This window comes from Styela clava, chromosome 6 (genome assembly GCF_964204865.1).
Source record: "Styela clava chromosome 6, kaStyClav1.hap1.2, whole genome shotgun sequence".
NCBI lineage: Eukaryota > Metazoa > Chordata > Ascidiacea > Stolidobranchia > Styelidae > Styela > Styela clava.
The window spans coordinates 15,314,185-15,374,891 of NC_135255.1; the positions used below are offsets into that span (position 1 = coordinate 15,314,185).

Here is a 60,707-nt window from a genome sequence, read left to right on the forward strand (position 1 = left end):
GCTGGATTAGCTTTTGCAAATTTAGCAAAGTACACAATCTTTCTTAGTATAAGACTAGCCCAGTGGGTTGTAACCGGGGTCCCAGGTCCGGGATTCCGCTGGTACAATCCAAGGGTTCAGAAAGTTTACATTTCAATCTGGGAGTCTATATTATTCTGTGTATATTTTCAAACATAGTCAAATGCCTATCCGGTTTGCCGACAATATTGAATTTTCTACACACTTGAAGGATGATTTTGTTTTGCCAGTATTAGGTTTGGTTTTATGTATATTTATAGTGTATGCGATTCTTATTATATTTTACTGGCATTGCACAGGGGTTTCCAAAGCCACTGGAATGCTTCATGGGGGGTGAGCTGCGAAAAAAGTTTGAAAACCACTGACATAGCCAAACAATGACCAATGTTTACATTTGTGAACAAAGATAAAAAACGTCGGTTCGATTTTTTATTGATTTCAATTCAGTTGTTCATTCTACACAAATCGTGGATTGGATTCATAATCGACCTGCCTATTAAAAATCTATTTCTTTGTTTCCATCGGTATCTACAGGAAAGTATTGAATTAAAATATTTTTCGGAATTTTTTTACTTTCTACATTTTTTTACTTGATTTTGGAAAAGGTGTGGCATATTTCTATCGGGTTAATTAGATATGGTTATCTTTTATCTGAATCTTTCATCACCTTCAGATGAGTCTGTTCTGATTATATTTGTATTTAATCCAATTTTACGTAAATATTTTTGTTCCACTATCTTGAAAAAAGGACTGGACTGGAAAAATGAATTGAATAATTGAATTCATATAACAGATAATTCTTTCAGTTTTATTTATTTATTTTATTTACTAAGGCATTCAAATCATGTTGAATGATGGTAATCGTATTTACAAACATTCAGGTCAACTATCTGTACGTGTTTGGCAGTTTTCTTTAATCAAAGCAAATAATTTAAAATAAAGATAAGATCTGGAACTATGTCAATGATTGACAAAACCAAGCGAGTGAAATTTTATCGTTAATAATTTGCTTATAAAATCCTTTTTTTATTTTTCAATCTGTTTTTTACAGCCCTATTAACAATATTTGAGTTAATTTTTTGAATTCCTAATTTCACCCTCACAACTCTAACCAAATTTCTACATATTTCTATCTCCTAGTATTTTTCAGAAAATTTAAACTTCTATAGCTTCATTGTGTATAGGTTATTCATCAATGTCACGCCCGTACTATTTGCAATTTTCATTACTTTCATTTAGAGTAAACCTAGAAGCACCAAAAACGTCGTTTTACACTCTGATTTTCCATCAAATTATCAGTGATCGAGGGGACCCCTCGCAGTCTGTCGTGTTCCGGTAGGAGGCGTTGCGCGCGTGGGTCATAAGTGCATCTATTGACAAGGGCTTATAGTCAATAAATAAATTAGCTCACTGCCCCAAACAGTAGCACAGTGGACCCCAAAGCCAGGTGTCTGGTTCGGATCTTTAACTTACTCGAACAAGCAAGAATCATATAAACAACAACTGTATTCCTATGAATCATGCTTGTTCAGTCTAAATCGTTGTTGCCACGTTACCATCAACATACCTTTCCTATTCTATTATTTGTTTATATTTGGTCAACTATAAGCACCTTTATTTTCACTCTAGCACCCACGTTAATGGCCTGTACCTTACAAAGAGTGCAATCACTTTTTTAAAAATGCTAATAGATTACTGATGAATCGATGAAACTCTCTGATGGATGCGTACAGTGTTTAAGACGGTTTATTAAGCGAGCCCCCAATCCATCAAAAAGGGGACGGGTGGACACGCGAGAAAATGCAACTCGAACCCCATTTTAAGAAATTCGTGTTTAGAGGACTGACAACAATGGTGTTACAAATTGTGCAAAATATAAATTAAAACTTGGGATTCACAGTTTTTTTTTCAAAAAAGATGCAATCGTTCTTATTTTATAATTTAATGTCAATTAATTCTTATAGAAGTACAGATCGTAATGCTGACTAATTTCATATATAAGTTGACAACGTCCTCATGCCAGATTAAGAGCTTTTGTTGGTTGTATAAATATAAAATATTAGATAAAAAGCAAAAACAATTAGCTTTAGCTGACTATTTTATTGATGATTTTCAGTTTTATCCATTCACAAGTTACTCCCAATTAACATTGGAAAAAAGCTCGAAGCAGAAAACCGATGAACATATCTACAAATAAAGACAGTAGGTGACTCTAAGTAGCGTGCATATATCGATTGAAGTGTATTTTCCAAGTTTAGCGCAATGCAACGGATTTTTGTTAGGCCGTTTCCACTTGTACGTATCTTTTGCAGAAAGCCACCGCCACTAATACAAATGTGAGATCTGAGAAAACACACCTTCACGTTTTAAGCACTGCAGATTGCGCTCACCACGCTGGCGGTAGTGGGGTGTTATTTTTGGCGGGAGCTTTCTACAAAAAGTTTCTTGAACATTGCTCAATATAAGAGAAAAACGTGAGAATGTAGCCTAATGCTTGATTCAGCCATGGGTGGTTGGCCGTGAACTTCGCATAGTGATCGGAAGGTGCCATGGCCAAATCCGCAATCAAGCGAACTACCTTTTTGCTCTATATATAAAACGAAAAACCAAATTTTATCTTAAATACTGGCATCGCGAAAATAGATAATATGCCGCGACTGAACAATAATGGGATACTACATCGTGAGATGTCAGTGGCTGTTTATGCCCTATATGTAGAAAAAAAAGCGAAAGTAAGAGTCATATAAAAACATTTCTCGTATTGTTGAATATTACGTTTGCACAATCTTTATTAAATTTTGAAATACGTAAAAATGAAGCACAAAAATACATTTTCAACTTCATGATTGTATGAGATTTAAAAAAAAAGATAGATAACAAACTAAGGTATTATAGAACGGAATTATAATTTTCGTATGATATGTATCTGGCAATTTTGCTGTACGTTGTATTTTCTTTCAGAATATCTTCTTCGTTTTGGTTGAGCCTGTGAGTATTTCGTGGAACCGCAGTTAGAAAGTGTAAATGAAACTTGAATATGACAGGGTGGGCAAACAATGTATCGTATTCTACAGCTAAATTAACTAAGTTATGTCTCATGTGCAGGCAAACGAGTTAGTTTCAGCACTAAATTAAATACAGTTACGATGAATTAAATACTAAATTGAACACAGTTACAACTCTCACGATGTCATATTAAAATTACTTATTTAACTGTGTTCCCCGCATAATATTTCCCAAACAAGTCAGGAAAATTAGAGGCCATTAGGTAAATTCAAAATTTGACATTGATAGATGTCTTTGAGGGTTATAATACTCAATAACTGACAATTTTAAATTTGTATTAACGTTATTACTTCCCTCACTATTGAACGTTGTGTTTTACAATCTCACCAATATTTGAAATGGAATCCTGGTGCCCTCTGCTGTCGAAAATCGTCTATGTCTTCTAAAAACCAACTCTTTGGCGCCATCATCAGTGGAGATGGTATAATCTTCACTTTCAAATCCGGCATCGTTTGAGCCATTCTACATAATACAGTGATAAATATTATTAACCCTATTTAAAACTCAATATCGGTTTAAAGGTGAATCTCATATAACGGTGGATATAGACGAACACATTTACATATTAGGACATTTGATTATTCCATTTGTCATGTATCTATTTATCATTATCATTAAATAGGTCATGTTTTCCACGTTTTCTGTTCATTGTCATACTATGCTAAAAGTATCAAAATAGATACTAAAAATAAAACTACTAGTTAATTACGAGAAGTGTTTTAGTACTTTTACTGATAAATCCTGGAATCACAAACGTGAAGCGGTTGAATAATAAGAATATTACATTTTTATACCAAAAGTAGGAGCAAAAGGAAAGTTAAATGAGTCATAAACAATATATATTTTTTTAAAGACTTAGTGGCCGATTTTTCACAACCATAGGTATTTAACTGTTATATAATATTGAGAATTTATAAAAAATTCAATTTTCTTACATTTTTAGTTCTTGGATGGTTTCTTGATTTTTCTCCTCAATAAGATCTATCCATCTTTGTAGGAATGGTGAACTCTTTTCTCCGGCAATAACAACATTGGATACTAAAATGTTAAATGATATAGTTGATAAAAATATGATTGATTTTTAAAAGTTTTATGCCAATTATAAAACGTACTTACAAGCATTCCTCTCTTCCAAACTAACTATTGCTCCGTAATCAGTGATATCTTTGAATATAGGACGAAGAGCAACTGCGTCTACATCCCATACGATTCCACCATACATTACCACCGCATTCAGCCTAAAAAAATAAAATTATATATGTATATAAAGTATTAGTAGTATTGTCTGCCCTTTCTCCTTATCTTAGTTACTTCTTCGAATTCGTACATTACTCGAACGAGATAGTATCAAAGTGATAAATATATATATATATATTGAGAAATTTATTTGAGCTTTGATTAGTAAGACAAGAATAAAGTCCAGTCTGCTCATTCGCTATAAGTTCATTGGTTTTCGAGAAAGTACCCCATGCCTCAAGAAGTTTTTTGAGCATTTTTTTGAGAAGTTTCAAAAAGATATAATAGTAGCGAACCCCAAAAATCACACATCAATTTTCATTAAGAACCTCAAGGATGAAATCCAGCCTCGCTTTGCCTAATCAAATAATCATAAATAAGATAATTTTTGGGATAAACATTAAGAAAAAAACCTCAAACTCACTTCATTTTAAAAATGTATTCTTGATCCGAATTCGAATTAAATTTTCCAAAATCACCCTTAAATCTATGAATTGTGATACATGGGATTTCATGGTTAAGTCGAACCCATAAATAATGAAATGGTTCTTCAATTTGTTCTTCTGTTCCAAGAATATGGAATATAATTGAAGATGGCTTAAAAACACGCACTGCTGATCTGTAATGAATAGAATAATAAGCTGCGATGGACTCCGGTTTCAACTCAAAAATTTTGACTCCGACTTCATTTCAGAATTTTAAGTAAACGAAACACTAATAACAAAATATTTTAAAGAATGTTAGCCTCCTTCTATCAGATCATTTTAAAACAAATACTCAGTCGACTTGCATTTGAAGGTTTTCTCGGATATTTTAACTCCGATTATCACCATTAAAAATATAAAAAAATGACTCCAACAGGCAGTATTTAATTTTTAGACTCCGTTTACCACTGCCGTCTACCATTCTTGAATTGTTGTTTTAACTTGCCATATTCAATGCGCAAAATTTAATTTAAATTAATATAAATACACAATATGGCAATTATCTAACCCACATTATTAACCCATAAAAGTGGTTTTTCTTTGTAAAAAAAAAGTCAATTTTTTGAAATTGTATATGGATTACCTGATACTGAGATAATTGTGGTAATTGAACTTCTGAACGTCCCAGATAAAGTGAAGAAGATTCGGAATTCTTCGGTTTTGACTCGTTGTAGGTTGCGCACATTCTATTTTCTCTATGGATTTGGGAATTTCATCTTCCTAAAAATTCCAAGTGTTATTAGGCTTATTCGAAATAAGTATTAAGGTGTTTTATAGACACTATTTACTGGTATATGTTTTAAAAAAAAACTAAATTATTTTTATCGTGCTGATTCTAATTCACAAAAACTTCACATAAGATTTATTTCAGTTTCAGTTTTTTTTAAACGAGTATCTAAAATGAAAATAATATTTATACAATGAAGCATTAAATGCGTTGATCTAAAATACCATCATACAAATCAAATTACGAAGTCTTAAATTTTGTCAAGATAAGTATTAATCACTAGTTTACTTTTTCCCCTTACTGAAAACATACATTGTACATATAGAATGAAGTAAAAAATGCATTTTGAGGTGAAAAAGACGTAATGACCCAGTACCGTGCCGCAAAACCTATGAAGTAGTGGCAGAACTTTCTATCATCTACGCATTATGAATATTCTTACATTAATCAATTTCTAAGTAAGTATATTAACTATGAATTCGTTTCAAGTTTTCTTACCTTGATGTGATATTGTCCGAACAATGATCGCCTCACAATTTGTCCAAATGTTGAATCAATTTTAATCATTTCATCTTCGGACATTGCAAGTATCGGAGCGTATTCCAGTTCGCTGAATAAAAAAGGGGATTTATTAACAAATTAGGTGAATTTCTGCGTGGTACGAACTGCAAATAAAATGATTACATCAGTGAGTATTGTTGTCGATACTACAAACAAGATTAAACTGCATTAGGTAATAGAAATCGATGTTTCTGGTCTTTAGGTTAAAAAAAACTGACATCACTCCAGCTCAATCGAATTGTACATAATCAGGTGTTGATGTTGTGAGAGTTACACAACAGGGTGCCCGGTGGCCCAATTTTAAAATGGATCTAGAATACCGTAATTGTCATAAAATATTATCAGACATTTATACAATATGCATTGTATAATATTTACTACTTTTAAAACTAAACATACAACAGCAATTCATCCACTTTTTCAGTCTCGAATTAAAATGGATTGATAATATTAAATCATGGCAACGCACGTTTCCCTCAAAAATCATTTTTTCTCCGCGATTTTGAAAAAATCTTTTTGTAAACAAAATAAAAGATATATGTAGTTACTATCATTATATACTTACAAACTATTCTCATAGAGGTGGACACAATAATTATCAGATAAATCCCAGTTTTTCGTCAACATCCATTCCATGCCATCCTTGTAGTTTGGTCTCATCATAGAGTATTCATCAACGTAGATCTCTATTTGAGGATTTTCTTCATGAAGTCTGAAATGTAACAGAAATGCTAGAACAATAATAACACAAAGTCTGTGCATTGGTAAGAGTGTTTGTATGAATTAAAGTAAAATAGAAACACCTCACATGGCTCATATGAAATTGTTAAAAAATAATATATACAGGCTTCTAGTGCCTTTTTCCATTTTTAAGTAATGAAAATATGCAATAACAACAACAATAACACGAAAATTGCATAAATCGGTCTATTTCGTGCCCATTAAGAAACACTGTAGGGTGTGTCAAAAATAGATGCAAATAAAGTATACTTACAATTGATTTATATTATATTCACAAGAAGACAGCATAATTAGCAAATACTTCAGCACAAAATAATTGCATAGATATTGTATTTGCATTTCATTTTAAACCTGATGAATATTTCATATCCTATTTATTGCTCAAATTATTTTTCACTTCCTGGATTGTTACATTTGTCCAACTAAATAAAAGACAGTGTGTATGTGGCGCACAAGAATATCATAAAATATTGAAATCTTCATCCATCTAACTCACCTAACAGGAAGATGTGTGCTGTGTTCATTCCATTCCCATGGCTTAAAATTATGATAATTTTCAAACCATAACTTTAAAAATAGCGAGCCAGGTTCCGACAACATTACACTGTTACCTATCAAACAGAAAAACAACATGAAACCTTTAACACAGTTGCATTGTATAATAAAGGAAATATTAAAAATTGATTTTAAAATTGCTGTGTGCGTCGTCAGTAGGACACCGTTTGTAGTTGTATATATTCAAGATTTTATTTTATAAATGAATTATGAAAGTGAAGAAAATTCAATCTTTAATCAATTATCTCAAATATAATCAATGATCTAACTACATATGTAACTTACCGTAACATCCCTTTTTCTCTTTGCCAATAACAAATGAATTGTTCATCAAATTATCCATTGGGTTCACGAAATATGCGTTGATATCGAGATAAATTCCACCAACATCGTAAAGTACTTGCATTCTGAATATATTGCAAATATGAAGTTTCTGAATAAACACCATTTTATTTAGGGCTACACAGCCACTCAGTTATCTTCTTGATCTTTAAGTCTCGAGTTGATCGATATTAACTGGCGAGCAATGGCCCTAATCCGGTAGGATCCCAGTACATCGGCGCATTTCGTCGACGATAACTTTATTTAGTCTAGTTGGGTCACAGAAAAAATAATGAACGATAACGGAACGGTCTACACTCTACAGTTTAACTTTAGTATACCCAAAGAATAATGCAACAATCTATTTTAAATTTTAATGCTCTCGGTAGAACAGTCGCCCATGAAATAAATGTGCGTTTTGGACAAAAAGTGGAACCATATATATATCGTTTTGGTATTATTATGTTGTTTTTACTTCTGTCTTTAACTACTGTACCCATTGTGTTGAAATTTTCAGTAGATAAAAATTGTTGTTGTCGCTAGAAGTCTATTGCTTTTTTTCATATCAAAAGTTTTATGAGATTCGTTTTTCACTATGAATATTTGTGTGATGACGTCATCACAATTAGAAATTGCACACCAAGGGGTGGTTCCGCTTTCGCATCTTAGTGCTATAGGATGGTCTTTCAAAGTCGAGAAGACTAGCGGTACTGTGGATAATTTGATACTTGTAGGCTACTACCTTTGGCCTTCAATATATTAAAGCATTGCTCTCAGTCTCTTGTCATGAAACAATCAGCAGAGCCCAATAGCCACGCAGGAATAAATCATTTTAAACTCTACCTCAAAATATCGGACTGATGCTCAACATGTGCAAGTCTGTGACCGTAAATGAATTCACTTGGTTTGTGGCGCTGAATTTCTAAGCACGGGACTTCGGATTTGAGTCTCTCCCAGTATTGACCAGTAGGTGAGTTCTCCAAGTCCATGTGAATATATAGTTTCTGTGGTTGCTGAATGGACGCAGCACTCCTGTGGTAAGAGAACAAAAATATCCAACTTGTTTATATCACGTTATAGTATTGCTGTAAGATAATTAGTTTCATTTGCGAAATTTCCAAAATGCTGTATTTCCCCGAGGGTAATTATGTGAACCAAGATGGCGTACACCGGAACGTAATATGTGTATCAGGTTAGGGTTAGGCCATGACTTTATTACATTACATTATTATTGACTTTATTTTCCTTATTACGAGTTCGGGGACTAGCCCAGTGCCTCCCGTAGTATTTGTACCTGAAATTGTAGCCTAACCCTATCCTGGTACACATTAGGCTTGCACGTAATTTACGGATTTACGGAATTACGTAATTATTTGGAGTTACGGAAGGGAAGTTACGAATTACGTAAAGTCGTAATTATTGCATTGAAACGAGCTTTCTTCAAAGCAGTCAATTTCGTCGATTGCGAAAAATGAAAGCTCAACTAGTAGAAGAAGTTGGAGTTCCGGTGTTCGCAGCCGTTTTTCTCTCTTTCTCTCTCGTTACGTAGGTGAAGGAAGGCATGACGCGTTGCCATTTACTAACCTATTATCAACTTATCTGGCATGGCCAATGTAAATTATTAACGTAGTTGAGGGGGAAGAACTGAGTAGGGCCGTTTGACGCCAACACACCTGGTTTTAACTTCTCCCGCAACTTAACCGTAGATAAGGGATAGAATTGCGTTGAGACCGATTGACGCCAACACACCTGGTTTCAACTTCTCTCGCATCTTATCTAGCATGGCCATGGCCAATGTACATAATAACCGTAGATAGGGGGAAGAATTGTGTTAAGACCGATGGACGCTAACACGCCCGGTTTCAACTCCTTCGGGTAAAATGACTAATGAACGCAGGAGATCAATCTATCAAATAAGGTCTATCAAACATTTGTATCCATTTTACTTTTATTTATTATTTACTTGTTCCAGTTTTCCGTTACTTATGGTATATATGTTCCGTTTCTATTTTATTCTATTTTATAGTCACGCGTTTAAATAGTGGGAATTCTCCACCAAGTGTGGAATAGCAATGCTTAACCATTCTTTATTGTTAATATCAACACTTGATATATGAACATGGAATATCATACTGTTTTTGGCTGTTTTATTTCAGACTTGGGGTATAAACAGAAAAATATCCATAACCTTTCAACACGACGATCTTGTGAAATTTGACGAAGAGCTTTCGCGACGAACTGGAACCAAATATAGCGAAAAGAGCGATTGATCACTCGCGCCAATACAACGCCGTGATAATTGATGTCGCGCTTATCAAATAGCAATATGACGACAAAAGAGAGATTACGTAATGAACTAACGCAACTTCGCCTTTTCGGCATCGGTAAAGCGATTGAGATGGCAGAGAAACAACAAAACGAAGGATTCCTCGCGGACCGCTAAAAATTTAACTGCTATAATATATAATCCTATATGAGCCAGTGTGTTTATTCTGTGCGAGATCCATTTTCTATTACAAAATCTTGATGTTCTGTTAACGGTTTTATCGTTATATATCAGTCCGGACTTGGCCTTGCTCATGATGTTTTTCACAATTCCTCGCAATATTTCGGCCATATATGATTAACTGTCTTACCAAATGCGGCAACTTATTTTGATTTATCGTCGACGTGAATACCACCGGCACTCGACCAAACTTGTGTCAATCTTGGCCGATAGGAACGCCGGCTTGAGTTAGCAAATAAATGTCGTGAGTGTAAAATAAATGTCACAAAATGCATTGTTTTGCGATATAACTTAGTATTTTCGGAGAATGCATATCATATAAGTTCGGTATTTAAATTATACGCAAATAAATAATATTTGATCTAAATTTATCGCAAATAACGTTATAAACATTCAGTCCGCGAAATGATTAAATGTAAAATGAAGCATGGTAATCGGAATATCGTCAATAAGTCGACATCAATAATTATTATTATAAAATGCTAACAAGGCAGTAATGTCGGATAATGCAGAAAACGCTGCAAAAACAAGTCTTCGTCGCGAGGAAATCGCAAGTATAATCAAACGGGAGAATACTCTCGTCGTTGGTTAATAAATTAGAAACCCGTAATTTTTATTCAGTACGAAAGTTGATTTTAAAAAACTATCTTTTCCATAAATATCCGTATACCAGTGTCGGTAATGATAAAATTGATCGCAGAAAAATGGGACGGTTAATTTGCGAAGGTGATAAAGGAAAACCAAAGCTAACACAAAAGATAAAAATCAGAATAAAATTAATTTGAATTCACTCCTTGATCTTGTCTTTAACATCTGCCGCCGGCGTGTAGTACTGCCAAGAATATGAAAACCCAACTTCAATGTCCCATTCGGAAAAGAAGTGGATTCAATTGGTTGTTATGATAGGTTTAAATGCGTGAAAAAATATCGCAATTACGGGGTTATTACGTAATTGATTTTGCCGTAATTACGGAATTGATTTTTGTCAATTACGTGCAAGCCTAGTACACATACTACGATACGGTGTCCGCCATCAAAGTTCACGTACTTCGGCAGTACTCACCAGAATCCCTTCAAATTTCCGATAAATTGACAATATTTGAAGCGTTAAAATTATCGCTTCAATTCTATGCAGCGTCTATAGCTCTGGAACTTCAGAGACCAGCGTGCCTTTGTTTATACTGATCAGTTTTCGTTGTTTCAGAGCGATGCCCTGCCTTGGACAAAGTGTTATAGGCAAAAAAATATTGACACATGTAATATCATATAATATTGGCAATAATCATAGATCAGCGTAAACACGTCAGATGATATGGTATCGCTGGTTGGAAATGCCGAAACCGACAAATACGATTATTTTGAATCTAATTAAAGATTGATTGCAAAGGGCGCGACGATGCGCGGATCAAACAATAGATTGTTTGTTTGTCATGTTGTTAAAAATCAATCAAAACATTTCCTCACCTCAATGATAAATATTGATGAAGTTTCAATTCCAATTTTCCAAACCAGACGTAATGAACAATATTTGGAATCCTTCGACCAAGATCTTCACGACAGCGTATTTTTGAATAAGATGGAATCTCATTTTGTGATATTTCCATAAAATTTGCATTCGAAAGATATCTGTAAAGTTTTCTTTTCGTTTCTTCCAGGTTCAATTCATTTTTCGATAAAATTCGAGGTTTTTTGACTTCTGGTATTATATCAGGAAGAATTACAAAGTTTTCGACGCCGTTGTTGATCACTGGATTCCAATACAATGGTTTTCTCGTTTCCTGATTTTGAATTATTTTCTTGCTCTTTCCAAAAACGTCCGCATTTTTATGGAAAAACAAAGTACATACAGCGGAGAAAAATATAAGTTGGATGTTTTTCTTTTTAAATCTCACGTTTGAGAAAAATCTCGGAGCATTCATTGTAGTGTGTAAGATCCGTAAACTGTCTTGAATATACAAAATTTATCTAATATATAAAAACCTAGAACTTACAAAAAAACATGTTCTCAGCAGTTTAAATATCTAACTTCAAGAAGCAGTCAAATTAAACGATATAATTTCAGGTATGAATACTACGGGGTCACTTGGCTAGTCTCCGAACTCGTAAGAGAACTAAAATAGGGGAAATTGGGAATAAAATTATGGCCTAACCCTAACTTAATACACATACTACGTTTCCGTATTCGCCATCTTCACATACTTCGGGAGTACCAATTAAACTTGGCATCGTAATTTGCAAAACAAAATAGGTCTTACCATAAAAAATAACCACTTAATCAAGTTAAATTACCTTATAGCGGCGGTTACGAACAAGTATGAGAGTGAGAGTGTGTTGGATTTATCTTTTCATTTGGCCCCGAAAGATATCTAGCCTGCATTTTTTCGTTACGACTAGAGCCTCAAGACAAGTAATTATTCGGGTGGCATTCTGTGAATCGAGGATGGATTTTTTCTCCTTTGATGGCGCCAATAATTGATAGGCGGAAAGAACAAAGTAAATCTTGCGCCTCTGTTTTCGACGATTTCTGAACAAAAAGGCAACTAATTAAATCATTAACATAATGCATTCAAATAAGTGCTTCAATGATTTGGATTCAATTAAGAAACATCGGGTCAAATGTGAAATCAGTTCGTCTTATAAGACATGAAGTATTGCGTCATGTGTATATACCATTTCGAATCGAATAGTAAATTATTCGAATCGGTTTAAAGCAAAATATCAAATCGCCGCCTTCTTGTTTTTTTTCCGCCAATGGTCGAGGTAAATTTCTCAATTTGTTTTATCGAAGCCCTATTTTTTCAACACAATTCTGAAATATGACTCTTTTCTGTGTAGTGAGTTATTGATGAAAACGGGTTTTTTATTGTGTGTGAACGCTCAGGAATCTGCCTGAGTGATGTATTCTATATTTTCAGTAATTTATGTGTCTGGAGGACCTAATAAAATAAGAGAGTTACATACAATTTCATACTTTCCAAGTATTCGAGATTTGATTCGATTCGAAAAAAATATTTGATTCGATTCTGAAATCATCAGGTGTTCGAAAATGCCTAGCCCTAGATATAACACAAGATACTTGTGACTTCTTGAACTGCTTCAAATTGTACAAAACATAGGCTTGTTTATTGACTTTGGTCGATCCTAATTCACTCTAAAATGCAAATTTAATTGATTTGATAATCAAAACAATTTGCAAATTCAAGATACATTTTATGCACTCTATCCCCGAAGGTAAAGGAAAACCGATCTCTGTACATTTACAAACACGTGACTAATTCGCACAAGCTGTATCCTATCATAGAAATACCTTAATTAGAGTGAATATAAATCTAGAAACCGACATATATATAACGAAAATCGTGGAACATTTAAGACAATTATACGACTGTATTTATTACATGAGAAATGTTGAAAGTCGCTTATCGGTGAGAGGTTAAAGCATCGAGCTTACTGGAAAAATCGGCTGACAAGCGACGTCGTTCGTCTCATTTTCTTTTTGTATGATGATTTATTTCATCACTATTTCATCGATTATCGTTTGTGGAAAGAAATACAAAAATTAATACTGCATAAACAGGCAAAATATCCAATATGGAGCAATCTGCAAATGTGAAAACAAATAATCAACTATAAAAGGTATCTTGGAATACTTTGCTGAGTACGACTTTGGCAAACGCAATTAATAACTTCCTAATTCAAAGTTATTTCCTGATTACGTGGTGACTACCTTTCAACTCTTCCACTGTTACTTAATTTTGTTAATATAAATAGCATTTAACTGTTACTTCGTTCATTTTTCTAGTTGAAATGATGGTAACTGAATCAGAAAACTGCTGAAATAAATGAAAATGCTATATTCCTACAGTCCACGGAAAATTTTTTTTTAGTAAGGGTTTTAATGTTCAATACTGTTAGCGAGAATCATAACGTGTTTCTAATTTGATGACGTTTACGTTGTTACGCAGACGTTGCAAACGTATCGACGCAGCATTATTGCGACATAGTCTTGTTTCTCGATTAATCCCGGGAATTCTAAATTATCGCCACGCTGCTTCGATGAGTTGGCACCTTCTGTCCTTGTATACAGTGTAATCTATTGCGCTAGGAGTTGTTTATCGTGTTTAATATTGGATTTACTATTCGCGGTTAGGATAAACGATTCGAATTGAAATTAGTAATTGGGTTTAAAATCAACGGTTTATACTGGAGTTGTAATATAATGTAGGGATACAGGTTAGGGTTGTAATATAGTCCAAATAGAATGATAAATGCTGTTTCTTGTATTTAGTCACATAAGTTAAGTTGTATTTACTTTGGATTATAAATTGTTGAATTGAGTTGCCTGGAGATCCTAAACATTCGGTATATAAATATTGTTTTATCTTGTATGATTTATTCTGTATTTTAGTATTGTGAATACTATTTTATCCTATGTGATTTAATCTGTACATAATTGTGACATATGGTTATCTGCTAATTGATGTGAATTGTTATTGCTTGTAAAATGGTAATGCTGTTATATTTGATTAATTGTGCCATATAAGCTATTTAGTTTTATCTATTATTTTGGCAGAAAACCGTTCCATTAACAACGTTCCTTTACGTTCCTCATACCCGGTATCAAGATTTACGTTACGTTCCATTAACAACGTTCCGTTTCCGGTACCCGGCAAGTTCTATTTTCCTGATTCATGTTTCGAGATTTGATTTGAAGTGTCTGTTGATTGTTATTAAAGATATTCACCGATTTCAAGTTGAATTATATTGGGGCAGCACTTGAAAGGCACAGAAGAATCTGGTGGCACTTTAACCGCTGTTTACAGACTTTAATTGCTTGAAAGCACAGACTAGTTGTAACAATTAACCGATATAAGTTTGGGGTCAGGACTGGGGTATTGGGACGCGTTTTTGAAGTCTCCAATCTCTTAATGTGCGTGAGAAGTAACCAGGCTACATAGAATCGAGCGCAACAAATACCAACAATAGAAACAAAGGTTATATAACTGAATATTTTCATACACACTGTTGTGGTGTATGTGCCGCGTTTTATGGGGTTTGAGAACATATTTTTTGGTTGCTTACTATTTATTGTTTATGACTCGTGGATACCATGTCTAGTCGAAATTTCTATCAGAAAAACATTGTTGGCTTTTGTATCTTGTTAGGAATTGCAAGCGAGTTACAAGCAAGTATCAGTCTTGGTACATGTCGCCTTTCTTGCGAACAAAATGAAGAAGAATTGCCTTCCATGGAAAGGGGACCTCCCGGTTTTACGGGAAAACGGGGACCAAAAGGAGAGCCTGGAATCCCTGGCCCTCCGGGACCACTTGCTTCTCTTAGCGAAGAGTGTGGAGCTATTGCTGAACGAAATCAGGAGTTGGAACGTAAAATTGAGGAAATAAATGGTAAACTACTCACAAGCATATACATGATGGACCTGTATGTAATAAATATATTATACGATAATACAAAATAAAAGTGATAAAATATACTTCTGATAATAAAAAGATCGTATTATAAAAAACGATATTTGCGAAGCCGTCTAGCAATATTAAAATAAACAATTGACTCGCTCCTGTTATACGCAATCTAGAGTCGCAGTTCTTACCACTTCATGGCGGCTCCTGCCACGAACGAACCGCGGTGTCTCTTGCCATGGTTTTATGGCGCTATTGCCGGTATATTGACAAAGTCATGTACCAGGTTTTAGTTTATTATGCGGAATTATATCTACTCCAACCTGAAACCTAACCCCAAATCCATCAAAACTGTATCCATAATATAAATGTTTTAACTTACCCAAAGTTTGTCACCATCAGGGGCAGTCCTGCCATTACAGCCCACATGCCTTGGTTTGTGGCAGCACAATTTTACGCACCATGGTTTTCAATTTGAAATGGTGGTACCCCGTCTCACGCCATTAGTTTGTGGCAGCTAAAAAGGCAGCCACCATGGTTTGACCATAGCTGCCACGGTTTGGAAATCCCTCCATGGTTTTGCGGCAGATTCAGAAGCCACAAAATGCCTAAAACTGCACTTGGCAATGTATGCTATATTGCTATGTAAATTCTTCCAACTATACTTTAGGTCGCATGTTCCCGCGTGACTGCATTGAAATCAAGAAACATGTCTTATCGAGTGGAACGTTTGTCATTTATCCGTTCCTCGAATCAAGGAAAGGAATCCAGGTTTATTGTGACCAAGAAACAGACGATGGAGGTTGGATAGTAAGTGAACTCTCTACCCGTATATATATAAAGAATTGGATATTCTCGTAGTATGTGAACCAAGATGGCGGACACCGAAACGTAGTATTTGTACCAAGTTAGGGTTAGGCCATAATTTAAGGTACCAATACTACGGGAGTCACTTGACTAGTCCCCGAACTTGTAATAGAACTGAAATAAGGAAAATAGGAATAAAATGATCTCAACCTGGTACACATACTACGTTCCAGTGTCCGCCATACTACGGGAGTACCAGGAATTGTTTAGCGTTTCTTATATAGCAGTAGATGTTTATACCAATTTAGTACAACAGTAATCGCATTAAAGTGCATTAAAAAGCATTTCCATTAAATCAGAGATGCTTCAAACGAATTGAAAGATCAGATTCATATCGATTTGTGTAAGAATCCATGTATGGTTTAAGATCGCAGCCAGTCATAGCTAAATTGAATTCTCGCGTTCAGGAGAGCCATACAAAAAGTACTCACTCCCGAACTATGTGTATCAGGTTGTGATTAGGCCATAATTTTGTTTCGATTTTCCTTGTTTTAGTTCTATAACGAGCTCGGAGACTGTCGGCGTTAGCCAAGTGAATATCTCGCCTGTCCATAGGTTTCAGTCCCTTTACACAAATTGATGTAAAACAGGCGAACAAAATTAGTTACCTCCATATTGGTACTCATAATTCAGGAGCGCCATACAAAAATCTCTTCTGCTAAAACATCGCAAGTTGAAATATCTGAAAAAAGTCCTTTCAAGTCGTTTCAAAGTCTCATTCTTTCGTTTCAAGGTTATTCAAAGAAGACTTGACGGAAGTCAAGATTTTTTTCGTGTATGGGACGATTACGTCAAAGGATTTGGTTACAAGGAAAGAGAGTTCTGGTTAGGTTAGTTGTATATATATACGTACAGAGTGTTTAAAAATTTACGCAAAATTAAGGTAAAATTTTTCGTCATGGCAACTTAAAAAAAGTAACTGTTAGAAAGCGTCAGCCGTGAAATATTCAAATTGGCATTTCAACGTAATTCAATACTTTTAAAAGGTGTCAGTCGTTGAATGTTCGACGTAGCATTTCATCTTAACTTCTTTTAGTTTTGCGTTACTTTTTTAACACCCTGTATATATATCTGCCTGTGTAAATTATGTTAATAATTTTTAATCAGAAATTATGTAAAGAAATGTCCACAAATTTATCATATCCGTACAATATAGAAACTACAGTTATTATGAGATCGTCCGTTCACTTGGTGACCCTCAGTTATCCATTTCTTATTTCTTATTCGTACCCATTAAAACATTCATAATTCTATCATATTATTTATTGAGTTTGAATTGAATTACATAATAATTCAGTAACTATAGGTTGGGGTTAAGCGAGAGTAACTATCTTTCATCGCTCTATGCTTTGCGCAAGTGGTCCCGCACGCATCAAACGCAAGGATGCTGTAGTAAGAATAAAAATGACTATCTTACTTAATTCCTGAGTCTTGCTGCACAACAACATTAACGCCAGACGAAATGTTACAGAATTAAATTCGTGTTAATGTGCAGCGATTGTGACAGTAAAAATGCTTGTCTGAAGAAGTCTGACCTGTTACAGAAATACATTAGTATTAGTGTGCAGCAAAACAAGAATTAAATAGAATAATAATTCAAATTTTCCTTAACGCAGGTCTTGAATATATTCATGGAATCACTAGTAACTCTACGTATGAAATGCGATTTGACTTTTTCACTAAGGAAAACACAACTCTCTTTGCGAAATATAGGTAAAATATTTATACACATATATATGTTTTACAAATATGTCAAGAATTAAAATCAATAAATAATTTTACTATAAACTCAGTTTGACGATGAAAAATGCAATACATAAAAATTATGTGTTCTTACAGAAATTTCAAACTTGCGGGAGCGGAAGACAGCTACAGAATAACTTTAGGTCGTTATACGGGGAACGCAGGTACGTTTGACGACAAATTAATATGTTGCATGCACACAAAATGTCAGAAAAATATTATCTTTTATTTAATATTACGAATATCTAAATTATCCATCGAGTAATAATTTGAGGCTAAAATAGCTTGGGACACTAAGATAAGTCCTGAGAAACGGTCTGGTTGTAATTAAGAAAAGGTTCGAAAGTTCAACTTGACAATTTGGTAAATACACACAGGTTTAGGTTGGTGATTGAGACTTTACTGTATTGATTATATGGGGCTCCCGAAGTATGCGAACCAAGATGGCGGACATCGGAATGTAATATGTGTACTAGGTTAGGGTTAGGCCATAATTTTAGGTATAAATACTACGGGAGGCTCTTGGCTAGTCTTCGAACTGATAATAGGACTAAAATAAGGAAAATTGGGGAAAAATTATCGCCTAACCCTAACCTGTTACCCATGTTACGTTCCGATGTCCGCCATCTTGGTTCGCATACTTCGGGAGCACCGATTATATTAATGAAAATCTATGGTAATTGAAAAGTTTTTGTTGGCCCAAGATTTTTTACCCTTAAAATGGGAAAAAAGTTGGGATGTGACACTGTTTTAGTGTACGATTTACATAACATTGCACAGCCTACAGTGAGAGAAATTATCTGCTAGGTTGTCTACATCGATTTCGGTACTCCCGAAGTATGTGAACCAAGATGGCAGACACCGGAACGTATTATGTGTATTACGTATTATGTTCCGGTGTCCGCCATCTTGGTTCACATACCTCGAGTGTATCTCATTTTCGCCTACCTAAATGTACATGTGATATAGGTGATTCGATGGCACACCACAACAATAGTCCATTTTCTACAAAAGACCAGGATAACGACAACAGTCCATTGGAACATTGTGCAGAAAAATACACTGGGGGATGGTGGTACAACATTTGCCACCACGCTAACCTGAATGGCCAATATCATGCAACAGATACAAAAGGACTATCATGGTTCAAATATGAAGATAATCACACACCTTTCATTGAATGGGTGGAAATCAAGATAAGAAAAAATGAGTGAAAAAATGGAGACGATCAGCTGACGTATTGATTAAGTCGTATTACTGACATTGTTAGCATACTGAACACTGAAGAAGACTTTTAAGCCATAAACCCAATTTCGACTTTAGCATGGAAAAGCAATTCCACCTCTGCCAGAGGAAATCATGTTTGCAATCTCCTTTCCATACTATAATTATTTTCAGTAGCAATAACCCCATATATGTATATGTATTGTGATGGTGACACGTAATAATTTGATGTTCTATTGCAGTGATTTCAACCGCGGTTTCGCGGCACTCTATGCGCCAGTGCTGTCCAGGTGTTCCGAAAGTATCATTCAAATCTGGAAGTCTATTATATTCATATATGTATATTGTTTAAGTATGATTAAATGTTCATTAGGTTTGTAAGTATTATTAAACATGCTTCACTTTAATTGTCATGTCCTAGGTCTATTTGTCCAACGTTTAAATATTTCTTTCCAAATAGACCGGATTGCCAAGAAATGTGTTTCTGCTGTTTGCCATATTTAATTATATAAAACCCTTCAGGAATTTTCGTTCGAAGTCACTTATCACTGGTCATACGTCTGAGAAATTTTGTTGCTAGTGAAAAAAGACTAAATGTATCCAGTGTTACCCTGTATCGTACATAAGCAATTCACTCGCTTATACTATACATACAATAGACCTGAAATTCTTGTCAATAATGCGCCAATCGACTCACCGAAAGTACACATTTTTTAATACAAAACATCTGAGATTTATGTACTCACACAGGAAAACGTACATATATTTCCGGGTATCAATTTTAATGCAAAATAAGGAAAGAAGACATAAATATATTGAAAAATAAATAAAAATTGGCGTATCTCTAAGTTATCCGGTGTCGTTTAGAATAACCATTCTTCCAAAAACTCCAAGAAAATCATTTTGTTTAAGAATTTGTTTTTCCGTGACATTGACCGGTATTGAATCCCATTTACTGAAAAATAAAATAAATATATTTTGAAATCACAAAAGTTAAGATTATATCAACAGTAATTGTGAATATATTTCATTTTTGAAAAAAAAAATGAAACTTTCTTATTCCGTGGATGCTAGAGAGACGTTAGGCTACTTCAGTTTGCATAGATACACCAGTGGTTTTTAACCAGCATTACGGAATGACAAGGTTTCGCCAGTATAACCCACGGGTTCTGCGTATTTACAGTAATTTCTGGAGTCTGTATTACTATATTAACAATGTTCAATTATAATCAAATATATGGTTTTAATATAATCAAATAAAAAAGTATATGAAATTGAAAATCTGACCTCATCTTAGAGACTTCTGACAAAAAAACCGTCAAAATTTGTGGAAGAATGAACCTATTTTGTGTGGAGTCTTTCGAATTGTATCGTCTTTCAAATAACATATAAGTAAGTGTAAATAAACACTGTAAAAGGAAAACCAACCTGTTTCTGAATGAAATCCCTGATGTTTTCGGAACTTCGGGATTTTCTTCATCGAACCAGGACGGTGAAGGAATTGACAACAAACTACCAGTTAGAGAAACTTTTTCATTGATATCAATTTGTAATGCTCTGAAACGTAAGAGAAAATTGTTATATTTATGGCCAGTAGAAGAATCCATATATATATTAGATTACGGGTGTGAAACCTGCGGCCCGCGGGCCACATTTGGCCCACGTGGAAAACCTGTGCGGCCCGCGGAGAGAAGTGCCAATTTCGAAAGGCCCGCGAAACGAGTTTTTAATTTAGTTTAATTTGGTATGTGCAAGCAATTCTAATACATTTGCGTTGCAAAGTATTTACATGAGTCCAATTCATGATCTATGCCTAGGACGTTGCAATGCCCTAACAGCTAGCTTGTGTGAAGCGAAGAACGCATTTCATAAAATCAACAACCAAAATTTTTGAGCCTGCAACTACCAGAAAGCACGAGTTAAATAAAGGTGCGGCCCGCAGTTCCACCCAGTTATTTGTATCTGACCGGTCTGTAATAAAGATTGCTTACTCCTGCATTACAATAGTGTGGGATTATTATATTGCTAACGGATATTAGGAACATCAGTATTATCAATCGCTTTTTAAAGGACTATCTTTTCTCTTTGCCTTTATGCTAGTGGATTAGTATGCGTATACTGCAAGGATGATGTGGCTGGAATAAACATGACTATTCCATCCAGCTGCACACTAACACAAATGTATTTCTGTAACGTTTCGTCCGACCAAAGTCAGACTCCCTCAGACAAGCAGTTTACGATGTTATTGGATAGAATAGTATTATATATACCCGATAAGAGAATTTTCAATGTCATCCAACGAAGAAATATTCTGAAGTAAATTCATCCATTCAAATAAATATTCACTTTGAGGTTTTGCCATGATCATGCTGTAGTCTGAAAACAAGAAATTTCATCTTTTATTTGTTGGAAAGTATATAACTAGGGCTGGGCATTTTCAAATACCTGATGATTTCAGAATCGAATCGAATATTTTTATCGAATCGAATCTCGAATACTTTGGAGATATATAATTCTATGCAATTTTGAATAAATGAATTATTGAAAAATGAATTACTGAAAGCATAGATTATATTACTCGTACAGACATTGCTGAGCGTTCACACACAATAGGAAATACGTTTCCCACAACAACTCACTACAGAAAATAGTCATACGTAAGAAATGCGATGAAAAAATATGGCTAAAATTGAGGAATTGACCTCGACCATTGGCAAAAGGTAAAAAAAAACAAGATGGCGGCGATTTGAAATTATGCTTCGAATCGATTCGAATATTTAACTATTCGATTCGAACATTCGGTTTGAAATGCCCAGCGCTATGCCACAATAGGGCAAGGAAGTCATTCTTGAACATTGATTATTTATCAATATAGCTGCTATCGGAATGCAGTGGTCTAAAATTTTATTTCGATCATCTATGAACAGACTGATATATAACTGTCGTATTTATTACTAGAATTCGAATACAGATATCCTCATATTGTTATCTGTTAATGATCATAATCAGACTCTACCGAAATCTTCCTCGGCTGATTTGCCTATGATAAAATCATTCATCATGATGTCTTTTAGTGCATTTGTTCCGAAGATTGTCGTGTTGAAATCCATTAAAATTCCACCGTGTTTGTAAAGAACATGAAGCCTGATAGAAGTGATATTGTAGTTTTTATTTTAGAGAATAAAGGAAAGTAGTAAGGAACACAATTTTATGACAAGTAAAGTGTGTTACAGACAACGTGGTAAGAATAGTATAGATTGCACAAACCGCTTTGGATATGGTTTCATCAGATCCACACGATCACTGCGATTTATTCAGTCTTTCTGTATATTTTATATGGTATCATGAAATACATGCTTGAAATACCATGGTCGCCGGAACCGCTCGAAAATATCTGATTTTAGGAAGGATCTTTTGTGCAAAGCCATCACCGCTAATGCAAATATGTGACCCAAACAAATCTCTCGGTCGAGAGATTTTTAGATTTTTTTCATTTTGGGTCGTTCGAAAAAAAGGTTGTAAACCAATTTTTTAAATGTATCATGTACTCAAGATCTTCAGCGTGACCATCTTCCGACTGGGCTATGTGTAGCGTACCAGTCCTAAAGACCATTGTCGCTATAGGAATTGATATAATAGACTTCCAATTGAATATTCAGTATAGACTCACCCCGGTATTAGCTTCTGCAAGTGGTGTGGACTCACAGAATTCATGACAAGCGAATGTAAATGCGATGCATCTACAATATGCAGGCATTCAATCTCTCGAAGCATCAAAAGATAGCCGTAGTGAAATGGATCTGACCCGGTAAGTACATGGATGTAGACAGCTCGAGGTTTTAATGATTCAATTGTGGATCTGAAATAAAATACAGGTGAGGAAACACGTACCACTACTTTTTGACCAAACCAAACATATATCCGGCATACGCTATAAACCTTACTTAATACATATATGTACCCACCGTCAAACAAACTATTTTATTGTCTTTTATGTTAATTTTTGAGTCGAAATAAACTTATACTTATATACCAATAGAGAAAGTAATTTGTAAAATTAATTTGTTAGGCGAGCAAGCGGACTATCAATGGGAAAGTAACAAGCAGTAACAAAAGTCGTGAGTTACGGCAATGCCAAATGTGGAAAGAACCTATTTAGCATTTGTATAGTTGGGTGTTAGTAATTCTGTTAATCACCAATCCCATCGGAAAATATTCTATTTGAAAACATCAACAAGCGACTGGATAAACAGTAAACAGTGAAAAACCACTCTACAAAATAATAGTGCTTGTCAATTGACTAATATTTGTATTCAACTTTCAAGAATATATATTTAAGAAAACTCCTGCGCGTTTAAAATAATTCAAAATATTTGTCCAAAATACCAACCGACAAAGAGATTTTTACAACGGAATTATGACCACAAAATATAATTACCGAACTGCTAGATAATGATGATATCGTATTTCATCTCCGTTCCAAACATAATGCAAAACATTTGGTATTTCGTCGTTACTTTGTTGGATGACATTTGAACTACAATGTATTGAAGAGTGAGCTTTCATCAGCTGTGTATCTAATTCATCTACCTGTTGTACGTAAAACAAAAAAAAATGCATGGCTTCATATCAAAGAGTACACGATGCACAATAATATGGTAATAATGACATTTTATAATTATCTGTGAAATTGAAAATCAATCTATTATCGTGGAAAAGCAGAGTTGCAGCCTATTTTATTATAGTTACATCGAAAACGCCTTCATACTTATCGAAAAAAGTACTGGGAACTATAGGATTCTAATAAGTCCGATGACGTTATGCATTATGTTATTTGTCATGGCATCTCACCATAAAATAAGGAGTTCCAAATAAAGATATTCTGATAAGTTGTCCGAAGGTGTTGTCCATGGTAACCAAATCTGATTCTGGGAGTTCGAGAATTGACTTCAGCGATGCTTTTGCGTCACTAGAAAAAAAAATTTTTTTTTACAAAAATGGGACAATATTGTGCATGGAAAAGGAATTTTCAGGAGGTATCAATGCAGAAAGATTATATCAACGAAAACAAAACCAAGGGTTTGAAGACCAAATGGGGAGTTTGAAAATATTACAAAGATATAGGTACTTTTTACGCTGATCCACTCATAATTTCAAGCAATATTAACCAAAGTGTTCAATAAAAAGTGACAGAAATATAAAAATCAAAAATATATATTTTGCTCATTTTCTCAAAATAGCGTTTTATTAATTTGCTCTTTTGAGTTGAAGCCATGGAAACTAGTTCGTTGTTTTCGTAGCCGTTTTTCTTTTTATTACTAAATGAACTAAAGACATTACTGAAAGTATCAGTTTTTTCGAATGTTCTCATTATTACCATTATAAATAAATACCGCTGTCACGTACAAAAGATTTTACTCAAATTATCAAATTCGTAAATGTTTACAGTGTAGAGCAACAGATACTTCATCATACTCACGGTACATTAACATATAAATGGACGCAATAATTGTATCTAAGATCCCAGTTATTGTAGAACAGCCAATCAGAACCATCAACATAGTTTGGTCTCATCATTGAATATTGCTCGACGTGAAGTTCAAGTTCTGGAAATTGTTCGTGAAGTCTGAAAATAACAATCGATGTAAAATGAAATGTTTGGCGCTGTTTGTATCGGTTAAGCGGCACCTTCAACATTGTGACATCAGAGCACAAGTTGTGACTGACTACAGACAGTTGACTGAGACTAAGCGATCTGTCACAATATCCACTGTTGGTCGTATTCAAAGTAGGAAGAGATAAAACTACACCTCCAGTTTACAAAGTCTTGGGTACGTTACTATTTGCACTTTCGCAAGGCATATCACCAATAGTTAAATTCCATATCACATACAGGCTTATTATTATTTGGGGAACACTCAAATATTTTTTGTATATATGAGTATATACGAATGCAGTAATTAATAGTACAGTACAGTTAATTATGCGTGAAAACTTTCTTCTTTGTTAGACTACTTTGGTAAATGAACCTTAGTTGTAAATATATTAACTGTAACTATTCTCTACAGTCAGAACATGGATCTCGTTTCTGCAGTGCACGCTATCTATGATCAATATGATGAGAAATATGTGTAAAAATTGTATTTTGTATAATCTGATATCTACGATGAAAATTGAATTTGGCTGATCCGCCACGAGATGTGTATTCTAGTATGAAAAATGCTTCCAATAAATATCTACAAATTAACTTACTTCCTGGGCATCGCTGTACTGTGATCGCTCCAACGTGTGTAATCAAAATTAATGTAGGATTCCAACCATATCTGCATAAAACTTGAGTTTCTCTCTGATAATATGAAACTGTTACCTGTATGGGATTATAACAATAGAAGTGTATGAAAGCAAAGTTGAAAAGACTTTAACATCTCATAAAATCATCAATTCTTATTTTTCCGACTATAATATTTTTCTCTTCAGTTGTACTTCATTAGGAGACCTGGTAAGTCAAGTTATTGGACATAGAAATGTACTCGTTGAAAAGTTCAAGATATCTATTTAAAGTTGTTTAAGTGTTAGTTAAAGAATGTATAGAGTCTGATTCGTTGAGAAGGAGTAGAGAAATCCCCGTAAGAAATTTTGCGTAGATAACCAGAGTACCAACTCAAAGAAAATTATTCAAGAGTATGTTTTCTTGAATAGTGAACAACATCCCGACTATGAAGTGAACAATAACTCACCGTACGAGCGATCTTCCTCTTTTCCTAAAACGGCAGAATATTTCATCAGTTCATCCATGGGCCGCACAAACATCACGTTCACATCTGAGTATATTCCACCATATTTTAAAAGTATATTCATCCTACAAAGAGACAGTTTGATAATTTTAAAATATACTTCGTAACTTTTTCTGAAACCCCGAAGTTGGTTAGCTGGAAGTATCAAATATTTACACTGAGCAATATACCTATAGAGCAACTGATATACAGTTGTTCATTAAGTTATCTAAAAAGACTAAACACTTAAAAAATCCACTCTTGGATGTAAAGCAATGGTAAGTATGTTTTTCACTTATCCTGTGGAAAAAGCTTTAGGTCTGAACCATCTGTACGATGAATTGTAGGTACTCCCGAAGTATGTTAACCAAGATGGCGGACACCGGAACGTAGTATGCGTACCAGGTTAGGGTTAGGCCATAATTTTATTCCAATTTTCATTATTCCAGTTTTATTCCAGTTCGGGGACTAGCCAAGTGACTCCCGTAGTATTTATACCTGAAATTATTGCCTAACCCTAACATGGTACACATACTACGTTCCAGTGTCCGCCATCTTGGTTCACATACTTCGGGAGTACCGAATAGCATGATGATAATCTCTTCCAATATAAACAAATGCTTGCTCAATTCGAATAATTGCAAGCTTGCAAACTACTGGCACTAACGATTACGTTTTGCCTGAACGAGTGGAAATGGAGAAATCGTTTTGTTATTTGTTATACATCAGCTTGAAATCTTGTTAACCTTGCCAATTTATTAAATCTGTGTTTAATAAGTAGTTACCGTGCTACATCTGACTTGTGTTCCACTAGTTTCACATGTCTATGCCAAACTTTATCTGGAGGTTTCAAGTTGACGATTCTGATGCAAGGAATTTCTGCTTTCAATCGTTCCCAGTACGGACCAATGGGCTCATCTTCGTCCATATGGAATATAATCATCCGAGGTTTCTGAATCAATGCAGCACTCCTGAGACATAAATGTAAAATAAATCGTTCTGGATACATAATAAAGTTATTCATAAATGAAGCTAATATTTTGGGGCTATTTTACACATTCGCCCTCCACAAACATAGTCTTTAACGCAGAGAACGACTGTAGAACAACCAACTGGAATGTTGTAAGTATATCATACCCAATACATCATAGTGTGATTAGAATATTTTCCCTACTAAACTACTTAATTATACTACAATTTGCAAGCAGACACTGAATTGTCACGTGTTGTGTGAAGAACAGGAAAAATTTCAACCAGGCAGTTTTATAATCCAAACTGAATTTTTAGTCTATTATATATATATCACATGAACTCACCTCACGGCGTAGTATTGTAAAATATTAATCTTGAATTTCCCAAACCAGACATAATGCACGATATTCGGAATCCTATGTCCTGGTTTTAAAACATCTTTTCCGCATACTACTTTGGCAAACGGAATGTATGTACCTTCCAATGATCCAATGTTAAAAGACGGATATTTGTGCAAACTTGGTCGTCTAAGTGTCAAACCATGACGAAACAAACTACCATAAGGTACATCTACCTCGAAATCTGCTGTGACGGTGGCATCAAAGCGAAACCTATGCAGATATTGGCCGTATTGGAATATTCCATATAAGCCGCAAAGCACAAGCAAACCTGCTGTCACTATAACTATAACCCGCATGTTCAAACCAACCACCAACTAAATTTAATAAAAGTAATCCGAACGACATTGTCAATTTCCATAACCCTGATACCTTCGCTAGTCAGCCCTCAGGCGATACACAGTAAGGAACAAAAGTTTCACCCTATCACAACCTTATGAATACAACATTAACGACGACAATTAATGCAATAAAAACTTGATAAAAGGCGGGCGTAAGTTATGTTACTTTATCTTCTGTAATTCACAGTAGTATAGAAATTAATGCGAACAAAAAGTTATATAGCAGGCGGCAATTATCGACGTCGTAAAATAGATCTTATCGAGAAGCGTGAAGATTTTAATGATAAAAAGATAACAAGGTAGAATAACAATATTAATTATATTATGTTCAAATGGTTAACAGATATAAATACTTCGGCTTAAGTAGGCGAGACAATCTCGACCCCAACCAGGGGCGGATTTACCATAGGCAAAGTTTTATTTATCAGTATTTCCCATGACTTCGCCTCTTGCGACTAGAATCTGTTGTTATAATGTCGGGTTTTCTGGTTTTCCTGGAGCGTTTCGAACTTCAACATACTATCCAATATATTTGGTGGATTAGCCTACTTATCTTTCCCGTAACTAAAATTTCGCATTTCCCGCAATTTAAAAATTTATTTAAGACGTCATAGTACATTTTACAAAATCCGACTGTTATGACGCCATAATTGGTTATTCATGTCGTCATGGTTAAAGAGATGCCTCTCCTATGCCATAGCTTGCACTGAGTTGGCGCATAAAATTTGTAACAACACCACTAAAATTCACCAGTACAAGCTAACTAGAGTACTAGACCATCCAACATCAATTATCATAATACAGTCAAGGCTTATACTATTACCTAAATTGTTTATTACTCGACAAATATTATTGAAAAGTAAATATTATACAGTGGAATTGAGTTTTGGAAATTTATGTTATACCACAATCGTGACAATATCAAAGCTGCTCATTGTTCATAGATTGATAAGAATCCAGAACATTCAAACTCAAACTTGACAAGCAAATGAAATAATCGACTGCGGGTGGTATGTAAAATCCACCCTACATATCTCTTTGCTATTAAGTGCATATGAATCATTGCAGTGGGCATCGAAATTAGACGCCTCACGTATACTCTTAGACTCCCAATCCATGTTTATTAAAACATACGAGGAAGACATGACATCAGCTTCATGCCTTGTAAAATTCGATAAAAACAATGCTTTTGTTCCCGTTCATTTATTATTTGCTAATTCTTTGAACGAATCATCAAGTCTTTGTTTTCCAAAATGTGCGATTCTTGCAATTTCTCCCGTCAGTGAATTAGAACGTAGTAAGTTGTACATTGTATCTTCGTCAAGCTTTACTTTTGTATCCCTGGAATTTGAACTCATTGTTAGTTATGTGTAATTCACTACCTCCTAGCTCAGTGACTTTCAAGCAATAGGGCGCGCCCACAAAGGGGGGCGTAGAGGCGTGAAGGTAAATAAATTTGAAAATATTTTTTAGATATGATCTTGCCTGCCTTATGCGCGCCAAGATGGCGCACAATCTGAAGTCAGGTTGTGCATCAGGTTAAGTTTCTGGTTATGCAACATCTTGGTGCGCATACTTCAGGAGTACCGTTATTTGTATAGCTTATTATTAGCTAGGTAGCTTTTAAGGTGGCGGCATGAGACCTGACAAATTCTAGTAAGGGGGCGCAGCTTAAAAAGTTCGAGAACCACTGTCCTAGCTGTTTGTCGGATCATATTGGCCTGAACAGCATCAAGTCTCGCGTTAATCGGCACTTATTGACGCTTAATTTACATCTACAGAGGGAGCCCATAACTTGGCCTGAAAAAAGGCTCTTTTGCTTTTGAGGGCATGTGCGTGGCCTTGCTTTGAGCAAGTTTATTTATGAATAAAAAAAAACTTCACCTATCAATTATAAGTTCAAAATAAAAAGGCGACATTTTATTCTTAAAATATTTATATAATTCTCTGTGATTCTCAGTACTTTGGACGCTTCATAAAAGCAGCAATTTAGCAACAATTGTTGAAGCAAAATCATTGACTAACCTCATGAAAGCATAATTACGCAGGGCACTGCGTACATTCAGTTCGTATATCTAACACTAGAGTACCACCTCGGGGCATATAGAATACATTCTTCATGAAACACAAACGAATAAATCCGAACAACATAAAAATGAAAAGAGATCCAATAACTCCGAGTACATAAGTCTTCGACTATAAATATAATATAGATCTGAAATAATAATAAAAATTACCGTTCTAAAACAGCAAAACATTTGATGTTTACATAATCAAAGTTTATAGATATCCATCCTTTTGCTGGTGAAACAGCAGGAAAATTTCCCACGATTACAATATGTTCCCTCGGATGATTGTCCGTATATCTGAATAATAGAAGTAAATTAGAAAAGTTTCAATATTATTAGGGTTTTTAAGTAGACTTGTATCGCTTTATCATGATGGTTGTTTATGATTGTTCACATAAACCCATGCATGTATTATGCAAATGTAAATAAAACACATTTACGCAATTACAGATCTTTCATATTGAAAATATTTTATGTCGGGTAAAACACTAGTATGTTTTAAAATATGACAATACTGTACAATATACATGTAAAATCATTAGAAATTTGAAAACTCTTATTTGTTTGATTATGAATACACTCATGTATTTAAATGCCATTGAGCTATGCTTCTACAAGACCTGGATCACTATTATGGCATGAAGTGGGAGCAATGACCTAGTCGCAGGGTGGTCCAAGGTTGCGAGATTGAAGAGCCGCAGAAGTTTTGATTAGGCATTGCAGGCCGCAGTCGGGAAATCCCAAAAGTGATTACTCAAGTGATTCAAAATACTGCGAGACTAGTTCCCACATGGCCCACTTTTGAAAATAGAGTAGTGTTTTGTATTTAATAAAATAAAGGCACAAAAACTCAAAAATATTCAGTTAATAAATATAAATATCTGTATGCTAAAATTATTCTGCGGGCCATACGGAACGTGTCCACCCTGACCTAGTGAGTTTAGTGTTAGTTTCCACTAATTTAACATCGCGAGTTAAAGATCTCGTATTCAAATGAAACACCACCAACTTACAAGGGGTAGGGTAAGAGGGTAAAAGCCGTACCGAACCGGAAAGACCCGGAAGTTTAGGAAATAGTAGTTCTCTACGTGCCAGTAGTTGATCATAGCCTAGTTCGCGGTGAAAACGGGAATAAAAAAAATTCCTGTGTTGATAATATGCCTCCCATATATATATATATATATATATATACGATACTTTTAAAATTTGCTTTATTCAATAGACGGCAGTAAATAAATTCATTGTAGTCCGTTGGTGTTAAAATCACGAAAGTCGCAGAGGTCATTATCCTATAATTCATAAAAATAAACTGCGGTTAATTTTGAATATTTCCCTACTGTGTTTTGTAATTATACCATTTCTAAAATATGCTTTATGTTGTAAATAATCATGACTCCTCTGAATACAATCATATATAAGGCAATATAATAAATTTGAGAAAGAAAGCTAAAAAAGACTAACTGCTCAATTTTTCTCTTGATCGAAATCACATCATTCTTATTCCATGAAAACCATTCTGATAAAAATCTAGAATTTGGTGACGAAAGAAGCACTTTGACGTCTTCTGAATAAATTCAAGCATAAATTCCCAAATTACACATGTTTTATACGTTTTACACAGAATTGAAAATGTAATTAATTAAATTGACAAATGTCTGTAAAATAGCATGTTCTCAGTTGACATAACTTCGTCTACATGGAATAAATAATGATTATATACAAAATGAAAAGACAAATAAAGGCATTTACAGCAAAGCAGTAAATGAATGAATGTTTTACATTGTTAAGCATATGTACCTGTATATGCAGTGTCCGTTCCCATGACAACGTGATTTTTTAATAAATCTTCAAAAGTGCTCGTGACTATGACGTCATAACTGAGATAAATACCGCCATATTCGTGCAATACTCTTTGACTAGCAAAAAAAAACGATACGAAAGATAAGTGTACAAAATTCAACATATTTCAAACAGATATTATGAAGTTTGCCTGCCTTATTTCTGCGGCTGTACACATGCAAAATAGCTTTTAAACTTAACATGAACTGATTTTACGAAAAACATATTTTAAACTCTTTGTTTTTTTGCTTATAAAACAGGAAATCTAAGCACTTACATTAATTTTGTTACTGCAATATTTCTTTCTGATTTTGTTGCATTTGTGAAAAGAACTCTACCGGTAGGCTGATGGATCGTGATGCAACCGATTTCAGTTAACGTTCTAATCCAATAGTAATTGTCAGGTTCTTTATTTTGCACTAAATGCACATGAACTGCCCATGGTTCCAATTTTCGTACTGCTGATCTAAAAATAAAAATACAAATGCCAGAATAACTCAAGGCGCAAGTCGTGTTTGTTTAAGATTTGAGTATTTGCATACAAAGTCTTATATATATTAAAGTAAAACGAATTTCCATAAGGCAGGGCTGACCAGCGTGGCCCATGTGAACCCCCATGGTCCACAGCGCGATTACAGGGGTTCACAGATAAAGAGCGAAAATGTAGGGAAACCCTGTCATATAATTACAACAACTGAAAAAGAGATGATTTTATTAATTGCAGTCCGGTATTATTTTAACCAGGCGAAATATAAATGCGCAAAACGACATGCACTTGTGATATTTTGAAGATTATAATTGGGGCTGAATAATAGAAAATTTCCCATCAATTAATATAATTAAATCTTTTCCATTGTGGCAACTTAATCAGCATTTGTGTATACTTTACAATATGATCAGGAATCTTATATAGTTTATGGTTAATCGCGTACCCGTGCCACGGATCGAGTGCTCGTGCCACGGAACATTCTTTTGTTAAGTAAGGAAAACTGCAACTTACCTAAAGCTAAGATAATGTATGTAAGTAAATCCTTCATCCTTCAAGATGTAATGAATAATATTTGGTACGAATCCTTTTATTGAAATTGGTGGTTTTGAACAATCAATTTTGGAATGGACTGTAGAACGAAAATTCTCTTCTTCAAGCTATTGAAAAGTGTATTCAATGAATTATAAATGATACAGATTTACAGAAAGAAATCTCATGCCCACGTTCATGGTGAACAATGATCTAAAACTAGAAAAGTGAAAATTTATGCTTAAATCTCGCATACGAGCTAGTTTTAAAATCGTTTTGTTCAGGCCACTTTTCCCGCGTGGGATGGGTTTTAAATGACTAAGTTCTATCGCTAACATAGATGATAAAGCCTATTTTTGTTTGCAACGACGATGAGCTTAAATATGTTGTGTCAAATGTACCAGGTTAGGGTTAGGCCATAGTTTTATTCCGATTATTGTTATTTTAGTTCTATTACCAGTTCGGGGACTGTCAGTGTCAGCCAAGTAAATATACCCACTGCCCATAGGCTTCCGTCCCTCTACTCAACTTGATGTAAAGTAGGCGAACAAAATTAGTTACCTCCATATTGGTTGGTACACGCACTTCTGGAGCGGTCAAATTTTATATAATATGAAATTATTGCATGAATTTTATTTTCAATATAAAAAGAATTGAAGCTACTATAATGTTTTTTTAAATCCAGACTACTTTACTTCTTTTTATAAAATCCATACCTCCAAATATTTTTTGCCAAAAAGCGATAATCTTGTCAACTGGCCGAGTGTATTGTCCATATTGATAATTTCCACTGGTGACTGAGAAATCGCAGTTTTAATTCGACTGCGGCTGAAAGCAGAAAACACAAAATGACTTTATCGAGGAAGAGTAGGATGTTTTATATTAATAAAATATTAATATTAAATGTACTATACAATACCAATGTTATATGTAATATATAATTATTACCAGACTGTTAACACTGTCTTATCCACAATGCCTTATCTGTGTTTACCGAATTGATCTTGCCATAATTTCTACTTTCTTGTTTTTTTATCATTCTCTTCATTATTCTTTTCCCTCAAAATGACTTCTCCTAATAGTCGGTGCCGCGGCATAGTGGTAAGGGCGCTGGGTTTACCTACGTTGGCGTCTCACGTTCAGGTTTGCGGCTCAAACCTAATGCCCAACACCTCACGCAGGTTGTATCAGATTCGGTGGGCAATGGCGTAGTAGGAAAGATTCTAAACTGACTAAAAATCGTTAGCTCCATACCTATCATAGTGCCCACCACTGGCCATTTTTCGAGTGAATATAAGAAGAAGAATTTTGCAAAACTCAGTAGATCCGCATGAGTTTATGAGCACACTTCAACAAAAATTGATGCTGGTTGACTTGAAAACTGTTGCACGTATGTAGTTGCCATAAAAGCAACCATCCAACTTTGAAAAATTGTAAACTTTGTGAAACTTAACTTAACACACATTGAAGTTATGATATTTTAGAAATACTTACTCGTCGTAAAGGTGAACACAATAATTCTCATCCAACACCCAGTTGTTGTGCGTTATCCATTCGTCTTCGTTAAAGTTCGGTCTCATCATTGAATATTCTTCAATATGGATAGGAACTCCAGGATTTTCACGGTGAAGACTAAATCAAACAAGGTGACTTCGAATAATTTACACTAGTGAAGAAAAATGCATTTAAACGTAATATTTCAAAGCAAAGGTTTAGAATCTCACCGCCAAGGAATATAAATACTATAAGTTGACCAATCGACTAGTTTTCTGTTGTATGCGGTGAACCACATTGTAATAAACGATGCTCCTCTTTCTGCCAGAATCACGCTGTTACCTGAAGAAGATTAAGTTGAATTGAGAGATATTACCAAATTTTGAAAATAGTTCAAAATGTCATCTGCTGATCAGGCAGCAGTACAAACAGTTAGGTTACAAGCAGCAGTTGGAATTTAACGGGTTCTATCCTGTTTTCCGTTTCTAATCTTAGGCGACAACAGAAAATGGATAACACAACTGAAAACTAGCGTTATATTTGGCGTTTAGAGCTATGTAATAGATTTATGTAAAAAAAATACCTCACGTAGTGAAATACATACATTTCCTTTTGCGCGAAAACCTGATTTAATTAAGTTCGATACAATTGAAAAATACAATTTCAATTGACTCTCGAATCCAGAGAGTCTGGAAATACGACCACGACTCCAGAAAATCATTGGCACGTTTCCCATTGATTAGTGGGATATGTCAGTGTCATAACCAAGAGACAAAGGCGCAATAGGTCTCTTGATCAGCATTATTCACAATTTTGGATTTTTGACACTAAACTCAAAAATAAGCACTCACTATAATACTGATTTTCTTCCTTGCCTAAAACCAGCGATTTGTTCATCAATTCATCAAACGGTTTGACAAAAATAACATTCAGATTTGCATAGATTCCACCCTCTTCAAAAAGAACCTGTAATCTAGTACAAAATATAAAAATTTAATTTTAAATTTCTCCCGAAATATGCGGTCTATAAGGAAACTTTGTAAAAGGGAATGCCAATAATTAGGATGAGAATTAACCGTTATCCCAGAGTTTTCACAAGCTTTTAATTCGACAGTTTCCTGATATACACGAAGAGTTTCACGAAGGGTTTTTTGGTATGAAAATGCATATAGTTATAAGGTTCAATGAGAAACGAGGAATTGCCAATAAAGATTTTTGATCTGGTTTCTTTAGACCCGGCGAAGCACTGGCAGGCCATACCGTACGATATCTAATAAATAGACCTTGAACATACTTTCAATTTTATTTTTCCAAAATCATCAAAATGTTGTAATAAATGTCATATTGATAAAGCTAACATATATTTTAGAATATTTAACGCAAATACGTCCATAAACCTTTAAAAAAATGAAATATTATGATAAAATTAGCCGAAGTTGTTCCAATTCTTCAGTAATTTCAATGATGCAATTCTTCCGTAGTGAGACAGTGGCAATTTCTGGTTTTATGGTGAATAAATTAAATTTACGATTTGCAATTACGTAGCACAAAAATCATCTTAAAACCAATGAATTGAAAATGATAAGTCACGAGACATTTACAATACAATCGTAGTTTTTTTTTATCAAGTCTGTCCAGTGCCTACGTGCGTCTAGTCATTTTCATTCACATTTAAAACCAGAAAACACGTGTTGAATTTCGATTTTAAATTAAGGATTTCCTACTTTTATTTACATAATTACGCGGAAAGTTTAATTAAATCCTAATGATGAAGCGCGGTGATCCGATGAAACATGTAATTAAGCCATTCCTGAAGAAACTTGACAGTTGTAAAAATAGCTTCGTCTCAATTGTCTGTGCTTGGAAAATTTCTTGGAAACTTTCGAACATTCTACACCGCAATCCGTTTTCAAATAAACCACTATTTAATTTTGTGGAATCATATTATTATGAGATATTTCGAAGGAGATCTCAATGAGCAATCACATATACGAGTTCAAGTTTATTGGAATACTGCTAATACCGAATTAATATGCACAAGAGCATCGGGAATTTTTCAGTTAGAAAATATACTAAGTACGTCATAAGACATCTAAACCGTGGAAACCATAAAAAACACCAAAAACCTTGCAAAAGCGTGCAAAGACATTAAAAATGCTTTCGAACCATGCTATTCATTCAAAAAAATACACATTAAAGTACGCCACTAAATCCTACTTAAAATATGATAGTATACTTGCACAAGCCGTTTGAAAAAAATGTTTTTTTAAATTCAAGTCTTCCGAAATATCTCTAACTTTTCTTACCTTGATACGTGTGATTGTTCTTTTACATTGGTCAATGGATATTTTCCGAATATTTTCGTTGGTTTTGCCATGAATCGAACTTCTAAACATGGGATTTCGTTTTTCAGAGATTCCCAGTATTTCCCTGTAGGTTCACCACTGTCAGTATGAAGGATTATTAAAGATGGCCTTTGAACTGTAGCGGCGCTCCTGTTTATTAATTATATTAGGTTACTCCATAGTACATGCGATGAGTCAATATCGTAAGATTTTGGGTTTAGGCGGGAACCGAAGTTAAAAGCGTATCTCTATGACATTCAGAAAACCTTAACATCAATCTTTTAGGTTATATGTATATTTTATTTATTTATAGAAATCCCTTTTTGTCAAAATACATTATAAACTACTTGAGAATATTAACTATAAAAACGTGGAATTATCATCATTTTACAAATGAACACTTCTATACTGATTAATCAACTACCAATTATGTATACAAATTTAATTGTGCATCCTCACAGTCGGTAAATTCATTTCGAATGAATGACACATCCGATGTCAAAATTGACTTTGATAAAATTCTGGCATCGGATATCACTGTATTTGAGATGATAAAATTCTCACAAATTAATGTCCGACAAAAAATCACTTGGCTAAGCAAATGCGCAATATTTTTCATAAAATAATCAAAACACTTGGATTTTAAAAAACTGGTGTTTTTCTAAAAGTTTACTCAAACACCTTCATCAAGTTCCTTCTGATTTTACACCCTTCAAAAATACAATACAAAAATATGCATTCATATTATCTTTGTCCTATTTTTATATTTATGCTATTACGTATGTGCTAATTGCAAGTCTAATCATTAAATTTAGGAACGTAGTGTAATCGTTTCGCTTACCGAACAGATAAATATTGCAGAAATGTCATTTCCAATTTCCCAAACCAAATGAAGTGCACAATGTTTGGAATAAAAGTATTTAAACTTCTTCTGCAATTAGCTGTACTGAAGGCCGGAAGTTCAGCGAAATTTTGGTAAGTGTATAACTTTGGATAAAATGATAATGTAGCTTTATTCCACCCATGTCTATTTCTTTGTTTTAATGAAAGTTTCGATGCCAAATGATCATCTTCCAGAACAAAAATAGGCTTTTCTCCAGATTTTACTTGGTTAAAAAGAATCGCTTCGTCCCCTTGTATTTCTTGTAAATTATAATTTGCAACATTTATTGTAATTTGACTTCCTTGGAAATGCATCATCAGTAGTTTCCGAGCATCGAATATCAAATGACAGACTAAGAATGTTATAACAATAGTTCCAATCCAAAATGGCTGCATGCTCCTGCTTCTTGCACATGACTTTACCGACCGTGTGATGTTACCCATACCCGTACTTTTTTCAAAAATAAATCTGTTAGAAGTAAAATTTATTTTAGACATTCACTTTCACGCATAGCTCGTCTCGGTTAAATGCTTTATTCGCCTCCTTGATTAATGGCTAAAACTAAAAGTAATTTTCTAAATTTTCTAATCAACGTGAATTCACAAATTTGAGGAAATTAAATTTAACTACGGTTCCATCACAAACTTTTACTTGCAATGAAATCCCATCTATCCTCGTGAATACCTGTCCCCCGAAATTCATTTTTGATGAAATACGAAACTAAAAACTCGTTGTTAGCGGCAGATTTGCTAATCCTAACATCTTAGCAGCTTATTGGCTGTGGCGCGTGAATATCACACACCTAACACACCCCTAGGCCTAAACACAAGAATATAACAATAACAAACTTAAACGCCAAAGGCGCGAGTTGGGATTATATTATACGTTTCGTTGAAATGTTGCAATACTTTATAAATTTGGATTCGAATTTAAATCGGCAGAGAGTGCAGATAGCATATTAATTATATCTATATATACTAATCATACGTTGCAATAACTTTTCCAAAAATACGAAATTTAAGTTTAGGTTTTTTGCTACTAGAGTAGATAGGCACTGATCTATTGCAAGGCTGTGACTCAATCCAACAGTAGTAGACTGTGGCTGCCATATCCAAGATAAATAGTATACTCAGTAGCAGACTGATCCCGACGTTACTCACATAACTTGGACTAACTTTAATTTATAACATGAGGAATTGTAAAAATATAAAATGAAATAATCTATGCGCACAAGTCAGATCAAATTTGTCAGTATAAATATAAAACCTTAATTTTTCCTCTTTTTATTAACAATTTTTCTCAATTAGCTTTTGCTAACTTTTTCATATACTTAGTGGATTAAACAAATTAAAAGTGCGATTTAACCACAAAAGCCCACTCCTTTTTGCATCGAGTAATAACATGGGAATTATACGTGCTATCGGATTATTTCTGGGAAAGTGTTATGCGTCAAATCGAAACTGTTAACGATACGGTAAAGTTACTTCGTTTTGCTGAGCTGCATAGTAAGAGTTTCACCGAAAGCTATATCGATTACATTCTGTCTCTATCTACCTCAACACGAAGAAATATGATGGTCCGGTGAAGTATTACATGACAATCGCTGTAAAGTGGCAGAGACTGAGAATGGCTGTATGTGTCACGCCAACGTTTATCAGCGGTGTGGCGCGTCGTGCTAAGCATTAGTACTACGCTCGCCACTGCACCTCTGAATACCCTGCCTGGGTTCGCAGGTTCAAATCCCGTGCGGGGATAGTTATGTGCAAGAGAATTTCTGGACTCTTCGCCGCCATAGGGTGGTTCACGTAACCGCTGGTCGGTTACGGCTTCCTCAAGTCCATGCTCTCTGAAAAAGAAAAAATAATAACTGGCTAACTAATCCCATACCCGACTTGGGTTGCAACCGGACAAAAGTATGATTAAGCCGTCTTATCACCTTTCTTTTCCCCCGGGATAAATGTGTAAATCCTATCCTATCTATGACGTCGCATCCGTCTTTCCTCACCACGATTCGAAATAAGCTGTTTATGATAGCGAACAAGTTCATCTGAACTTGAAATTCGATTCCAATTTCTTTGCATGTTTAACAATCTGATGAAATGAAAGCAAAACCTTAGATTATGGGAAAATAGGAATTGATGTACTGCCGTATACGATCCACATATACAGAATGCCGCAGAAGTGTGGACCACTCGTTAGTTCGTGCTTTTTAAAAAAGTACTGATTTGATATAAATACTTTTAATTATTCATAAGTTCTTGTGAAAAAGTTTTAGAAAATCTAATTTTGATAAAAAGTTTCTTTTAGATGGAATTGACCAAATTTTGCAGAAAAGTGAAATTCAAATTTAAAACCCTGCGGACTTCATTTGAATATTTGTTCAAACTATAACTTATTAAAAAAAAACAAAGACGAAACAGACTTAAACCGCAAGCGCTATCAGGTGTAACAAGGGAAGCGTTTCAGATTTTTTGATTATCTAGTAAAGGCAACGGTCACAAAACTCATTATTTCTATTTTTCTGAATATATCTGATTGGCATAAAACGGATCATCTCAAAAATTGACAAATTTACAAATACGGGGTTGGGAGACGCGTTTAGCTTATTTTCATCAGAGTATGAGTTGACTTCTATTGGTGATAAAATGAGTCAAAATTTCTGACTAAAACTTAAAAAACATTAATTCTACTAATCGTTCTGAACAGTCTAATATAGAAGGAATGCAGACGCCAAAGTTTCCTTCAAATTTGATTTTCTAATTGTTCGAAGCTCCGAGTACTACACATGCATAAATATCCTACAGGACCTACACCCATTCTTTCCCATATGAGGTTATATAGGCCAGGGATGGCCAACCTGTTTTTGACCACGATCGACTAAAATCTCCAAAATAGCTCGCGGTCGACTGATCGGCAATAAGGTCATACACAAAAACCAATGAATATTGAATATGCAGATAACTGCACACACGCACACAAAAAAAATTCCACCGCTGACAATAAGCTCGGCTCTGTGGGCCTTAATGAAATTGCCACAAAAATTGTGCTAAATCATTCATCATTCATTTAAGATTTATTCAAAACGTACAATTCAAATTTAAGGCTTGCCTTATCTTTAGGTGTAAGTGTTTGAAAGTTTCCTTAAAATCTTGCCAAGTGTCCATGTATAACTCAAACAGCGAAATATATATTTTCAAACCATAAATGTTACATTACTACTCAAACTTCAGTATCAAGTTTACAATTTCTTTCAAGTCCGTTTCTCATACTGCAGAAGTTATTGTAGGATCGTTTATCAGTCAATGCACACGATATTCGGCAACTTTATTTTTAAACCTTGCGGCAGCGGTGAAACTTGCATTTGTTACGTAATATACTATATCGGCTTGTCCATAATTAAATATTATGTGCGTATAATATTAAATTCAATAAACATCAGACGCGATCGACGTGTTGGCCACAGGAATTTGTCCAAGATTCCGGATTGGTTATTTATTGCTACGACAACACCCCACTTAAAACATAAAAAAGCATCAGACATAACCAAAAAGCAGCCCAACGACCGAAAAAGAGAGCAAGAGATATATTTTTACTCACACGTGTATTGTGTGGGTGGAGTCCTATAATACATATTCGGATGGTAACAGAACATCCAATTATGGGACTGCATAATAGTGTATAAACATGATATATATATATATATATATATGCAAACATAAAAACGGACACTACGGTCCATGGCAGGTGACAGCCACTTCTGATAGAGGACATGCAAGGCATATGCTTGTCCAAATGTGGGCCGATGAAATAGTACGTTAGAGTGTAAATTAAGTTACAAATGTGGGCAACAATAACTCAAGTAATTGAGGTTTTTGTTTTCATTTAATCCTTCAATAGACAAAGTTATAATTCATTTTCACAGATGGCTCCGTTATATTCCTTGTCAGGGGGATAATTGAAAATCCCTTGATATGTATATTCTGGGTCGTGAGCTACACGAACAACAATTGTTGTGTATGAATCATAGAAATAAAGGGAACCAGGAGCAGAGTCCTTGATCCTTCGTTAAATACAGCAGACCATTCTGTTGAGATAAAATATATGTTTTCAGATATATAACTAAAAATATAAGTTGAGTATGAGGCGCTCCAGAAGTGCATGTACCAATATGAAGATAACTAATTTTGTTCGCCTACTTTACATCAAGTTGTATAAGGAGACTGAAACCTATGGGCATGGGGTATATTCACATGGCTAACACAGACAGACCCCGAACTCGTAAGAGAACTAAAATATTCTCAGGTCAACCCGAAAGCTTAAGGAAAATCGGAATAAAATTATGGCCTAACCCTAACCTGTATATTATAACCAGCAATCCTCGTCATGTGACATGATCTGGCAGAGCAAACAAATTTATTTGGTTTCCAGTAAAATACACCATATAACGTTATCATTCTGCTCAGTCACAATCGATCTTTATCATAGGCGGATAAGAATGGATTAGGGACAAAGCGCACAAAATGGAGTTGGAGTATGATGATTTTGCTGGTGTTGGAGATGGACTCAAAGTTTCTAATTATCCGGAAACATCAAACGGAGACGAAAATCGTGATTGAATTTTTAACAGAAATTGAAAAAAAAATGGACACAAATATTTTTTATCGAGATTCCGTGGAATAAATGGCTTAATTTGAATAAAGTAGTTACCTACCCAACTGTAGATTTACCTCATGACAGTTGAAATGTAATGACAAATGAATTACAGAACACTATCCTTATTAATGTTCTCTAATGAGATAATGTAAGACTATATACATAAGCAACATAATTCAGATCGATTCACCTTGGTAGTCATTTCCGTGCGAGGACCTCCAGAAGCATGTGCACCGGGATGGCGCACAACCTCAACATTGTATGAGTGTACCGGTTAGGATTCAGGCTGTGCGACATCTTGATGCACATCTAGAGCACCCCTTGCGAAGTTGGCTGGGAAATCCACTGGGCATCACTGTTCGCAGATAGTAAAGCAACCGATTGTAGTGTGTGGCGTCATAAATATTAGTCAGTTTGTTTCCGCAAAGAGATTGGGCGACGCGTAAGACGTTTTCCGGCTCATAAACGATCACTTGGAAACATTTGGAATTGTAAACGACGTCGCAGTTTCCTGAATCAAATATGACAGTCAACAAAATTAGGAGTAATATATTTATAAACAATTTCTTGAGGAGTATCATCTGTTATTAATTAATTTCCCTTTGTCCATTTAATTGATTCTATTCAAAAGTGATGGTCTGGCATTTATCATACAGGACTCCTTAATCATCTTTTTTTTCTCAAAGCATGGTCAAGCATACTCATACACAATACAAAAACAATTAGTATAGGCGCCTAATTGGAACAAAAAAAGTAAAATTATCCGTAAGCTAACGGTTAAAGGAAACCAATAAAATACTAAGAGATACTGGAACTATAAAAAAATCAATACTCCCGTAGTATGTGAACCAAGATGGCGGATACCGGAACGTAGTGTGTGTACCAGGTTAAGGTTAGGCCATAATTTCAGGTACAAATACTACGGGAGTCACTTGACTAGTCTCCGAACTCGTGATAGAATTAAAATAAGGAAAATTGGAATAAAATTATGGCCTAACTCTAACTTGGTACACATACTATGTTTTGGTGTCACATACTATGGTTGACCCAAAAATGTAGTGATGATTACGCGCTAGAATCAGGGGTGAGCATGGTTTTAGATCAGGGGCTAAAAATTTTGCCCACCTAGACTGGCGGGCCATGTAAATATGACTTAAAGAGTTACATTTTATTAACAATGTTTACAGTGTTACATCAGTACCAGTGGAAAACAATAAACCTTGTGCCATAACTAAATTTAACCGCAATCTCAACAAATTCATTGAGTTATTTTAACTAAAACATCAAAATTTGATTTGAGTTTGGTTGTGGCAGCATCAAGCGGGCCAGATTGAATTACCCAACAAGTCGGATTTGGCCCGCGGGCCGTACTTTGCCTATGCGCTAGAATAGATGATACCGATTGAAGTTCAGGTTAAGACTGTCAGGAAAACAGTTGTAGCGAATTCTACGTAACTAAAGTTTTCGAGAAAAGCTTAGTTTAGAGAGAAGATATCAAAATACAGTTCTAGCGGTGGCTGTATGCAATTTTATTGTCCTTCGCTTCCAAACACTGAATATCAAATTATCATACCTCTAGTGGGCAGTTCTTGAGTCGTCGCAATTACTGACGTCATACCCTCTGTCGTCACCTCATTTTCTGTGAAGATGAAATTATGTTTAATTAGCTGTTTCCCGTTTACCCTAGAAAATGTTAAAATGGTAATATACGCATTTTGTATGCACGTTAGATACAATTTAATCATTTAAAATAAATAAACAAACAAAGAGCTAGTTGGAAACTTCAATTATGTGAAAAAAATGTTTTCCTTTTCGCATTGACCAGATTAGTTCCAATGCTCGTGCAGGTCAGGAACGTGTCATTCACCGATGTATTTTTGTTTATAATCCAACTGTGTGACGTTCGGCGATGAGTCTACTTTTGCGTTAGTGCACGTAACCTTTCTCAAATGTTAATCTACTTCTTCACTACGTTCTGTAGTCGCCTCATTTTTTGTAAATATGAAAGAACATTTATTCCGCAGTTTTCCGTTTAAACAAGTCGTAAAACGGTAATAGACAGTTTAAGTGCATTTTGTTATACAAGAAAGGTTCAATGTAGTCATTTTTTATTAATAAACAATAGTAGTTGGAAACTTTACTCAAGTGAGATGTTTTTCTGTTCACATTGAGCAGAAATGCTTCAAGACTCGCGTCAATCAGGAACGCGTAATTCATCGACATATTTTTGTTTATAATCCCAGCTGTTGTCACCTCCCGTAGTATGTGAACCAAGATAGCGGGCATTGTAACGTAGTATGTGTACCAGGTTAAGACATAATTTTATTCTAATTTCCTTTATTTTAGTTCTATTACGAGTTTGGGGACTAGCCGAGTGACTCCCGTAGTATTTGTACCTGAAATTATGGCCTAACCCTAGCCTGGTACACATACTACGTTCCGGTGTCCGCCATCTTGGTTCACATACTACGCGAGTACCCCTCGGCGATTGCCCGTATATTCGTTTAACTATGAGTCTACCTCTGTTTGAGTTTGATAACCTTGCTCAAATATTGGACTTCTATACTTCTGAGTGGGAGTGACTATTCTCTCAGCAATTTAATTCATGAAAAATGTTTTTTAGTCATTTATGCTGGTAAACGGTGACCATGTTGGAATTGCTGATTAATGATACTTAAGTTGAAAGTTCAAACATCTTGACTAATACCTCACTTCAGGGGCAATAAAATATATAGACAATGCTGAACTAGAGAGATCCTAGTTGGACACGTTAGTGGAGATAACGATCGTTTTGCATTATTTTTGGACACCTAGTGGAAAACTTAAAAGGTCATTTTTCTCTCTGATTACTGGACCAATTTCTTCAAAAGTTTCAGTGTTTAAGGATGAAATTTTTTGCCAGAAGGCTATTACTTTTATCTATTTCATATCTTCCTGTTAGCACTGTGGGATTCGCTTTTTGTTTGCTATAACGTCACCGAACGTTCTGCGGACGCACATCAGCTGATTCCATGCTCGGCGTTTGCCGGTGGATCTAGTGCAGGGGCCGGCAACCCCTGGCACGCGTGCCAATTGTGGCATGCGAGAGAATTTCTCAAGGCACGCCAAGCGATTTGAGCCATAATCGTTATTTATTTTCATAGTGCGACAAACATTCTGCAATTGAACAAAAAAACAAATTCATTTAAAAAACATGCAATATTTAACTGCAATCGACGAGAGGCCGAAATCTGTACTCAAAATTGGTGTAGATAAGCGTGTGCAGTCGACCATCTCCCTCCTTTCAAATTTTCGGAAAACTGAAAAAGTCGCAGATACCGCGTGCGATTGCTTTTTGCTAAAATTCCTGATTGTTTTTATCAGCGTGACGTGTTATTTAGGCCGTAAATACTTTTAGTTGGTGTTTATTCTCCCTGAATCACAACAATTATTTTACGAGAACGATAATAATTACTTTATTTTTGCCCAGAATTGAAATTCGCTGGGAGTTATTATACAATCAATCGAAACTAAATACAATTAGCCATTAGGCATGTTTATCTCATATTTTTACATCAAAAGATTAAGTGGTATTTCAGACTAGTAATGTTTATATTTTGGCGCAAAAAGACGTAACCGCGAGTTACGTTGGACACAAAATTATATCAATATGGAAGAAATTTTAGATTCTCTGTCATGAAATGAATGTTTTACTGGACAGAAAAGTTGGTATACGCTGAAAGACTAGGCCTTTTTTACGTGCGCGTAATCGCGGCGACTGTATCAAAAGGGAATGGAAATTTTCGTTCTATTACGAGTTTGAGGACTAGCCAATTGACTCCCGTAGTATTTGTACCTGAAATTATAGCCTAACCGGAGGTACACACACTATGTTCCGGTGTCCGCTACTACGGGAGTACCAAAATAAATTTCATCTTCTTTATTATTTATCGCGATTTCATCGTTTCTGGCTACAAAACTAATCGCGAGTGGCCATAATTAATACCTATTACCTAAGTCGTCCAAAGACAGGTCGGATGTAGAAATGCCGTATGCCGAAATCTCTCGTAAGCTAGTTTCTATGCACGTTATCCAATAAAATGAATTTGTTTCTCATCCGCTCACTATTCAAATCAGGTAGTTGGCTATGCAAACCATACACATGAAAATGTTTTCCACGCGAAGGTGGCCATTATTCATAAACTGGCACGCCAAGTTCAAAAGATGGCAGACCCTTGGTCTATTCCATGATATTATAAAAACTACACACACACTCTTATCAAATGTTGTATTTGGCATTGTATAATTATTATAATTTGTTACTAAAGAGGAAAGATACAAATATTTCTTTATTACGATTAATATAACATAACATGCATATAGTCAACTCTCCTAAAGAACAGCTCAAAATAACACAAAAGAAACGCGCCATTTCGAAGACAAGAATTAAGATATTGCTCTTAAAAGGTGCGATAAATGCATTATTGAAACTAGAAAAAACTTTTGAACATAATTAAGAGTAAAATTAGAAGTAATTAAATAATTTTGCTAAATAAAATTGTCAGTACTCCCGTAGTGTGTGTACCGTAGTGTGTGTACCAGGGGTAGGCCATAATTTTATTCCAGTTTTCTTTATTTTAGTCCTATTGCGAGTTCGGGGACTGTTTGTGTTAGCCAAGTGAATTTACCCCTGCCCATAGGTTCCAGTCCCTTTACACAACTTGACGTAAAATAAGCGAACAAAATTAGTTACCTCCATATTGGTACACACACTTCCGGAGCGCCAAATTGTCTATGGAATGAGGGAGTTCCTATATTTTTCCGGTATGAATTCTACCAGACCTTTGCCTTCCAGCCATTGCCTACTGAATAATCTTGTAAAATAACGTTGGCCGGTGTCACATAGACAAGTAACCACATTGTGGCCTGGGCCCAACCTTTTAGCAACTGCTACAGCTCCAGCAACATTGAGACCGGAAGAAGCACCAACAAAAAAACCTTCTTCGTGAAGTAATCTAAATGTCTGGTGAAAAATTAAATACTTATTAGTATCGAGTATTATACAAAGTCTATAATGAGATACAAAAGTTAAAAAACTATTTCATCAACAAAAAAGCAATGTTCAAATATATTGACAAGTTTACACCTTGATACTATGTCCCTTTTAGCACCACAATGCCTTGGCTGAGAACAGAGTCTACTGAAGAAGTCGGACGGCAAGCATGCCCAAATAAGGTTTAAAATTGCCAAATTTCGAGTCAAGAGAAATTTAAAAAAAATAAAAGTAAAAGCCTTCCAGAGGCTTGCTTCAACAATCTTCGAGTAATGAATGATTGAGAAGGCAGTGTACAGTTGAGGGGTAAATGACAGAAGGAAGGTTCAGAAAACTGAGCAAGTGCATTACATAGAAAATTGTTATATTCATTTTTCTAGTGACAAACAATGACCTGTAAATTTCCTAATTTGACTCAACTCAAATCTTTAAAAAAATAACGAGAATATCGGTCAGAGACCGAAGACTTATCGATCGAAAGTTAGGGGATCCCCCAAAACAGCGCTCTTACTCCATAGTGACACCTTGTGTCCCATCACTAATTAATTAATAACTCGCTAATTATACAACATAATTCATCCAAAATCAATAGGCTTCTGGTCCGACATATGATGAATGCACATGCAAAATCTGGAGCAGATTCAATCTCGCTTTCGTGAGATATCACATGTATCTAACAGACAGACGAACAGACAAATACCTATCAACATACTTACCAAATAAAATCGATAAGTAATGACTAGTGGGCGTAGTGGGCAGTGGCTAATTAAGTCAAAAGTCTTCAACCCCACTACTAGAATCGATAGAGACAATGCAAAATAAACAATCCAAATACTAAGGGTTACGATAAGTAATGACTAGTGGGCGTAGTGGGCAGTGGCTAACTAAGTCAAAAGTCCTCAACCCCACTACTAGAATCGATAAAGACAATGCAAAATAAACAATCCAAATACTAAGGGTTACCATTTCCACAGCATCTTTATCCAGGACACAGATAGCATCATCAATTGGAGCTCCTTTCATATTTTCAGTCACTCTTCCTTGTCCTATACCTTCAGTAATTGAACTACCATCTGATCTTTCTAGTTTTCCTTTTGTAAACCAATTATATAAAACACTACCCTGAAATCGGAAACAAAAATTTTTATGAAGAATAATTGTAGAAGGATCTATAATAATATTTTATTTTATAGAAACAAATAATATTATTGGATAAATTAATCAAATTCCTACCTGTGGATCAGAAACAATTGTCTGTATATTCTTATTTTTCGTCTTTAAAAATGATGAAACACCTGAACAAAATCAAGAACTTCAATTGCAATGTCAAATCAACTATATTCTAGTTGAAGAATATATTATTTGTAATTTATTATAAATTTTGTGGGACTACTGTTGTAGGGCTACTAGCTAAGTTTGTGTCATCTGTCATGGGCAGATGGCATTCACGGATATGAAATCATGGGCTTCAAATGATAGGCTAATTCACAAACTCTGTAGAATATTCTTTTTCAAAAACATGAGTGTTAAATATGTATCCAAGAATTTTTTTTTATGCAATTCATGTTATGATTAATAGGCTTTCTTAACACTGCTCTATCCCACATAAATATGAAACAATCTAAAAACACGAGATGGCGATCAGAGACCGCCGACTTCTCGATCTGGCGGCGTGTATCATTCGCTCTGACTCAATAACGATATCGCGTGTCCCATCACTAATTGATTATTAACACGCTAATTATATGACATAATTCATCCAAAATCAATAGGCTTCTGGTCCGAGATATGATGAATGCACATGCAAAATTTGGAGCAGATTCAACATCGCTTTGGTGAGATATCGCGTAGCATACGAAAGTGTCTAACAGACAGACAAACAGACAAATACCTATCAACATACTCACCGATCAAGATCGATAAGTAATAATTATTTCACCAGTGAGAAAATTGAACTTTTATGCTTTTGCTAAATATAAACTATTGATATACATATTATACACAATTTCCCATCTAGTCCATAAAGGTTCAAGTATACTCGCTTTTATTGCAATTTGTATTCTAAAACCATAAAGTATTATTAGTGGCACAGGCAGGTATAATAACCCCCAGGCACTCATCTCACAGATAAATTATGGCTAATAAATTTCTATCTCAAGGAGTGTTTCTTAAAATGGCCAGTTATATTCTACAATTGTTTAAATATTTTGCCAATGCAAACTTCATCAGTCATCAGTTGAGTCAAAATTTGAATGTAAATGAAACAACCAAATACAGATTGCAAAAGTACCTGCCATGGTTCCTCCTGTACCAGTTCCAAATGTTACAGCATCAACTTTCCCATCTAAAAATATTAAGGTGTTACTGTCAGTCTTTAACCTCTAGAGTAATTTTAAGAGAGGGCAAATCAAACAACATGCAATATCACCTGTTTGTCGCCATATTTCTGGTCCAGTTGTTTCAAAATGAGCTCGTCTGTTGGCAGTATTATCAAACTGATTTGTCCATACAGCATTATCAAGAGAATCTGCATATCGTTTGGCCTAGAATATGTGACAAATGAAAATAATTCACTCGCAGTATACATGAGTAACATAATAAGAAAAGTTATTTCTAAGCATAATTGAGTTGGGTCTCAGCCGAGTACGAGCTATTGGATATTCTATTGCAGAGGTTCCCAACCTTTTATGTCTTGTGCCCTTCTTCCTGAGGCTTTAGCACTCATGGCCCCCGCTAATCATTCCAATGGTATTTATAGTGTTATTGTGATCGGTGGATTCTAAATATCTTTATGTTCAAACAATCCATGCTCAACAAAGTAAAAACACTCTGTGAAATGAATTTACCAAGCAATGAAACAAGGAAGTACAGGCAGTTTTCTGTCAGGGAAAAAATAAAATCAGTTTGTGCCTGGCAATGTGGCCCCCCTACAACTGCTCAGTGGCCTCGGTTAGAAACCACTGTTCTATTGATTCCTATTTATCTCGATTCAGTTCTTATTATTCAATTTTGTTCAGTGTTTTCACATATCATATTGATTCGAAAGTTATTGCCCCATTTTCTATCATGTGTTTATTTTGCTATGTGCTTTCACTGTTTTTGTGTACTTGTATGTCTTTCAATTTTATCAAAAGTTATGCTCGCCTTCTAGGTAACTCTAACATTTTTTTGTTCGTTTGCTGTTGGTATAATTCATGCCAGAAAGACCACAATAAAATTGAATGATTGATTGACAATGAAGAGCTAACCATTTTCAACAAGCATAGAAATATTTTGCCTGATGTGGTGGTTCATCATATGATTAAACTCTATTTCAAAGAGGACGTTGACTAGTAAGTTCATAAAACTACAAAAATGAGGAATCAAATGAAAATTTGTATTGAATTCAAAGATTTACCTGATGATTATAATTATCAGGATTATCAAAAGGAACAGCAGGCACAGGTCGAACATCAGCCCCCAATGCAAGTAGCAGTTCTATTTTTTCCTAAAAAATAAAAAGGTTTTAAAACTAACCTTTCTGATGTTGGGAAAAATGACAAATTTATTGTGCAATGGAGTGCAAAAACAAACTTTTCCAATCGTGAATAGTTCTAGTTCTATTGAAGTTAAACCTTGTGACAATTAATCGGCTATTTTGTCTCCCAAGTACAAGAGAAAATATCGAAGATTTCCACTACAACCTTCAATAAGGAATAGACAGCAAATAAGTAAAATCACAATCTGTGGCCCACTTTACTATATTATGAACTATATATAAATGAAAATTCATATTCACCTTTGACTGTGTATCAGGCATATATATTACACATTTATATCCCAAAGCATTACATATATGTGCAAGTCCTATCCCAGTGTTGCCAGCTGTTCCTTCAACAACTGTTCCACCTTTTTTAATATTGCCTTTTTCTTGTGCATCTTTAATTAGAAAAAGAGCTGCTCGATCTTTCACAGATCCACCAGGGTTCATAAACTCTGCTTTAACGAGGATATTGCAACCCGTTTCTTTGCTAACTCCATCAAGTTTGATGAGTGGTGTACTGAATGAGAGATAGAATACAGATAGGATAGGATCTACATATTTATCTCTGGGAGAGGGGAGGCGATAAAAAGGCTTAATCATAATGACGAACCATGGTCTCTTGTCCGGTTACCAGTCCATGACAACTATAGGATTAGTTAGCCAAGTATTGTTTTTGGAAGCCTGGAGTTAATGGTGGTGGAAGCCGTAAGTGATCAGCGGTTACGTGAACCCCCCTACAGCAGCGAGGAGTCCAGCAATCCTCTCGTACATAACAATTCTCACATGGGTTCGAACCCATATTTACCCTATAGCATGTCATAACTTTATTCATGCTGATCAGCCAATTACGTTATCAGCTTGATAACTTGCTAACATTGCAAAATAAAGCAAACATGTGTTTGCATAACACATAAGGGAAAATAAGCAAACAACAGACAAATGTCATACAAGAACGTACACAGTATGAAAGCAACTGTATTGCACAATATCATCCTCTCAGAACGAAAATCGACTATTGATAAGGGTGATACAGTGATAAGACACACAACCTAAAACGTAAGATAATACATACAAACATATATGAAGTAGAAGTGAAATATATTTATAACAACAATGCTTACTTTCCTACTGATCCAAAAAATCCATTCAGTACTCCCTGAAATGTGAAAAAAATATTTTATAGATGTGCTTTCAAAGGTAATAATCAAAGTAATCCAAAAGGTATTTAAGATGAAAGGCGAGAGTAATGCTGAACTCTTCACTGCCGTAGGGTGTTTCACATAACCGCTGGGCGTTTACAGCTTCCTGCATCGTCAAGTTCATGAATCTGAGCAAATAACCCCTAAACCAGGCAAGCAATATTGGCTTAATAATCCCATACGGTACCCGACATGGACTGGTAACCAGACGAGAGTCCATGGTGAGATGGTAAGTACTATAATTCGGCAGGCTTATCAACTTTCCACTCCCTTTGGATAAAAAGGATATCTTATCCTAAAATATGCTACAATATTTTGAACAATACAGCAAAGGTGCGTGCAATAATGATTTGCATAACTTGATCAGAGATGTATCAATATATCCAAATATAGAAATGAGCAAAATATTGGGGTCTAGTATAGTTTAGTACCACAAGTACTTCCAGTGGGCGTAGCATAACGATTTTTGCATATGTTATTCTTAACCCTCACCTGACTAAGCCATCCAAAAATTATGTCACTACGACGTCACCATCACGTCATAGGGATTGCCAAAGTATAATTACGATTGCCCGAAATGGCATCTGCGCCGCCGATAAGAACTTGCTAAAGCCGGCGATCTCTCTCCTATCGTGATCGTTATGACAAGAAAACGAGAGAAATAGCTTGCTCGATTTCGGGTTATCGTCTGCGCGTTTTGGACGACCATCCGCATACTTCGGTGAGCCTTATTATGCCACTGTGACATCGGAATGATGTAATTTTTTGGTGACGTAGTCAGGTGGGGGTTAGGATTGACATATGCAAAAATTGTTGAGCCAGGCCAACTAGAAATGGATGTGGACTAAACTATACCAGGCCCAAATATTGGATACCAGTATTGGTATCAGAGTATTGTTTTTATAAACGCCAGAAAAGCTGTAAAAGGCGATTAATAGACAAAAAGTAATTAAATAAGATACATTGGGTTTTATATTGTACATAGGTTTATTGTATGCCAATTCAAGCAACTGTAGAATGCTACGAAACAACATAAGGATAATTACAGTACTAATTGCAGTAATACCAGAATACTGTAATAAGCTATAACTGCATACATATACAGAGATATACGGTACTGCGGTATGCTGTATACATACATACATGAGGAAAGTAATTTACCTCTGAAAATTGTCGCTCCGCTCGCTGACAATAACGTGAGCAAATTCGAACAGCTTGGCAGCTCGTTTTTAGCATCCCGTAATTACTGAATTATGAAAAGGTGAAAGCCTGCAACGTGTCCCTCCCGCTTCGCCTTTGTTTATACGGTACCGGTACGGTAGCTTTTGCTGAATGCGCTGCGAGCTCTGCAAAGTGTAAATGCCGCAAATCGCAACCATCACCGTGACACAGCATTGGGCTCAAGAGAAGTTGTTTCTCCGGATTTGACATATTCAATTCTGAAAATCTAGCCTGTCGGAGTCCTAATTAAACTCTGGTGTTAAGGACCAACAAGTAGTTTGATTTGAATGCGGCACCACAATAGAACTGATGGATGTTCATTAAATTAGTGTGTTTGTTGCATTCGTGTCTTTGCTTGGCAATTAGAAAAATCCTTTTTGCTAAACTTCAATTACATCGTTGATGGGTGTTTCCCCGAGCATCGATTTCTTTTAACAAAGACGTAACAATTAGAATTTATGCCGTCGCTCAGACAGATATTCTATCGTGATTGTAAACATTGCCTCTTTTTAGTAGTTTTGTGTTTCATTTGTCAGTTTCTATTTGTGTTTCCAAAAAATAGTTGTAAATCAAATAACTTATATGTCATAGTGTCTTCTGAGGACTTTTAGTTTAGTCACAATAATCTAAAATCGATACCGCAAATGCTGCGATAGACTATCCTAAAATTAGCTATCAGTATCTATACGCGGCACGTGGTTTATTGTTTTGAATGAAAATGATAGTTTTAAACATGTGAGCCAGATTTTAAGCGCCTACTCGCCAAAACACTCTAAAAATCAGCGTTGAATGTTATTTATTAATAAAGTATAGGAAGAATTTTCGGGGTCAAAGGTCGGGGAAACGTCCATTGAGGATTATTCTGTGGGAGTATTTTGAATTTGCCATTGCTAAATATGAATCACACTTTAAACACACAGCACCAGAACGATCTCACGGCGACAGATAGATTTAGATATTTACTTTCGCTATGCAAGAGTCAATATAAATCAAAACAAGAGAGAGATGCTCAAATATATGGACACGAAAGACAGAGCGAAGTAATAGGGGTATGCAATCGATCACAGTAAACAACCGGAGCGACAATCTTCACGACTATTTTGTTCCATATATTTTATACAACGTACTTTCGACTCAAATAAGGCTCTCCAAAAATTACGTCACTACGACGTCACCATCACGTCATAGGGATTGCCAAAGTATAATTACGATCGCCCGAAATGGCATCTGCGCCGCCGATAAGAACTTGCTAAAGCCGGCGATCTCTCTCCTATCGTGATCGTTGCGACGAGAGAACGAGAGAAATAGCTTGCTCGATTTCGGGTTATCGTCTGCGCGTTTTGGACGACCATCCGCATACTTCGGTGAGCCTTATTACGCCACTGTGACGTCGGAATGACGTAATTTTTTGGTGACGTAGTCAGGTGGGGGTTAGGATTGACATATGCAATAATTGTTGAGCCAGGCAAACTAGAAGTGGATGTGGTACTAAACTATACCAGACCCAAATATTGGATACCGGTACCAGTATTGGTATCAGAGTATTGATTTTATAAACGCCAGAAAAGCTGTAAAAGGCGATTAATCGACAAAAAGTCGATTGCTTGACACAAAAATAAAGATAATTAAATCAGATACATTGGGTCTTATATTGTACATAGGTTTATTGTATGCCAATTCAAGCAACTATAGAATGCCACGAAACAACATAAGGATAATTACAGTACTAATTGCAGTAATACTGTAATAAGCTATAACTGCATACATATACAGAGATATACGGTATGCTGTACCGGTATACATACATACATGAGGAAAGTTATTTACCTCTGAAAATTGTCGCTCCGCTCGCTGACAATAACGTGAGCAAATTCGAACAACTTGACAGCTCGTTTTTAGCATCCCGTAATTACTGTATTATGAAAAAGTGAAAGCCTGCAACGTGTCCCTCCCGCTTCGCCTTTGTTTATACGGTACCGGTACGGTAGCTTTTGCTGAATGCGCTGCGAGCTCTGCAAAGTGTAAATGCCGCAAATCGCAACCATCACCATGACACAGCATTGGGCTCAAGGGGCAGAGGTTTCCAAATTATCACTGCGCTTACAAGGGCAAGAGAAGTTGTTTCTCCCGATTTGACATATTCAATTCTGAAAATCTAGCCTGTCGGAGTCCTAATTAAACTCTGGTGTTAAGGACCAACAAGTAGTTTGATTTGAATGCGGCACCACAATAGAACTGATGGGTGTTCATTAAATTAGTGTGTTTGTTGCTTTCGTGTCTTTGCTTAGCAATAGACCTTATTCATTAAAAACCCATCCTACGCGCAAAAAGAAAAGTGATGCAAAAAAAAAACAATTTTAGCATTAGCTCTTATGGGGAATGTGATCACCAGAGCAGAAATTTGCATTTTTTGTAATTTTCTAGATATCTTTCATTGTATACGTGAGCAGTTTTGAGGATAGAATGTTTTTTACATCTTTTTTAATATTTTTATCATGATAAACATGGTCAAGATTTTTGATATTCGTTCATTGAAATTTTAATGAGCGCGGTGTTTCCGATGACGTCATTCTCACTAGACCATGAGATTCTGCCAACGCGCGTGCTCTGTGGGATATGCGCTCCAACTGCTTGTGATAACAGAATACCGGTACCGGGACCACAACTGGCGTTCAACGAAAGACCTATTTTGTTTTTTATTGGATGTTATATATTTCATGAATTCCATGTAACTATGTACATTTCTGGTACACCTTTCAAAATCCAATGGCCTAATTGGTGATGTTCAGGGCTGGATTTAGACCATGAGAGGCCCCTTCATATTTTGAGCTCATAATTTCTCTCTAAACAACACCACATTTAATTGCTTAAAATTTAAAAATATGAGTGCTTTAAACTTTTCATTCTCCCCATTCGTGGGTGTGAATTTTTAATTAAAAGAATAAAAATTTACTTGAGGCAGTTTTGCTTTCAATTTCTTTGATCAAACAACCGCTACAGCCATACTTTAACATAGAAACTTACAGCAAAATGCGCATAATAATAATTTCCCTTATTCTGATGCAAACGACGCAATAATGGCTGTTTACAGTGTGGTTGAAACCAGTTGTGTACAGAATTTTCTACTCTGAAAAACCTTGATATATAAATATACGTTTCGTAGGGTTTAAACTTGTCAAGTTTTCAAAACAATTACAAAATTCGAAACCGAATTTCGAGGTTCTAGGTTTCAGCCTGCCTAGCCTATTGGTAAATCCAGAATGGTGATGGTCCCTACAGCAAATTTCTGGCCCTAATCACTCAGCAGATTGATATAAATGGTTTTCAACATTTATTAGCAAAGATAGATATTTTAATTAAACATATAGTTCAACTTAAAGCCTGTATAATGATATTATAAATATATGTCCCATTATTACTGCATTGTGAGAAGGCTTTCCACACTATCAAGTCTATAAGGTTTTAGCGTCTTCCAATGTCTCAGATGGAAACTTCAGTCTTCATTTCGCATATTCTTTTCATAAATGCCATTAACATTTGAAGCTTGACTGATTCCAATGTACCTTTTCCATTGGTGTTTAATTTAATATCCTGCACGTGACTTCAAATTTATAATATATTAATGTTAATCTTGATAGCGAACACGGGGGGCAGCTGACTGTGATGGTCGTATCGCTCCCCAGTCTATACGGAATAACTTATGTGTTTTGTATATAATTTTTATTGATTCAATGCTTGTATTCTGGTTGACAAAATAAATCTCTCTCTGGTATTCAGTCATGTTTTTTAACCTAGATAGGAGACCGGTATTGTACCATTATAGGTTGGAGATATTCATCTTTTTTGTTTACCGGTACCGTACAACTTATCCTGCATATTGGCAGGATGGCCAACGTTTCAGTATTTACTAAATAATTTAGTTTTCACCTCTTGCAGACTTGGTACCGGTACGGTACCGGTAGTTTAAATAATACGTCAGCATGCCTTCAGTAAATGATTGCTAGCTGTACAGGTATAAATGCGTAAAACCAGTAAACAAACGTGATAGAAATGGTATGGGTTATAGATTGTCAATGTTAAACGCTTCCAGTACCGGTACCGTACCCAAAGCGACATTAGCGCCGCATTTGCAGCGCATATCCCACAGAGCACGGCGCGTTGGCAGAATCTCATGGTCTAGTGAGAATGACGTCATCGGAAACACCGCGCTCATTAAAATTTTAATGAACGATTATCAAAAATCTTGACTATGTTTATCATGATAAAAATATCAAAAAAGATGTAAAAAATATTCTATCCTCAAAACTGCCCACGTCCACATTGAAAGATATCTAGAAAATTACAAAAAATGCAAATTTCTGCTCTGGTGATCACATTCCCCATAAGAGCTAATGCTAAAATTGTTTTTTTTACATCACTTTTCTTTTTGCGCGTAGGATGGGTTTTTAATGAATAAGGTCTATTAGAAAAATCGTTTTTGCTAAACTTCAATTACATCGTTGATGGGTGTTTCCCCGAGCATCGATTTCTTTTAACAAAGACGTAACAATTGGAATTTATGCCGCCGCTCAGACAGATATTCTATCGTGATTGTAAACATTGCCTCTTTTTAGTAGTTTTGTGTTTTATTTGTCAGTTTCTAGTTGTGTTTTCAAAAAATAGTTGTAAATCAAATAACTTATATGTCATAGTGTGTTCTGAAGACTTTTAGTTTAGTCACAATAATCTAAAATTGATACCGCAAATGCTGCGATAGACTAGCCTAAAATTAGCTATCAGTATCTATAAGCGGCACGTGGTTTATTGTTTTGAATGAAAATGATAGTTTTGAACATGTGAGCCAGATTTTAAGCGCCTACTCGCCAAAACACTCTCAAAATCAGCGTTGAAAGTTATTTATTATTAAAGTATAGGAAGAATTTTCGGGGTCAAAGGTCGGGGAAACGTCCATTGAGGATTATTCTGTGAGAGTATTTTGAATTTGCCATTGCTAAATATGAATCGCACTTTAAACACACAGCACCAGAACGATCTCACGGCAAAAGATAGATTTAGATATTTATTTTCGCTATGCAAGAGTCAATATAAATCAAAACAAGAGAGAGAAGCTCAAATATATGGACACGAAAGACAGAGCGAAGTAATAGGGGTATGCAATCGATCACAGTAAACAACCGGAGCGACAATCTTCACGACTATTTTGTTCCATATATTTTATACAACGTACTTTCGACTCAAATAAGGCTCTCCACAAGAAGACACTGATATATATGCAAAGGGCCTCTTTATTTTGGGAGGATCGGAATCTTTCCAGTTCGGCATTGTCTACGAGATTTTATTATATTTACAGTCAATTGTTTTACGAAATAAACGTATTGCATAGAACTCACAGTATATCAGCAATCCTTAATCGGGTAACGCTTTTTGAAAGTGTTGAATTTACGGTGAAATGCTAATCAATAATTTAACGACTGGCGCTTTTTAAAAGTATTGAAGTTACGGGCGAATGCTGTTCAACGTTCAAAAAAAAAAATGCAAATTAATCATAATTTGACCTTCAATCAGTAATAAACACTGAAACTTACTTATTCAGATAACACGTAAGTCGTAACACATTCTCATTATCATTATTTTCGGACCTCCTGAAGTATGCGCACCAAGATGGCGCACAACCTAAATTCAGGTTGTGTATCAGGTTAGGATTCAGATTGTGAGACATCTTGGTGCGCATACTTCAGAAGTACCTTATTTTGCAAATATAGGGCACCGAATTCTAAGTGCTCCGGCTCAATAAAAGTCATGATCCGCCCTGGTGTCAGTGGTATCAAATTATAAGAAATATGTCCTTATTTCGATTCCCTCGAAGAATTCAAAAGTTTAGGGCGTAAATAAACACATGTGATGTAAATTTGTTAATACTTTTTCCATAAAATTGATTCCGGGTCTAAATATTACTGGGCTATCAGCGACAGTCATCCTCTAATAGAACATCACGCGGGAACAAGTATGCGAAATTGTAGTTTCGTACTATTTCTGATATGCAGATATGCAATTACTCTTGTGTAAATGAAGTCTTAAGCCGGAGGATTTTTTCAATAATGTAGTTTTTGCCAAAAGCTATTGAGTTTCTGCGGAAATAATGACAAGAAAAGAACAATCATGCGGTTTAAATACGACGATAAATAAATTTGTTTGAAAATAATTGTGACCAAACAATGAATAAACAATTACCGGTATTCATATTTAGAAACAGATTGCGACGAAATAATACGATAGTTTCTCGGCATGGAATAATTGTTCCGCGGTGTATTTGATCTCACAATAAGATTCACTAGATTCTAGAACATTTTTCGAAGTATTCTAGACTCAGCTCTTGATAGTCGGGGTGCTTTTACAATGATTTTTTGAAAGGCGTTGAAGTTCTTTCAATGGTGCTTCTAAATTCTTTTTTTGCGGTTGTTGTTTAGAAGCATTATTAAAAAAAACTTCAACGTCTTTCAAAAAATCATTGTAAAAGCACCCCGACTATCAAGAGCTGAGCCTAGAACACTTGTGAAACTGTGAGATCAAGTACACCGCGGAACAATTATTCCATGCCGAGAAATATTTCATGCCGTAAATAATCGTCGTATTTAAAGCACATGATTGTTCTTTTCTTGTCATTGTTGTAAACTGCTTGTCTGAGGAAGTCTGATTTTGGTCAGACGAAACGTTACAGAAATATATTTGTGTTAATTTGCAGCAGGACTTTTGAGTTACATATTATCAAGTTTGGCGGCAAATAGACAATATGGTAACCTTGCATCACAGTCTAGACTCTAGGTAACCATGGAAATATCAGTGCTAGACCGCTAGATAGTCTCACAATGTTTTCATTGTGAAGTAACTATGTACTCATAATGATAATTGATTTCGTTCGATTGTGCAAGGCTCACGGTTAAGTTTTTTCAAACAGGAATTATATAATCATAGAAGACATAGATAACGGATACAGATTGAAGTGTTCAACAACAGTGATCCAACGAAACGAAGGTAGTATTGAATACTCTCCTGAATTGAGCACTTTATATAAGACATAAAGTAGACTAGAGCAGGGGTCCGCAAATACGGAGTCGCGACCCAATTTTGGGTCGCGCAGCTCTCCACGCTGGGTCGCAAAACAATTTTAATTTACAGTAAATATAAGCATTGCGTCTGTGTACCGAATTTAGCTATAACAACTATATAAAACTCTAATTATAGTTATGGATTTCTCTCTGAGTTTAGACTTCCTTATTTACTGCCGTAATATTGGCCAATCAGCATAAGTGCAGGATTTGACGTAACAATAAACTTTTTAAATTTAGGTTGATATTAAATTTAAAAATGAAAGTGATGTTATTCAAGTAACGTATTTCTTACTTTTAGCCTACTGCGATTTTGTAGTTGTCAATTTTGAAAACCCGATCTCACATAAATGTAAAAATGCCTGTAAAGCTTT

At 35.2% G+C, this 60,707-nt stretch overlaps 5 protein-coding genes across 8 annotated transcripts; 1 reads left to right on the forward strand and 4 right to left on the reverse strand.

The window, feature by feature from the left end:
- Positions 1-2,746: 2,746 nt before the first annotated feature.
- Positions 2,747-12,532, reverse strand: LOC120330833 (uncharacterized). Of its 2 annotated transcripts, XM_039397785.2 has the most exons (12): positions 11,681-12,530; positions 8,554-8,742; positions 7,675-7,796; positions 7,331-7,445; positions 6,659-6,805; positions 6,031-6,142; positions 5,389-5,525; positions 4,745-4,939; positions 4,201-4,322; positions 4,020-4,122; positions 3,412-3,546; positions 2,747-3,004 (listed from the first exon to the last, which is right to left on the reverse strand). In XM_039397785.2, exons 1-12 carry the CDS (start codon positions 12,133-12,135, stop codon positions 2,908-2,910), a joined length of 1,929 nt encoding a protein of 642 aa, XP_039253719.2. In that variant the 5' UTR covers positions 12,136-12,530; the 3' UTR covers positions 2,747-2,907. The 2 variants fall into 2 exon arrangements, with proteins under 2 accessions (XP_039253719.2, XP_077970083.1); XM_078113957.1 differs by lacking the exon at positions 2,747-3,004 and having other exon boundaries at positions 4,197-4,322; positions 11,681-12,532.
- Positions 12,533-14,138: 1,606 nt separating this feature from the next.
- On the forward strand, positions 14,139-20,064 carry LOC120330835 (ficolin-1-like). Its single transcript, XM_078113885.1, has 7 exons — positions 14,139-14,578; positions 14,790-15,621; positions 16,304-16,443; positions 17,234-17,330; positions 18,117-18,213; positions 18,340-18,407; positions 19,213-20,064. Exons 2-7 carry the CDS (start codon positions 15,327-15,329, stop codon positions 19,455-19,457), a joined length of 942 nt encoding a protein of 313 aa, XP_077970011.1. The 5' UTR covers positions 14,139-14,578; positions 14,790-15,326; the 3' UTR covers positions 19,458-20,064.
- A 136-nt stretch (positions 20,065-20,200) lies between these two features.
- Positions 20,201-27,986, reverse strand: LOC120330834 (uncharacterized). The gene is made up of 12 exons (XM_039397786.2): positions 27,557-27,986; positions 27,026-27,211; positions 26,205-26,326; positions 25,720-25,834; positions 24,947-25,093; positions 24,319-24,436; positions 23,906-24,057; positions 23,138-23,326; positions 22,484-22,611; positions 21,738-21,843; positions 20,896-21,024; positions 20,201-20,422 (listed from the first exon to the last, which is right to left on the reverse strand). The coding sequence occupies exons 1-12, from the start codon at positions 27,907-27,909 to the stop codon at positions 20,317-20,319; spliced, it is 1,851 nt and encodes a 616-aa protein (XP_039253720.2). The 5' UTR covers positions 27,910-27,986; the 3' UTR covers positions 20,201-20,316.
- Positions 27,987-28,127: 141 nt separating this feature from the next.
- LOC120330832 (uncharacterized) lies at positions 28,128-38,275 on the reverse strand. 2 transcript variants are annotated; one of them, XM_039397782.2, is made up of 12 exons: positions 37,558-38,275; positions 36,678-36,866; positions 35,223-35,344; positions 34,602-34,713; positions 34,372-34,509; positions 33,594-33,705; positions 32,860-33,005; positions 32,137-32,325; positions 31,818-31,936; positions 31,482-31,584; positions 30,189-30,317; positions 28,128-29,292 (listed from the first exon to the last, which is right to left on the reverse strand). In XM_039397782.2, the coding sequence occupies exons 1-12, from the start codon at positions 38,094-38,096 to the stop codon at positions 29,151-29,153; spliced, it is 2,040 nt and encodes a 679-aa protein (XP_039253716.2). In that variant the 5' UTR covers positions 38,097-38,275; the 3' UTR covers positions 28,128-29,150. The 2 variants fall into 2 exon arrangements, 1 of the variants encoding a protein (XP_039253716.2); XR_005567894.2 differs by lacking the exon at positions 31,482-31,584 and having other exon boundaries at positions 29,155-29,292.
- An 8,227-nt stretch (positions 38,276-46,502) lies between these two features.
- On the reverse strand, positions 46,503-55,423 carry LOC120331674 (uncharacterized). 2 transcript variants are annotated; one of them, XM_039398798.2, is made up of 9 exons: positions 55,055-55,423; positions 51,929-51,963; positions 51,063-51,324; positions 50,682-50,771; positions 49,713-49,827; positions 49,575-49,628; positions 48,518-48,579; positions 48,248-48,406; positions 46,503-47,254 (listed from the first exon to the last, which is right to left on the reverse strand). In XM_039398798.2, the coding sequence occupies exons 1-9, from the start codon at positions 55,127-55,129 to the stop codon at positions 47,024-47,026; spliced, it is 1,083 nt and encodes a 360-aa protein (XP_039254732.2). In that variant the 5' UTR covers positions 55,130-55,423; the 3' UTR covers positions 46,503-47,023. The 2 variants fall into 2 exon arrangements, with proteins under 2 accessions (XP_039254732.2, XP_077970088.1); XM_078113962.1 differs by lacking the exon at positions 55,055-55,423 and adding an exon at positions 53,168-53,411.
- Between the last annotated feature and the right edge of the window lie 5,284 nt (positions 55,424-60,707).

Excerpts from the sequence above, each read along its gene's own strand:
- LOC120330833 (XM_039397785.2), bottom strand. The coding sequence starts at position 12,135 with ATGAATGCTCCGAGATTTTTCTCAAACGTGAGATTTAAAAAGAAAAAC. Across the intron at positions 8,743-11,680 it reads CATCAATATTTATCATTGAG|GAGTGCTGCGTCCATTCAGC; the intron begins GTGAGGAAATGT and ends CTCTTACCACAG. Across the intron at positions 4,940-5,388 it reads CACAATTATCTCAGTATCAG|ATCAGCAGTGCGTGTTTTTA; the intron begins GTAATCCATATA and ends TATTCATTACAG.
- LOC120330835 (XM_078113885.1), top strand. The coding sequence starts at position 15,327 with ATGTCTAGTCGAAATTTCTATCAGAAAAACATTGTTGGCTTTTGTATC. Across the intron at positions 15,622-16,303 it reads TAAAATTGAGGAAATAAATG|GTCGCATGTTCCCGCGTGAC; the intron begins GTAAACTACTCA and ends ACTATACTTTAG. Across the intron at positions 18,408-19,212 it reads TCGTTATACGGGGAACGCAG|GTGATTCGATGGCACACCAC; the intron begins GTACGTTTGACG and ends CATGTGATATAG.
- LOC120330834 (XM_039397786.2), bottom strand. The coding sequence starts at position 27,909 with ATGCGGGTTATAGTTATAGTGACAGCAGGTTTGCTTGTGCTTTGCGGC. Across the intron at positions 26,327-27,025 it reads CACAAGTCAGATGTAGCACG|GATGAATATACTTTTAAAAT; the intron begins GTAACTACTTAT and ends GTCTCTTTGTAG. Across the intron at positions 22,612-23,137 it reads TTGCAGAAGCTAATACCGGG|GCTTCATGTTCTTTACAAAC; the intron begins GTGAGTCTATAC and ends CACTTCTATCAG.
- LOC120330832 (XM_039397782.2), bottom strand. The coding sequence starts at position 38,096 with ATGTCTAAAATAAATTTTACTTCTAACAGATTTATTTTTGAAAAAAGT. Across the intron at positions 35,345-36,677 it reads GAACAATCACACGTATCAAG|ATTACAGGTTCTTTTTGAAG; the intron begins GTAAGAAAAGTT and ends ATTTTGTACTAG. Across the intron at positions 30,318-31,481 it reads ATCAAGAGAAAAATTGAGCA|ATATACGGACAATCATCCGA; the intron begins GTTAGTCTTTTT and ends TCTATTATTCAG.
- LOC120331674 (XM_039398798.2), bottom strand. The coding sequence starts at position 55,129 with ATGCTAAAAACGAGCTGTCAAGTTGTTCGAATTTGCTCACGTTATTGT. Across the intron at positions 49,828-50,681 it reads CTGATAATTATAATCATCAG|GCCAAACGATATGCAGATTC; the intron begins GTAAATCTTTGA and ends CACATATTCTAG. Across the intron at positions 48,407-48,517 it reads CAATTGTTTCTGATCCACAG|GGTAGTGTTTTATATAATTG; the intron begins GTAGGAATTTGA and ends TTCCGATTTCAG.